The sequence below is a fragment of the Panicum hallii genome, chromosome 3 (assembly GCF_002211085.1).
Source record: "Panicum hallii strain FIL2 chromosome 3, PHallii_v3.1, whole genome shotgun sequence".
Classification (NCBI taxonomy): domain Eukaryota; kingdom Viridiplantae; phylum Streptophyta; class Magnoliopsida; order Poales; family Poaceae; genus Panicum; species Panicum hallii.
Genome location: NC_038044.1, coordinates 23,580,337 through 23,651,894, shown reverse-complemented (window position 1 = coordinate 23,651,894; position 71,558 = coordinate 23,580,337). Strand labels below are relative to the sequence as shown.

The 71,558-nt window shown below is 44.7% G+C and overlaps 4 protein-coding genes and 1 pseudogene across 6 annotated transcripts; 2 read left to right on the top strand and 3 right to left on the bottom strand.

The window, feature by feature from the left end:
- Positions 1-7,913: 7,913 nt before the first annotated feature.
- LOC112883956 (ethylene-responsive transcription factor ABI4-like) lies at positions 7,914-8,669 on the top strand. The gene has a single exon (XM_025949231.1). It carries the CDS (start codon positions 7,914-7,916, stop codon positions 8,667-8,669), a length of 756 nt encoding a protein of 251 aa, XP_025805016.1.
- A 22,212-nt stretch (positions 8,670-30,881) lies between these two features.
- Positions 30,882-32,386, top strand: LOC112887488 (transcription factor MYB77-like). Its single transcript, XM_025953667.1, has one exon. The coding sequence runs from the start codon at positions 31,099-31,101 to the stop codon at positions 32,146-32,148; it is 1,050 nt and encodes a 349-aa protein (XP_025809452.1). The 5' UTR covers positions 30,882-31,098; the 3' UTR covers positions 32,149-32,386.
- Positions 32,387-33,828: 1,442 nt separating this feature from the next.
- On the bottom strand, positions 33,829-43,484 carry LOC112884647. 3 transcript variants are annotated; one of them, XM_025950106.1, is made up of 16 exons: positions 43,292-43,484; positions 41,585-42,174; positions 41,088-41,334; positions 40,393-40,691; positions 40,051-40,224; positions 39,147-39,917; positions 38,980-39,074; positions 38,830-38,883; positions 38,648-38,736; positions 38,465-38,530; positions 37,750-38,301; positions 36,663-36,737; positions 36,321-36,391; positions 36,180-36,237; positions 34,971-35,172; positions 33,829-34,853 (listed from the first exon to the last, which is right to left on the bottom strand). In XM_025950106.1, exons 2-16 carry the CDS (start codon positions 41,980-41,982, stop codon positions 34,213-34,215), a joined length of 3,792 nt encoding a protein of 1,263 aa, XP_025805891.1. In that variant the 5' UTR covers positions 41,983-42,174; positions 43,292-43,484; the 3' UTR covers positions 33,829-34,212. The 3 variants fall into 3 exon arrangements, with proteins under 3 accessions (XP_025805891.1, XP_025805890.1, XP_025805892.1); XM_025950105.1 differs by having other exon boundaries at positions 41,585-42,106; XM_025950107.1 differs by lacking the exon at positions 43,292-43,484 and having other exon boundaries at positions 34,213-34,853; positions 39,147-39,881; positions 41,585-41,982.
- A 4,817-nt stretch (positions 43,485-48,301) lies between these two features.
- Positions 48,302-51,615, bottom strand: LOC112887521 (ran-binding protein 1 homolog a-like). Its single transcript, XM_025953711.1, has 4 exons — positions 51,293-51,615; positions 51,042-51,193; positions 50,814-50,939; positions 48,302-48,885 (listed from the first exon to the last, which is right to left on the bottom strand). Exons 1-4 carry the CDS (start codon positions 51,466-51,468, stop codon positions 48,677-48,679), a joined length of 663 nt encoding a protein of 220 aa, XP_025809496.1. The 5' UTR covers positions 51,469-51,615; the 3' UTR covers positions 48,302-48,676.
- A 1,981-nt stretch (positions 51,616-53,596) lies between these two features.
- On the bottom strand, positions 53,597-54,803 carry LOC112885366 (annotated as a pseudogene).
- Between the last annotated feature and the right edge of the window lie 16,755 nt (positions 54,804-71,558).

Here is a 71,558-nt window from a genome sequence, read left to right as displayed (position 1 = left end):
AGTTTTCAAAGTTAGATTTTGACTATTGATTTTATCTTCGTTATATTAATCGATTGTCAATTGCTTGCTATAGAATCAGCATAAGAGTATCTTCAAAAACCTTTCTAAAATCTACTCTCTAAATCATCATTTAGAGAGTCATTTAAGCAAAAATTAATTTATACATCTTTGTACTCTCCAACAGTTTTTCTATATCTTCTACGTGGTCTAGAGAACAATTCTCGCTTTCCATATTTAGCTAGCGAGAAATCCGGAATAGACGATGTCTATATTTTGATATCCAATTGAAGAGAATATTGGAGGGTAATTTTTTACCAAAATCTCTATTCCTAAAAATATAAAGAGTCTCTTGGAGATACTCCATAACTGTAGTTCAAATATTAATGCAACTTGTGTACACTGAAATGCGTATAATTGACTAATCATTGGTTAAATTATGTAAGGTCGGACTTTAATTTCGAAATAAAATGGATCTTGCATGGATGGAGGAAGTACGTCATAAGACACAATTTCAATTTAAGCCACACGATTGAGTGCTTTAGCCTTTAGGGTTGGCCTCTTGCTCTGTTTGATGTTGCATTTGGCTCATATTTCAATTTAAGTTGTTTCCATTTTCATTTCCCATTTTTTATATGTTCCATTTTAATATTTGCGTAACTATTTCGTTTTTTTGTCCCAAAATACGAGAAGAACTCAAAACTAGTCCTGCTAATGGGAGTTTTGTGCCGAAAAAAAGAGAGAGGAACTTGACATGCTCTCGACACAAAGAGAAAAGTTCTGGGAAAGAAACCGTTTCTCACCCAAGCTACATGCATAATGCATTAATTTTCTTGGGCCTATATGTTCTGGGTCGTCAACTACAAACCTCTTTGCTCGTTCCCGATGCATTCCGTCCCATTGTCTATCTGAGCTTTTCATTTCGTTTTTTTTCTTTTGCTGTGTCCACGAGCTTCTGGCGCGTGACTCGAACAGTACATCCATTCGTAACAAACAAAACAGACGTGTACACAAGCTGAACTCTCCCCGCGTACTACCACGCCCAAAAACTCAAATCCAACATCATTGCTCACGCACGTTAAATTACTTGCAATCTCTGCTCAACATCCTGAGAATATTTTTCTTTACGAAATATAGTAGAGATGGAAACATTTATATACACATACATGTACACTTACCTCTATAAATATATATACACTTTTTTTATAAACGTCTTTAATAATTAGGTCAGCAAAATATGAGATTGACAAAACCAGGTAATCCTATATATATCTTAACATCAACGTGCATTAGTTACCGCTAAAAGAACTATTTATAGAGCTAGTAAGTATTAGCTGCTCATAGGGGTAGGATTTGTGTACGTGTGTTTATAGAGGTGAGTGTGTGTATCGTGAGTATTTATACTGTGTAATTAAAAAATAAGTACTAGCTGCAGCAGTATTTAGCATGGGTGCAGGGAATAAGTACGTCAAGAGGATGCCAAAGTGACACGGGGTTTGGTCAGCATGCCTAGGTGTGCAGCATGCGCATATGTTTTGGCACCTTTCCTTCGTGGGAAAGACAGAAGAGCCTAAATCATGATGCAGGTTTATTTTACAAACTAGTATCATGGAACCGTTGGTGCTTAACCTTCAAATCCACCGAAGGATACTCCCAAGATAGTAGATTGTAGGTGGGATGTCGCCGAGCTCAGGAATTCGAAGGTGCAAGGAACACGAAACTTTAGATAGGTTCGGATCGCGAAAAGCGTAATACCCTACATCCTGTATGATGATTTGTATTGCCTTATATGATGTATTTTTAGATGATCCTTTGGAGGGTGTTCTTGCCCGCTCTTATATAGTCTATGGGATAGGGTTATATGGAAATTCTAGCCCGATATTAGCTTAGGAGTTCTACCCAAGTACAACTCGGATAGTTTCCTTCTATTCCGACTAGTTCTACTCCTGTATGAGTAGATACAATTGGTATAGGGTGTACGTCATGTCCCATCCCTTATCCTAAAATATGAACGCCATGTGTGCAGTCCCGTGGCCCTGGGTCTGATAAACCCCGAGCTCTTCGCAGTCGAGTATTGCAGGCTTCCAAGTACTTCTAAAGGCGTCTTTGAGTTCTTGCGAACTTCATCTTGAATGTGTCTTCCAAGTACTTCTTGGCTGCATCGAGGCTGTGAGTTGCTCAAGTCCCGAGTAGTTTTCAAATCTTCTTTTATATGGGGTGGGATTAAACTCGCACTCCATATGGAGTAGCCCCCTTAGTCTTAGGTTGAATCGAAGAATCAGGCTGAGGGTCAAATTAGTCTTGAATTTTCTGTCCTTATCTTCCAAAATTATAAAAATAAGTCATCGATGACACGTATCCCACGGCCCCTCGAGCTTGAGTCCAAATCCCAAGGTTCGGAAAAAAGGGTCCAAATAGTCATGGCATGGACTGTGTAAAAAATTAAGAATTTGAATTAATGGTTAAAATAGAAAAATTGCCTTAGAAATTTAAAAACTCCTTTTCTGGATAACATCCTAAAAAATGGTTAAACAAATAACTTCCCCAAAGAAATCCTAAATTACCGCTCAAAACAAATCTTATCCCGAGATAAACTCTTCAGCTTCTTCACAATGATACGCCGAGTTGTTTCCTGCACCTAGCCAAGCATGGGAGCCAGACGAGCCGCCGAAGATACACTGAGTGCCCTGTTGCGTCCAGCCCCCGAGCACAGAAGCCGCTGAAAGTACGTTGAGTGCCTTGTCGCTCCCAGTCCTCGAGCATGGGAGCTAGATGAGCCACCAAAGGTACGCCAAATACCGTACGTACCGGCCGAGTCAGAGTAGATACACCACATGGTCAGCAGCGCTAGCCCCCAAGTCTAGGGGTCATCCAAGTCGTCGTAGCACGCTGAGTGGTCTTTGGCGACGAAGTGATGGCCAAGTAAGGCAGTTCTCGGGAGCACACCTCACCTAGCGGTATGGTCCAAGTCTGATCTCTTAGCTTGATTCATGGGCGATTGTCAATGAAGTCGCAGCAGTTTTTGATGAAGCCAACTAGTCGGAGTCGATTCCGATTAGTTTCCGTCATCGGTGTGTCGACGGTGCGAGCAGGAGTTGTACCGTGTAGTCAAGGTAGTTGGCGACACAAGCTGAAATTGTGCCGAGTAGTTATTGTAGTCGGAGACACAAGCTGGAGTCGTGCCGAGTAGGTGAAGAGTAGCGGCAGCTGCGGTACACACCATAGACTGACGGAGATCAGGGTACAGGGCGAGATGGAGTTGCACAACCGCACAACCTTCTTGAGCAGATGCCATTGGGCATTGGATGGGACTCAAATTGCATGGACTCCTGGTAGACAGGAGCCGCGTTTCGTAGCCCGAATAGGAGTCAGCTAAGCTCTTCCCGCAGATCGGATTTCATCCGACCCGAGAAGTCCTAGTACAACACGAGTCGAAGTTGCATCGAGAGCAGACTCCTCCTCGATCTCCTTGGCTAGGTCAGGGAGTATGGAAGCGAGGTTTCTTTAGTAATATAGAGTACTATTCGGGAACTGGTAATCGAAATATTACTGGGAAGATGGGAACAAAGCCCCTTCAATAATGCAGACTACGCGTAATACTAGTCGAAAACTAGTAAATGCAGTGTTACTGGAAGTATGGGAGTGAGACCCCTTCAGTAATATAGAGTACTAGTTAGGAACTAATAAATGGAGCATTATTGGAAGTATGGAAGAGAGGTCCCTTCAGCAACATAGAGTACTAGTCGGGGACTAATAAATCAAGTGTTACTGGAAGTATGGGAGCGAGACCCCTTCAGTATGAAGTAACATAGAGTACTAGTCGGGAATTAGTAAACTGAGCATTACTGGAAGTATGGGAGCGAGGCCCTTCAATAACATAGAGTACTAGTCGGGAACTAGTAAACTGAGCGTTACTGGAAGTATGGGAGCGAGCCCCTTCAATAACATAGAGTACTAGTCGGGAACTAGTAAACTGAGCGTTACTGGAAGTATGGGAGCGAGGCCCCTTCAGTGACATGGACTACTAGTCGGGAACTAGTAAATGGAGCGTTACTGGAAGTATTTGATAGATAATCACGTAGATGCTTTATTTGGCTAATTAATGGGTTCCACTAGTCTTTGCCAAATGAGGCGAACCACTTTTGGCACTCGCATGGCTCGGCTGTGACAGGGTTCATTGACCTTAGCCTTGAAGAAATTGAACCATTTTCTTATTTCCTGAGCCCATCCCCGCTGGCCCTATCCTAGCCCCTTAGCGTTGGTAAAAAAAGGCTCATAACATGAGAAATAGGTGACAAGAGATCGGCTGGAAAAAGGTTGCACTAATTAGGCTGGACATTCATTGGGCACATCTGAGAGTAGTATAGCGAGGAAGTCATGATTAACCCGAATAATAAACATAAATGGCGATCGTGACTAAGTAGTATAGCGAGGACATTCAGGTTTACGGAACCCCTTGTTTCGAGAAATAGTCCCAAAACAATGGTTGAACAAACGAAACACCTAAAAGACCCAAGGAAAACCTCCTTAAATCGGGTACTTAATTTATGAATAAATTATTATTCGGGTAGTCCCATCGGCTTTCTTCATAGTCTTTGTTGAATGGCGGAGCTCCCAGGGCCCTCCGAAGGGTTTGACATTCGAAGGTGGAATGCTTGCTTTTCGGGTGCCATGGGCATCGCTTGTGGAGAGCTTCCTCGAAGCATTCCTTTGAGCTGAGGTTTTTCTTTCTTTGGGTTGGTTGTTCCCCAACTTCTGGATTGCGCTTCCGAGTTGAACCCAGGTAGTCGAGGGGGGGTATGATAGTTGGTGGGGCTGTAGGCCTCCACCTCGTCGCGCTCCTACTCCTAGGCGATGATGACGTTGTGGGCGTCCCGGCCGACGTTGATGATAGTGCGGAAGTCACTCATGTAGGAGACGTAGAGGTCGCCTTGCCCTTGCTGGTGCTGCTCGACTATGCGGTGCCTGCATTCGGTGCGCTTTGCGTTCCTGAGCTTGCGGTGCTCCTTCTGAGCGCGGTCTCCATCTTCTATCTTGATGGTGTTTGTACATCGAAATTCATCGTCGCGTTCACGCTTTATCAAGCGAATCGGAGATGTAGTCGTTTATCATAGTTGTCTAGCTGGACATGTTCCAGGCCTTCACTATCTTTGTCGACATGAATCATGAATACCTCACGATCTGGTGCGAAGCGTATGGTACTCACATCCCAACCTGATTCGTCACCGGAAGAAGCAAGAGGTCTGCCTTCTTGGAACGGGAGTTCACCAGAGTCGATAATGGATCGTGGTGGGCTTAGTTCGAGAAATTTGGAGGGCTTTCTGCCCTTCCAATGCTCGAGCATACCCGACCGAGTTGATCCCCTTGCCAGACTCTAGCGGCTGCCTATTATAGGTGTTGTGTGAGTAACCGAATCCAAATGGTTGTCGTAAACGGTAGTCCCCCGACGTCCGGTGGCTTCTTCTTCTCCGAGTTGCAGTAAGTGATCAAAGTCCACTTCCAATGCGGAGAGGATCTTGGGCAGGACCGCCTCATACCGAATTGGACTTGGTCTGGGGGTTTTGAGTTTGCCAATGAAGTCGTCCTAGTCACAATCGAATGCCTTCAGCACCCTGGGGTTGATGCGCTGAAGGCTGGTTTCTGCAAGATTGATGCACTCTACGATACCTTGGTCGACTCGGTCGATGCCGGAGAAGATGTCGCCGGTGGCGACAGCAGGATGGTGAGGAGTCTCAAGGCAGTTCCATGTCGAGGATGCTGGGTCAGGCTGATGGAGAGCGACTTCCGTGAGCTTGATGCATTCGGCGATGCCGTCGTCCACCTGATCTATCCCGGCGATTAGATTATCAGGACTGATCGATGGGCGAGGGTTTGCCTTGATATGACTTGCGTAGTTTTCAATTAGATCGGAAAGTTTGATCCCGCCGAGATTGTCAGCAAGATTGTCGATGTCGCGGCTGGATGTCGGAGCAGATGCCTCCGGCTTCTTAGGGTTGACCAGGTGATTGTTGAAACCACCTTAGCCGTTGGCGATGCAGATCCAGAAGCCAAAGGTGAATGTGGTACCCTCATCGGGCATGGCGTTGGTGAAGTTGAAAGATGCCATCCAGTTCTCCGGTGGATGCTCGATGAACACCCCTACCTAGCACGCCATCTGTCGGTGTTTAACCTCCAAGCCCACCAAGGGATACCCTCGAGGTGGTAGATTGTAAGTGGGGTGTTGCCGAGATTAGGAACTCGAGGTGCAAGGAACACGAACTTTAGATAGGTTCGGACCGCCAAAAGCATAATACTCTACGTCCTATGTGATGGTTTATATTGCCTTACATAATGTATTTTTTGGATGATCCATTGGAGGGGGTCCTTGCCCGTCCTTATATAATCTGGAGGGACAGGGTTGTATGAAAATTCTAACCCGATACTAGCTTAGGAGTCCTACCCAAGTACTATTCATGTAGTTTCCTTCTATTCTAACTAGTTCATGTTCCATCCCTTATCTTAGAATATGTAAGCCATATGCGCAGTCCCGTGACCCCCGGATGTGCATAAAAGAGAACTACTCTCCACAGGCCACGGTGATGTAAGGGTAGTTTTTTCTGAAAAAATAAAGTTTGTAAAAGTTGGGTTACAGTGAGTCAAATTATGTGCATAGGGCATGTATTGTAGTATTGCTACTCGTACTTTAGATTTATTAGAGAAATGATCGTGTAACTAAAAATGATTCGAACTCCTTTAAGGAGGAAGTGATTTTGTGCAAGAAGTGAATAAGACTAAGCTAAATTTTTAGCTCCCATTCCCCTTAGTTCGTTTCAAATAATCCCTTCGTCGAGTCAGTCTAGAATTACTCCTTTACAAAATATTACTATTTGCCAAAACTTATCCTAAAATCAGTCTAGAAGCTACTCTGCGAGCTCTGCTAACCACCAACTACATCAGATTTTTCAGTGTGAATGTATTACCACGTCTTATAAGTATTGCCGTATTTATAAATATGTACATATGATAAAAAAAATAAAAATGTTTGACATGCAGTTTTTTTCTCTAAAAAGCATGTATTTTGGAAGCATGGATCGGAGTAGTCAAAGTTTCCGAAGACGTTTTCAAATCTTCATGCGCATCGAAGCAGCAATTGATTAATGGTTCCGCTTATCACGCGAGATCATGAATTCGAGCTGTTGTTGACATGTCAAGCTGCTGGATGTGCTTTATTGCTCCTATCCGTTGATAGCACTGGGAAAAGGAGTTGACCGCGCTGCGTGAGGTCATTTCCAAGAAAACTTGAGCCAAGTCGATCGATGGCAGATCGAGGAGAGGGGTTGGAAACACGAAGCAAGGCCGTAATTTCATTCTGTTGGATGGCTGATCGAGATGCTCCATTGAACCCATCGAGACGTCGTAGGCACATCAACTGATCCTGATCAAGTCATCGATCAGGAGCAGAGAGAACACATCGATACTGTGCATGCGCACTGATGCAACACTGCCCTGCTCGTCTGCACACACAAGCCAGCCAGCAAAAGCAATGCAAGAAGGCAATTGCTCCATCTACCTGTGCTCTCTTGCTGCTCCAACTATTTACCGCATGCATGGTCTCCACGTTGCTGGCCACAGTGAAAACCCCAGATTTTTACTCTCTCCCCCACCCAACCATCCATATTTCACTGGAAGGAAGCTCAGGAGACTGCTCTCTCTCTCTCTCTCTCTCTCTCTCTCTCTCTCTCTCTCTCTCTCTCTCTCTCTCTCCTCCCTTTATATTTGACCACCGCCCCTCTGCGCCAAGCACATCCACCTCGGCCTCCATCCCTAGCGCTCTCGCCCCAAAGCACGCCACAGCGCCAACACCCTTCCTCTCTCTCTCTCTCTCTCTTCCCCATCCCCATCTCTCCCCTCTTATACCAGCGCCGCTGCCTGCGCCCATGGAACCCAGCAACTCGCCCCCAGCCGCGGCCGAGGTAGCGGAAGGCAGCAGCACCGGCGGCGACGGCAGGAAGAAGGGCAAGGCGCCCAAGGGCGGGCCGGAGAACGGCAAGTTCCGGTATCGTGGCGTGCGGCAGCGGAGCTGGGGCAAGTGGGTGGCGGAGATCCGGGAGCCTCGGAAGCGCTCCCGCAAGTGGCTCGGCACCTTCGCCACCGCCGAGGACGCCGCGCGCGCCTACGACCGCGCCGCGCTCCTCCTCTACGGCCCGCGCGCGCACCTCAACCTCACCTCCCCGCCGCCGCCGTCGCTCGCCGCGCCGCGCTCCCACTCGCACTCCTCGGCGTCCGCGTCCGCGCCGCCCGCGCTCCGGCCGCTCCTGCCGCGCCCGCCGCTGCACCAGCAGTCCGGCGCCGGTGCCCCTGCGGCCCCGGCCTTCCACCATCACCAGTTCCAGTACCACCTCCTGCCGCCGCCGCAGCAGCCGACGCCGCCGCTGTACTACGCCGGCACGGCCACCGCGTCCACGGTCACAACCACGGTGCCGCCACGGGTTGAGCCGCAGGAGCCGGTGGCAGTCGCGCCCGCAGTGGGCTCCTCTACGTCACTACTGGAACCGCAGGCGGGCACACCGGAGGAGGCGGCAGCGGAGGCGGGCTGGGAGTACAACGTCGGCGAGGAGGAGGAGGACTACGCGGCTGCGCTGCTCTGGGACGAGCCGGAGCCCTTCTTCTGGTTTGATGTCTTCCTCAAGTGATGACCAGCACAGCACTTGAAGCCAGCACAACTTGCTTCGCCGGCTTCAAGGCTTCAGAGAGGGGTGGCCATGGCGGCTGCTCATGCTCATGCATGCATCTGTTTGGGAGCAAGTAAGCAAGCAAGGTAGATAGGCTTACTAGCTAGGGTTTCTGATTCCTTTGTACTAAATTATCTTTAGATTCTTCTGTCACTCTTCTTTTTTTTTTCCCTGGGGCTTTGGTCGAGGTATAGTAATGTGAGGTGGTATTACTGGGAGGGATTATTTAGGGTTCCCTGCTGCTGATTTAAGATTCGATTTGAACCATGCCTGTTCCGTGCATGGATCCATCATGCAATGGGTGCAAACTATTCATGGTGGAATATATAAATATTAGAGATGCAACATTTTCTCTCTTTCATGCTTGTATATCAGTTGTCTCCTTTCAAATAGTGAATTCGATTTACAAAATCTAGGTTTCTGGGTTCTAGTCCCTCCCGGCTCATGATTTTGTTGATGTTTTCTGAAGATACATGCGTAGTCATTGCTCATGTAAGTCATGGCGTCATGGATCGATAACGATCTGAATGCATCACATAATTTAGAAAAGGGTATAATAGTGTAATTTGGTTTTTGCAGATGGGGTATTTAGGCAATGCAAAAAGACTTTTTTGTTTGAGAAATATTTAATTGCTTTGGCGCTGGTTCATTAAATTTTAACCCATATTCAGATGCAACAATTTTGATCTGTAGGTGTAGCCTCGTTTCCCTGTTGTGGAGAGTTTTATGAACATTGGTTCCTTTAATCTGTTCCAAAGTTTGTTGCATGGTAATTATTTGATAAAGAATAGTCCGTCCATGTGATAGTTCTGCCGGATTTGATATATATATATATATATATATATATATATATATATATATATATATAATCAGTATTGGGGAATCAATCCCGTATAGGTATATATAACGGCTATTTTGATGAAAATATGAATTTTATGTCTTTTTTTAATAAAACTCGAAACATGAATCAACTATCTTTGATTCGGATCTTGATGATGTCCGAACTTCAAACCTCTGAAAGTACCCCTTCATCTTGTTTGCATATACCACGATGATATTTTCTTTTACATAAAAAACACTTCAGCCTTTTCCTGACATTGTTTCATTCGTGACATTTTGCTTGAGTGTCATATATAAAACTCTCCATTATTCTTTGTTTCTTTTTGTTTGGGTAGAAATTGTCCCGTCCAAGGGATGCATGCTCACAATAGCCGTTGGATCTTTATTCACGTATCCTCGTGGATCCCAATCCCAATCTTGTGGCATGCTGAAACCTAGAAGCACCACATACGAATTAATATAGCACTGCTTAATTTGTGAAATCTAGCTAGTTTGTGGCATAAAAGTAATCTTTTACCAAGTTGGGTCGTGAGATTTTACGTAATTTGTGGAATCTAGTTTGTGGCGTAAATTTTTTTTACCAAATTGCCATTGGTTAGGTTTCTTATGGTGCGAAGACTATTTATCAGCCTTGCTAGTCTCTCCGAGGTTTTTATGATGAAGCTAGTGTGTGCATTGCATGCAAGTGCTTGCATAATTGCTTCTGTACTGTGTATTCCGGAAATAAAGATCAATGCCATATTTGGTGTAGCAAAAAAGAAAAGAACAGCATGCATTATCAGCTATCTAAAGACCAATTGAAGGAGAGTGTCTGTGTATATCTAAAGACCAATTGAACGAGAGGGTCTGTAGGCACATGGAGTAGCAATCAACAGATGAGTTATTGATGAGCGGGATTTGTGGCCAATGAATGAAATATACTCCCATTGCATGAGTTAGTAGTTTTGCATACGTTGCTTGCTGTATAGAAATTATTTGATGTGGACTTGGGTCTAGAGAAGTACAGAAGTGGTTTTTCATTTCAGTATACTGAATTTCCACTTTCCAGATGAAAGTCTGAATTTCAGTATACTAGACTTTCACAGTTTATTTTTTGATGTGGTAGATATCAAGAACAAACTCAGAATTTCTTGTATTTTGAGACGGAGGGAGTAGCTAGCTACAGTCAAATGACTAAGGTTGCGTTTGGTTCAGCTTTCTGAACCTGCTTCAGCTTTCAGAAAGCAAAAGCTGAACCAAAGAGGTTCAACTTTTCTGCAGCTATTTTAAAAAAGCTGGTTTTCTGTAGTACAAATTTAAAAGCAAGTTGTACCCTGCTTTTGCAGCTTTTCCAAATTTATGAAAACTACACACCTACTATTGGTCACATATATACCCTTTCAATTCTTTTTTATATATAAAAAAATAAAGATTTTCATATATAGGAAAATAAAAATAAAAAAGAATACAAAAATTTAACTCCAAATATTTTCATATATATATAAAAATCATGATTTAAAGGAAAAAGAATTTGGTCATCACAAAGAAATATTGTATACTGTCAATTTGCATAAAGACAATATATAACTTTTTCACAGTCGACAACTCACAGCAGTTTGAACCAAACAACTTTCAGCTTTTTTCACAGCAGGCATCTCACAGCAGCTTTTTTACGGCAAACATCTGACAGCAGCTTTTTCACAGCTCACAGCTGAACCAAACGCACCCTAATAAGCAGTGATCAAACTGCAACTAATTAAAACGTTCCTGAAATCATATATATCCGTCTAACCAGCAAGTGCCTTTTGAGAAAAGCAGCGGTGTAGGAAACACTAGTAGTACCCATTTGCACGAGGTCGTAGTACTCACAATGCAAGTCACAAAGCTAGATATGAGAATACAAGGGCCGGCCAAGACATGAGCAACCACCACCCAGCGACATTCAGATATCTGGTTTCTTTTTTCGAAAATTAACACTACCGGAAAACAGGCCCTTACTACCGGTTGAAACAACCGGCTATGGTAGAACCGCCTGAATTATTCCGACTCAAGCACGCTAGTCATCGCTAGACAGGCGATCCTAACTCAACGCATTTCAAACGGAACAACCCATTGGTCTGTCGGGTCACTGCCCGATACAACCACGGTTCAACACGATCGAAGCAGATTTACCTCGCACGAAGGTGAGTTTACAATCACACCACAATTCACTAACTTTTAATTTTATAGGAAATATAAACGTTATTACAGACTGTTTCAAGCTTTAAAGTTAACTTATATAAACATTGTTTAAAACCACAAGCTATACAAGCTTATGCCAGAGTAACAGCGGAAGAAAATTAACACGCGACCACACACGTCGCGAGAGTTGACACCACGTTCAGCCCGAAATCTGGTGTCATTCCGGAGGGTCATTGCTAGTCGGGGACGGATCCCACTCCACGGACCAGCCAAACGGAACAGAAAATGGCCAGGCTGGACTATCCGTTTGGTTTACACCGGTCATACCTGAAAAATTGACTAGCAAGACTGAATATGCTAATACTCAGCAAGACTTACCCGTGTCATGGTATACTTAACCATGTAACCAAACTTATGATGGCTTGTAATGGTTCTGGGTTTAATTTTAGCTGGAAAGCAATAAAGAGTATGATCTAACTTTTATATCTTAGCTTACAGATTCTAGTTGCATTAACCATTCTAGGTAAGCATCTATACTAGACAAGCAAGGTAGAGATTAGCATCCATCAAGATTATTCCAATAAGAGTTACTATTCTTACTCTATGTGGCAGAAGAAATAAGCAGTCTCAATCTCCGCGAGAAACGGATGATTCTGAATCGAATTTCCAAACCTTGCAAGGGTAAACCTAACTCACATGCTTGGAACATCCAACGATCGTTCCAAAGCAACCATTTGCCTTTCATTCCGACTCGTGGATCAGGGCCACCACAAGTGACTGTAGGACCATACGCACATCCAATGTGCAGGACATACGTCTGTAGCGCGACTACATGACCGTACTCCTGTCCGCTGCGCGGAACGTACTCCCGCATGTCAGTGAGTGTGAAAAACCAAATTACGAGTGGTGGGAGGTATGTCCACTCCTCGGGCCGATTGGTTATTAGGCTTACCGCTTTCCATATTTCACGGCATGTGGCTAGTACTTTCAAACGCTTAACCACAGCTACCACATACTGCGACCTTATCAACTTTTATCAACACAGACGGGGTAACCTTCCAAGTCATGATACTGCACATGACCCCATCCATCATCCTTATAGTGATTGCCGAGTAGTAAACATTCAACTCCTATATCGCGCGAGTGACAGGAAATCACTCGACTTCTGCCGGTTCTATTAGCAAAGCATCTATTCGATAAGGACTCAGGCGCAATACATAGGTTACTAGGATTCATGCATCTAGGGTTCCATTTGAACTCCTAGATGTAATGCATAATATAGATATATAAGTATAAAACTGTATAAGTGTAGTAATTTAAAATACTGGGTTATGCATCGGGGCTTGCCTTCTTGAGCGGGGTTAGGGTCGGGGATGTCAAAGACTTCCGAACCTTGGTTCGGGACTTCAGTTATAACCTCGGCGACGTTCGCAGGATCTTCAGAAATCCTTGGCTCTAGTTCTGGGACTAGTTCGTAGTCTCCATCGTCGAGTGTTGTTGGCTCTACATGACATGCAATGATTTAACTTAGATGGTTCTTGAGTTAAGAGTTTTACTTCACAATAAAGTTGCAATCTAATAAATTGATTCACACAATTTCATAAAGCAAGAGGTTTAAATATAAACCTACTATTGGTATCTTAATTCAATTAGTGGAATTAATTGAATTAAGTTAACAAGTTTGATTTTTATTAGAAAATTCACAAAGGCCATGGCCTTGAATTTTTGTTGATAAGCTTATTCCTAGTGGATGAGCTTACTATGAATTTCTCACAATTTTCTGAAAAATAGAAAATAAAGTGTTTGAATTAAGTTCAAATTTCAAGTTTAAATGCAAACCTTAAGAAAAACAGTGTTGTAAATTCCTAAAATATTTACTATGGACTACTCTATTGCAGAACATTACATGGTAAAAAGATCTAAGTATGAAAATCTTAGTAACATGCTTGAATAAATTTAAACTATCTTAAGCTTGATTTGCATAGGTTTAAATTAATTCAAGCTAGGGTTCATTACTGCAGGTGAACTTTTTACACAAGCTCACTTATACCCTAAACAGGCTACTCACCAAAATTCACAAACAATAGAGCTACACTACACCACGGATGATATTTAGCAACTGATACTAACTACTGGCTATTGGTTGTTAAAACGTTAGGACGGAAAGTTGGTTGCTAAAAGTAGTTTTAGTAACAGGTGATCAGTTGCTAAAACTATACAATTATATCAACAGACGATCGGTTGGTAAATGTTGTATATCCAGACCGGCAGTCGGTAGCTAAAAGATTTAGGCGGGCAGACTCTCACGCGCGCCCAAACTACGCGCGGAAAGAACTTTACGCGCCTTTCGTTGAAAAAAAATAGAAGTCTATCTGCACCTTTTGCCCAAACCCTAACCCCTCCACGCCCCAAATTAACCTGTTTCCTCCTCCTCCCCGCTCCACCCCACGGCACGCCCTGGTGCTTCGTCCTCCTCCTCCCGCTCGATCCGCGCGTCCTCCTCCCCATGCCGCCGGTGGCTCCTCCCGGCGCCGCACCCCCGACCCCGAGCGGGCAAGCCTCCTCACTCCTCTCTCTTCCTATGCACCGCGCCGCCGCCGCTGTCAGCCCGCCGCACCCGCCGCCCCCCAGCTCCCCTCTGCTTCTCTTCCTGTGTGCCGCACCCCCAACCCCGAGCGGCCGGCCCGTCCCCTCCCCCAACTCCCGAGCGGGTGAGCCTCCTCCCTCCTCTCTCTTTTTGTGCGCCGCGCCGCCGCCGCTGTTAGCCCGCCGCCCCGCCGCACCCGCTCGACCTCGCTCGGTCGCTCCCCTGTGCGCCCCTAGGCCCCAGCCCCCTCTGCTTCTCTTCCTGTGCACCGCCACCGTCAGCCCGCCAGACTCCTCCCTCCTCTGGCCCTCCCTCACTGGATCCGCGTCCAGCGGTCTGAGGCTCGACCGTGTGCGCAAGAAGGCTGACCGCTACTGCAAGTGAGGTGAGGCATTGGGAGCTAAGCTATTTCATCTATTTCGTTCAGTCAAAATACTGTTGCTTGCTGATCCTAAAACAATACATTCTTTGCAGGTACTGATTTCAGCTTCAGCAAAGCTTTGCTCATTGGAAGGAGATTGACATTAACCTTATCAAACCTCAGCTCACACAAAGGGTAATTTTGCTTACCCACTCATTAATTTTTTCTGTTTGCCTTTGAGTTATGTACATGACAAAAATATGCAACTATATTTTGATGCTTGTTATCTGTTTTTAGATTCCATATTTGAAAGTTGTTTCGTATCTTACATAAAGGCGTATGGATAAATCGTGGATCACCAATGAGGCTAGGTACCGAACAACTTGTTCATAATAACTGAAAATATTTGCTGCTGTAGTTATATTTATTTTTAACATAGAAATTGCATTTAGGGAGACGGAGGCCTATGAAAAAGGGTTGAATGGTTTTCTAGCTTTTGCGTTTAGAAATTCAGCAGTAGGGAACAAGATATTATGCCCTTGTCGAAAGTGTGTTAACTCATTTTGGAGAGAGGCAAGTGAAGTACGAGAACATGTGATATGTGATGGTTTTCTAAAAGGGTACCAAACATGGACCTTACATGGACAAGTTGCTTCGTCTTCTGTGAATGAAGACGATATAGATGAGTTTATTGACCAACACAGCGAAGATGATGATATAGATGAGTTGATTAGGGACTTAGCCTGTGGTTTAGATGATGGAGGGTGTATGGAGCATGATGAATCTTTTGAGGCACCTAGTGATGATGTAGCTGCAATTTGTAAGTTAGCAGAAGACAATAGTCAAGAATTATACCCAGGATGCAGTAAATACTCAAAGCTACGTTTCCTAGTTCGATTACTTCGCATCAAACTTATTGGAGGTTGGACAGATAGAAGTTTTGATTTGTTGATAGACCTACTTGCTGATGTGTTGCCTAGAGGTTCAGAACTTCCTAAAAATTTTCATGAAGCAAAGAAAGTGGTCAAATTGGTGGGAGTTGGGTATACTACTATTCATGCATGTGAAAATAATTGCATCCACTTTTGGAAGGAGCATGAAAAATCTGATACATGTCCGAATTGTAATGCATCACGTTGGAAATCGGAAAAGAAGAGTCTAGATGGGAAACGGGGTTACAAGGTTTCTAAGAAAGTTCTTCGCTATTTTCCTATTAAGAAAAGACTTCAAAGATTGTTTGTATCCTCTAAAACTGCAAGTCTCACAAGGTGGCATGAAGAACGCCGAATAAAAGATGGCTTGCTTAGACATCCCGCTGATTCACTTTTGTGGAAGGATTTTGATCAGAAGTATCCTGAATTTGCTGCTGATAGTCGCAATATTCGCCTAGCATTTGCCACCGATGGTTTCAATCATAGGACTATGAATGTTAGTTACAGTATTTGGCCTGGCATTTTGATCCCACTCAACTTTCCACCTTCAATGTGCATGAAGGATTCAAATTTCATCATGTCTGCATTAATCCTCGGTCGGTATTATGTTGGTAGTGATATGGATGTCTACTGGCAGCCACTTATTTATGATCTGCTTGATATGTTTGTTAATGGTGTGAGAACTTATGATGCTTCAAAGGGTGAATACTTTCTTTTGCATGCTGCAGTACTTTACACCATCACTGATTTTCCTGGTCTCGGTAGTGTGTTTGGGTTTGTCACATCTGGTGAAGCAGCGTGCCCTGATTGCCACTCCTTGATCTGTTCTCTTAGACTTGGGAATGGCAGCAAACATTGCTACATGGGTCATCGTAGGTTTTTGCATCCAAATCACCCATTAAGGTTTGATGTTGCTTCATTTGGTGGTGAAGCTGAGTTGAGGCCAGCGCCTGCTCCTCTTTCTGGAGATGAAATTCTAGAATATACAAAAAACCTGAAAACAGTTTATGGCAAGAACCCATCCAGCAAGGCAGCTAGGAATTCTCAACGCAAGGAAGGGGAGCCATTAATCTTTTTGAAAAGGAGAAGTATTTGGTTCATTCTTCCATACTGGAAGGACTTGATGATCCGATATAATTTTGATGCCATGCACATAGAAAAAAATGTGTGTGACAACATAATCAACACTTTGTTGGACATATCTGGAAAATCTAAGGATAATTTGAATGCTCGCTTGGACCTTCAAGCTTTAGGTTGCCATGTTAGGAAGAAGATGTCGATTGCTCACAAGGATTGGAGGCTTATTGATATTGAAAAGAAGTTAGAGCTGTGGACTGAATTAAAGCAGTACTTTGATGTTGATGATGCTGCCATAAACTGGTTTTTGCGTTATGCACATATGAAGTGGAAACAATTCAAGACAGACTTAAAGGACCAGTATTTTAATCCTGATTTCACTTCAGAGGAAATTCCAGAATGTCCTGATGAAAGAGTCAATAATGATGACTGGCAAAGTATCTACAAGTATTGGTTGTCTTCTGCATTTCAGGTAAGAAATATGTAATATGACGTGTATTTTGCAATACAAAGCTTAGAACTTGTATGCAATGTATATAAATTTGTTAATTCTGTGTTAGGATCAATCTCGAACAGCCAAAGAAAATAGAAAACATGTGCAGTTGCACCATACAACTGGTAGTGTGAGCTTTGCGTGTTCAGCACATGATCTGGTAATGTTCGATTTGCTTTACAAATTATATACATTATTGTTACTTACCAGAATTGATATAGGCTGTGGAACTTGGTCGTCCTCCACGAAGAGATGATATCTTTGTCAAGACCCATACGAGGAAGGATGGAGTAGTTCCTTCACAGTCCGCAGAAAATGTGATTGTAAGCCTCTTTAGTGTCATATGAACCCATCTCATATCTTGTTAGCAAAACATATCTATGACATATGAACCCATGCTATATCTTGTAGAATCAAATTAAAGACATTCTTGAAGTCTATCCAAAAATAAAAGATCGAACAATTCAAGAAGGTGATGCATTTGCTATCATTTGTGGAGAGAAAGAGCCAAAAGGATCTGTCCGATGTTTGGGTTTGGGTCCAACTCCTCAAGATATTGGCACTCTAGGATTGAAGTCCTATAAGCCAACTAGACTTCAAATGGAGATTTTTGCTTGTAACAAGGCTGAAAATGAGAAGGCTGCTCTACAACAGCGTATACTTGAGCTGGAGGCTGAAATTGAGCGAAGAGCAGAAAAAGACCGCGCAAGCAAAGAGCCCATGTCACACCATGGTTCTACTACACAACATCAGGTATAATACTATTCCATGGCTTAAAAATGAGGACTCGATCTGGTTCTTTAAGTGTCCAGCTTTAGGTCCATGCTCTTGTGCTATCCATGATTTTTTTCTAGCTGGTGTCGCTTTCCTTCCTATGGTTTTTGCTTGTTTGCACTGATTAAGGGTATACTATAGTTCTTTAGTGCAAGGAATGTTGAGGATGACCCTAATGACAAAGATTATGCTTCTGGAGATGAGGATGATGAGATGCAAGGTTCAAAGGCAGCAACACCAAAGACTGATGCTCCTCAGTCTCCACATGATGCTCTTGTAATTTTCTCATCCTTTTTCACAATTTCTCTACTCCATAGGGTCATAATCCTATAAGACACTGAATTCAATTCTTATTAATCATTTGTTTAGATTGGAAAAGATGTCATATTATATACCTTGTTGAGATCCAATCTGCCCGTGGCTAAAGGAACAATTGTTTCAACTAAACCGGACACAATAGTTGGAGGTGAGCCAATTGGAAGGCAATATTGTGAAGTTATTGTGACCTGTGTGCTGAAGCGAGATGAAGTTCTTCCTCATCCATATGGCAATATGCAAACTATGGCTGATACTAGGTTCAAAAGGCTTGCATGGCCATACAAGAAGGTAATGGGATATGCTTCAGCTTGTTTGTGTTTTGATTCATATGTGTGACCATTATTAAATAATTATTCATAATGTTAACAGCTGAAGGTTACAAACAAGGCACTAGCTGCTGGTTCAGGTATATATTTTTGTTGACAAATGCACCAGCCTTCTCATAAGTTTGCAATTAGAAATCTGTATTTTTACTAAGAGGAATGTGTGGTTTCATGATATGCTTGTAACTGAATGGGGAAGTTTTAATTTCAGTCTCCTAGCTATTGACCTTTTTCTGGTGGTAACATGGTAGAAAGATGATTGTTTTCCAATAGAAATCTGCTTGGTTTGGCAGCCTTCAATGTCGCTGTAGTTTACTTGCATTTTTGTCCCCAAAAAAGATGATTGTTTTGGCAGCCTTCAAACTTGATGTACATACATGTTTTGCATCCGCTGTTGAGTCCTTTAATTTGTACTCATGTAAACTGCAATGATCAGTGCCCTTTCTTTGTTAGGGTCATCGTTGCTTTGACTTGATAATTGAGTTTGGCACTTTCTTTGTTTTGTTTGCTCATCGTTGCTTTCACTTGTTAACTGACTCATTGTATACTCTTAGTGTCCAGGAAGGGATAGAGGAAGGGATAGTGTACATGTGCTGGAGGATTGGATGACAGAAGCTATTTTGTGCAGGACCGTAGTTTCAAGTAGATGACATGGAAATATTTTGTGAATGATTTTGTAAACATGCAAACATTGTGCTGTCAACCAAGCAAGTGTGGTTGCTTTGTGAAAAAACTAGCTAGCTAGTTAATTAGTTGGATGATTTGGAAAGATGATGGTAACTTATGAGCATGTGAAGGATTGCTTAATGAAGTCATTAACTTGATACAAGTCATTTGTGATGATTTCTTGCTTGTTTACTCAGTTGGCATTTTGAATCTTCCATGACAAATAGCCTTGAATTAACAATAGTTATTAGTGTGCCATTTATATTCAGATTATATCAGGCGTCATAACTTACTATTGGTTGCTAAATGGGTTGTACAATTGGTTGGCAAAGTTATAGAGCAGCTATGGAGGGTCGGTTGCTAAAGAGGTGGTCGGTTGCTAAAGACTTTTAGCAACCCCACTTATAGCGATGGATTGCGTCGGTTGCTAAAAGTCTATAGCAACTAATTGCAAGTTGCTGCAAGCACTTTTACCAACTGATCGCAAGTTACCATAAGCCAACCGTGGTGTAGTGCTAATATTCATAAGTTATACTCAAGATACCCTTTTTCTAAACTTTAAAATAACTCTAACAGTATTTTGTTTCATACTTCACTTTAGTAACAAAAGTTGTAGAGCTAAACTTCTGGAACACAACAAAACAGGTTTGGTAATTTTTGGATTTTTCTACAATTTCCTATAGATTTTACAAGTTGGCTGATTTGAATTAGAGGGGGGGTACTGATTTCCTACAGAAAGGCCCCTGGAAAGATTCAAATCCTTGCAATTGGGTCCTTGGCCAGGCTACACAGGGATGCCGATCGGTGGCGTCCAAATTTCGGCGAGGGGGCTCACCGACGGTGAGGGGAAAGTGAGGGAAAAGGTTCAGGAGCTCACGGCGGTCACGGGGGTGGCCGGTGTTGGGGAAGAGAAGGACCGAGGCGGCGGGTCGATGGCGAACAGAGACGGGCGGCGGAGGTCCGAGGGACGGCGACGTCGTTCCGGTGGCCGGAGGGTAGGAGAGCAGCGGGAAAGTAGCTGGGAAGCTTCTAGTGATGATGTGGTGCTGGTGGTGTGCTTGGCCGGGGCTAAGAGGCAGTAGATTGTCGGGATGACGGCGAGGCCGAGCGCCGGTGGAAGCTCGAGTTCACCGGCGTAGTGGTCCGGGCGATCTAGCGTGGGAGAACGAAATTGGGCGGGCTTGTGAGCATCAGTGGGTCGTGGTGGTGCTACTAGAGCAATGGATTGGGGGTGGGAGGCGGCGGAGGCGGCTGTCGACGGGAAGCCGGGGCTGCGGTGGGGCTCCGGCGAGGTGGGGTGCTCGAGAAAAGGAAAAGCAGTGGAAATGCGGGCGCGTAAAAGCAAGAGTGGGTTCGTGGGGAGCTCCAGGACATGCTCAAGGTCCAGAAGAAGGCATGGCCGCGCGGGAGCAACTGCTGGCAACCGGCAGGATGCGTGGCGGCTCGGGCGGCGGTGGCGCGACCTAGAGGAGTGAGGAGAGGGCCAGCGCGGGGTGGGGAGCGGCGGCGCGGGTGCTAGGACAGCACGTGGCGTAAAGGGAAGCGGCGCGGGGCAGCAGGTGCTCAGCACATGGCGGCGAGGGCGGCGGGATCGGGCAGAGAGAAAAACAGAGAGAGGGGACTGGAGGTAGACGAAGAAGGACCTGGCTGCAATTTGTCAAAAGTGCAGGGACTCCACTATAAAGCCTAGTTAACTTTCAAAACATAGCTCAAATGAAAATGTACCCAAAAGAAAAAGTGTAGAGTTTATCAAGATCTACAACTTTGCTTTAAGGTTCAGTTGCAAAAGAGCTAAGGATATGAATTTAACTTAAAACTTAGCAAAGTTTTAAACTTCGGAGAAATTCTATTTAAAATTTACACTACACTTGAATCCTTTGAGGTAGTTTCACCTCCATTTGTGGTTTAAAGGTAAGTTCTTGCCTTTTTGCAAAACAACCTTCATATGTTTTGATTTTACCTCCCATTCTCACCCATTTATCACTAAAGGACCTAAATTTTTTTTCCAGAATTACACAAATACACTTTTCCCTTTGCATTCAAATTTTAGCACACATGCATAAAATCAAATATACACACTTTATACTAGAATCTAGTATGTTTTAACCCTAAATACCTGAATGTCACAGCGGCATAGGTCCTTATTCTTCAACCGGTACTGAGGAATCGAGACTGAAAGTCTCGGATTTGTACACCAGATATTTTACTACTTGAAAGACCAACAGGTACCTCAGGTCCACCATGCTGACGCATGCTGGCGGCCCCCATCATTCCAACAGGTATTTAAGAGTTTTCTTCCCCTTTTCACATATCCTATTTTTTTAATTGTTTATTACTGTTTATGTTTGCAGAATTGCTACGCGTACTCGAGCTATACACTACTATATGTCCATTAGTCGCGTTCGTGTGAAAATAATGTATGAAAATAACTAAATATCATTGACAATTATGTAATTAAGTTATCTAGATATAATTATATTTACAAATATACAAATGTCACGATTACAAGTTCTAAGCCCTCACAACATCGATGCGGATGCTACTCTATTAATAGGACCTTCGTGGTAGAACTCACCTTTAGGATCCAGGATCGCCCTCATAATGAATCCTATCAGCTGCTCCGACACGACATCAATCGTATCCACATGTAGAACTTCATTCTTTATTTGCATCATCTATTATTTTTTTAAAAATAAAGCTCGATATATCAGTTCATCGTGTCGGAATAATTGTAAATGTATTTAAGAATAGTTTGTGCGTTCTCTTAGGTCATCCGTTGTACACTTCCTGAAATCAGTTAGGGTGTGCATGAGATCACATACATAGTACCTACACCAATTATTTCCTGCTTCTTGTCTCGAACACTATAGGAGGAATAAATTATGTATAAAATATTTGTGTATGCGTATACATAACACCAGATGAGATATGCAAAATGGTAAAGATCCCACATACTGAAAAGTCCATTCTAAAAGTCAATTCATCCTTCCATTCACCTTGGCCTCCGTACTTTTTCACAAATTTTCTCCACACCCTGCGCGTAAAAATATGTTTGATGTTTAATTGATCTAAAAATAAAAAGGATTTTATTGTGCAAATTAAACTTACCTGTTCAATGGGTCTAAGATGTGTTGGATGTCCGTCTGTGGTCTCCTCTTCCAGTCGAACACTATAAGTTTGCTACTCTCCACAGAAATTATGAGCAAAATTCAATGAAAGCTGCACATATAGATATATAAGCATATATACATGTATTAGACTTAACAAGTATTTAGGAAAAGAAAAGAGTTACGAGTTGATCAAAACTTACTCGAAGTTGTAGGGTAGGAGTATATAGGGTTTGTAATGTTGCTTATCTAGGGCATTGAACATGTTAACACACGTTGCCTGATATCTCAACCGTACATTCTCCTCATTAATAACCATGGGATTCATGAAGCCCACCCGATGTTGCCATCCTTCAGTTCAGCATCTTTGAAGCTCCATACTACACGATACAATATAAATTAGATAGTACACAAAGAATATTGCGTTGGTTAATAAATTGTATTAATCTGGAGATTAGTCGATACTTATAGGATCCAGATGGTGATGAGAGATATGTCGAGGGCATCTCGATGGTATATTGCATGCACATCTTTGAAGTTCACCCAGAAGTCTTCCTCCCCAATGAAGAAATCGTGGTCGCGATACTTAACTCCAAACATCTTCGGGTCGTTTTCCTTCGACATTCACAGGTACCATCTATGGAATCTGTGCATCTGCGTGCCTAGATTGATCTCCTCATCTTCAGTGACAAAGGGTTTTCCATACTCTTATGGAAGACCTACAACTTGAGCTACTGGGATATCTTCTTGCCCGGCTGCCTGCACATAGGTAAATCCCATTTCTTGCATAAATTTCGCTACGTGTTTCTCTTGATCCGTCTGCACCCGGAGGGGCTCAAGGATTTTGTGTTGTGTGCCAAGCTGAGGAACGGTCTTCCCACATTTCTTCATTTTCTGATGGGACTTTATCAGCGTGCGATCGAAGTCCGAGGGTAGTTTTATGCGTCTCTTGGCGGCGTCGCTCAAGTTGTCATACAACTTTGCTGCCAGCATTGCATCTATTGGCACCCTCTTTTCCGGTACTTTAAGTTTGAAATGATCTATCACCTCTTGGAGCGTATGCTCTGCCAGTTCCTCGTTGGTCATCTCATATGCTAATTTCTTCTTATGGCCTCTTTTCTTCATGACAACCTTCCACTTCTTGGGGTTCCAGCCATGGGAGGGATGAGGTATATTTTTTCCTTTGGCCAGTACTGGAGGAGTCCGAGTGCTCCTAGCCCTCGGCGGAGATGATGGTGAGGGAGCCGGTGGTGGCAAAGATGAAGGACCACCAAAGTCGTCGTCATCATCATTATCCGGGCCTAGCGGTGAAGGAGGATCCAAAGGAGCCGATGTATTCCCAATAAGTATGATGTGGGCCTTGCACCATAGAATGCAACCATGGAGTGCCTGTCCCAACATATGTTCTCCGTCCCCTCCAACAAAATCAAGCTCAAGCTTTTCATTTTGTCCGCCAACTTCGAAGATCTGCTTCACGGTGACAACGGAGAAGCCCAGTGGTACCTGCCTACCATGAATCGTACCACCAGGAATCACCGGTAAGGCCGACCCGTAGGCTACCAGAGCGGTGATATTTTTTGCTTTCACATGTAGCTCACATGGTGTATGCATGGTGATATCATCCACTAGGTATCTTTGGTTGTCGACCGCTGGCTCGTTCTCTTGGGGCTCATCCCATGGGCCACCGTGGATGCGCAGCTACTACGTCATTGAGAGGCTGGGCTAATCACAACATCCGGCTGCATCCCAGTGCCCTGCTGCTGACTTAGAGCAACCGCCACTACCTGTTGGACCCTTGTGTCCTGCCTTACTTTCTAGTTGTTGCACTTTTATGGTCATGTCATCTTCTAAGGCACGAAGTTTGTCCCCTGTTCTGCCTTACTTTTGCGATGAGTCTTGTACATGCTATCTCCGGCTCAAGCAACTTCCCATGGGACCACGCCAATGCCGCGGGCTCATCCAGGTTGTTCTAGGTTCTGTAAGGCCTTGGTTAGCTCATCATTCTCCCTGTGAGGCTCGAATGTTCCTTCTTTGGACTCTTGTATTGCTACAACCAAATTCCGGGCCACTTCTTCCATTACCGGTGGCACCACCAAACTACCATCCTCTTGGTTAAGTGTGACACCATTAGCAAACAACCACTGCTTCAATCTTTTCGGCCAGTCCCAAGTTACCGGCTGGATACCTCTATCCATGAGATCCTGGTCCATCTTCTACCATTTCTGAATCGCCTTCTTATATCCATCCGGCCCGAGGCGGTAGTTGTATTTCTTGGCGGTCGCATTGACCTTGTTTTTTTTAGATAACTCCTGAGCTTCCTCGGACAACTTGTATTCCTTGAACTCCTCCCAGTAAGGTTTGACCTTGGGGAAACTGTCCTAGTCCGGTTCCTTGTCCTTCTTGACATAGTTTTCAAATAATTTCTTCCTAAATGTTGAAACTGCAAGGGCCATCTTTTTTAGGGCACATTTCTTCCCAACTTCTTCATCTACTCCTTCAGGAAGAGTGAACATATCCTTGAGTTCTCTCCATAACATCTCCTTTTGGTTTGGAGGCACGGCGTAGCATTCTTCGTCTGGATTCTTTGTTTTCCAGAGTCTTGAGGTGATCGGCACACGTGCCCGAACAACAACCCCACACTGGGTTGTAAACCTTTTACTAGCCTCCTCAGGAGCACATGGGCAGCCCTTTGCGTCCACTTGTGTGACGACCTGCCTTCCCTCCATCTTCTTGGTCTGCCGTTGTTTACCTTTGGACTTGCTATTCTTCGATCCGGAGGAGGACTGAAAAAACATATATTAATAACAAAACTAATATTAATACAAAATATAAATCAAGTTTCTGTAAGCATATATATAAGATACGTCCTGATAGGAATCTCGCTAGGGACGAGCAGCAGCGGAGGATAAGGGAGGCCGGCAGTGGAGGATGAGCGAGGGCGGGGAGCGTGGCGGCCGGGTCGTCGATCGGGCTGGGCGAAGAAGGAAGGAGGAGGAAGAGAAGGGAGGAAGGGCCGGGAACATTTATACCCCGGCCCTTAGGTACCGGGTGAAAATGAGAACCGGTACCTATAGAAGCTTTAGGCAATCTGGATACAACAATGTTCTGTAGTCCTCCAACATATGCTTCAGATCCTTGGATTCCTTTACAGTTTCGCATACTTCCTGTGCTTCGCGCAGCATCTGACCAAAATCATCTTCTACAACCTGTGCTTCAGCATCTTCTTCAGGCTCACCCATTGTAGTATCTTCAAAGAAGGCACCGTAGTAATCATCCTCAAAGTGAGAAATAAAATCATCTTTTTTTTCATCATTCTCCAGCATAATCCCTCTTTCTCCATGCTCGGTCCAAACATTGTAGTTAGGCATGAAACCGTTTCGAACAAGTGACTGTGAATGATTCTTGTTGACGAGTAATCCTTCTCGTTCTTACAGATTCGGAATGGACAACGAAAAAAACCGTCATGCTTGTGTTTCTTAGCCGCATCGATGAATTCGTGCACGCCATTAATAAACTCCATTGTACATCCATTGCTGACTCATTTGGAAAAATAAAGAGTAAATCTAAAAATTACTTGTACGCCATTTCAGTACAATGATCAAATAAATGAACAAAAATGAATAAATTCTAATAATTACAATAACATGATTAATTAAAAGATCTAACCGATAATTACTCATTAACAAAAATTGAATATAAAAGTCAATAGAATTATTTTAACACTTTTCAGTTTTTTTCAAACCGTATCTCCACAAATAGACTTTCAGATATGACTGTTTTTTCTGAAAAGATTTATGTATTTCTTTCAACATAGCCTTCAGGGTATTAAAATCTTTCTAGCTGACAATAAAACTCTAGAGATTTAAAGATTCCATCGACACTGGCTGCAGCAGATTCAGAAAATGGAGAGCCTCTCCTGAACCTTTCTTAGACAGAACAGAGGACACCAAATCAATGAAGGAGTTATGAACAAAATCCTTATGAAGATACAACATTATAATATAATTTATAAAGTTGGATCTTAACAAAAATTATGTCCATGCCTAGTTCACGGATTTGTTGTCCTCTCTATTACCGAGAAGGGTCCAGGAGAGGTTCTCCAGTTTCTAGATGTGCTGCAACCATTGTTGACGGAATTTTAGTTCTCAATAGGCTATAGTGCAGGCATGAAATATTTTAATATTCCTAAGACTATGTTGGAAAAAATATGGAAATTTTTTGAGAAACATACCATATATACATCATTAGAGTGTCAAAATAATTCATTTCTAAAAACATAATTACAGCCTAAAATTAAATAAACTAAAACCACCTAATTAGATTGTCTAAATAAATTAATTATTATAACAATAATAAACTAAACCAATTGCTAACTACATCTAAATCACTTGCAAACTAAAACTACAAAAATTAATTAGCAAGTATATAACAATTATAAACTAAATCAAAGGCTAACTGCACCGAAGAAAATTAATTGCTAGTTCAAGAAAAAAATCTAACCTTTTTAGAAAAAAATTTGCAAAAATTCCCCTCCCCTCCTCTCACCCAGTTGCCATGAATAGTGCTGAGTTCATAGCAGCTCGGAGAGGAAAAGAGTATGGTATTTATAGGCGGAGGCATTAGTACCGGATCATGGCATGACCCGGTGCTTATGGTCATTCATTAGCGCCGGGTGGTGCCACGACCCGGCACTAATGCCGCTAGTGTTACTAGGCACGGTTCGTGGCACGAACCGGTGCTCATGTCCGCTGCATAGGCACCGGGTCATGCAACGATCCGGTGCTTGAGGCCCCACAAAACTTTTAGTACCATATCGTGGTGTGACCCGATGCCTAAAATTCTCTCTAGGACAGTAGCCATTGTAGCTGGTACTTTAGGTGTGTATCTTTAGCCTAAACAGCTAGGTGGGTACCACACGGACAATATGTATATATATTGTGCAGTTGCATTTGATGATCGTTTGAGTTGAGAGAAGCGGTGGCCTGGCCTGTTGGGAGTATATACCATATATGTGTGGGCCGGGCCCATGACCCACATCTAAGTACGTGGTCATGAGAAGGCTCGGATCGACTCGGCCCAGGATGGGAAGAAGGACATGCCATCGATCTCGCCGCCGCCGCCGCCGCCGTCGTCTCCCACCACCAGGTTTCGTCATCAGGCCTTTAATTTCTGTGTTGATGGGTCCGTCCTGAACTTTTGTACACGACTCCCTCCCTCTCCCAATTCCAACATATAGTGTCTATAGATAATATCTATAATACCACATAAAAAATATATGTTCATTAAAAACTACACTCTAAAATTAAGGATGGAAATGTGAATACGGATATCCCGATATTCGTATCCGCTTAAACATCAATATGGATATCCGGATCCATATTCAAATTTAATGCGGTACTAAAGTGGATACATCCGAAACCGATTTTCATTATTTTTTCTATCCAATTTCACATCCGTATTCGACAATATCCGACACTATCCCTATCCGTTTTTCAGTAAAACTATTTAATAAATCATATTTATTTTCCATAACCAATGTTATTAATTTTAATAATAAAGCTATAAGAAGATTAAGTTTACTCGTAAATATTCTTGTTTTATCTATCTATTGGTGAAATTAATTTTATAATTTTTATTATATATTAATAAAAGATATTTATATATTTATCGAAAACATATTTTTATTCTTATTTTTATTTTTATTTTTATTTTTTACATATTTATTTATTAAAATATTTTTGATAAATAATCTATTTTTGATAAGATATCTTTGTTATATTTTCATACTTTAGTTTGCACATATATAACAATTTTATATTCTAAAACTACCAATAAAGAAAATAGCTAAATGTTATCTTATATATCGAGTAATTATTCGAATTCGAATCCGGATCCAAGGTATATTTGCATTCGTATTCGAAAATATCCGAATTCGTATCCATATTCAAGTTTAAATGTTGTAAAAAGTGCTAACCAAATCCGATTCCATGCGTATCCGGTCCGCTTCCATCCCTATTTACAACCCATAATTTTTTAGTGTGGGTTCTAATAAATTTATTCTCTCTTCTCTCCATCTATCATATTTATTTTCCATCTATCATGAAGATACTATCTTCTCCCAATGCAAACTTAATAGTGTCACGTTGAGACCCGGTTTCTTCCCATCTCTATTCTCTCTCATTTATTATAGTGCTACGTACTCCCTCCGTCCCACAAAGACTGTCCGTTTAGCCTTCAAAATTTATCCTACAAAGACTATTATTTTATATTGTAGTAAAGTCCATCTAATTAAAATAATACCAAATACCAAAAAATAATTGCACAGAGAAGTGCGTGGAGCCAATCAAATGCTTAAGTAGATGCTACTTTTCAGGTTACAATATTTCAGGTTCCAATACATTTGCTTTATTAAGGCTCTAGGGAACCAAATAAACAATGCAGTTTTCAATCATAACTGCTAAAGTTAATTATGGGCAGAAACCATGATTAGTGGTAATATAGCCATTTTCCAGTACTAGTAATATATCTAAAATTTTCTAAATAAACAATCTTTGTGGGACGAAGCGAGTAAGCTAAAAATTCTATGTACCAATATAGTTAATGCTATTGATACCATCCTACGTTATTGATACCATCCTACGTGGAGGGTTGGGAATACCCTCTTCCTTCGTCCCTCGCCGTGTGTGCAGCTAGCTTGTGTGCCGCGGTGCACGTCAGCCAACCGCTGCGGCGCGCGCGCGCGTGCCGGCTGCGTGCTGTCTCGAGTTGTGGCTTTTTGGTGGAACCTGAAACCTCTAGCGATCTGCCTCTGGCATGTAGCCTGCTTTCTGCTTGCGGTTGGCATGTTGGGGTCCGCCTAGCTTTTCCGCATGCCCACCGGCCGGTTTGGTGCCAGGTCGATCGATGTGCTCTGCTCTGCTCTGCTTGCCAACACATCATCATATCGCCGGGGGTTCGTTACGCCAACTGCATGCTGCCGTCGCCCGTCGGTCGTCGTTCCATCGCTGTTCGCTGAGCCGTCTCTCGCTCGCTCCGCCCGGCAGTTCTCTCCTGATGTTTCACCCGCAGACGCAGTCACAGGTCCCGACCGACCGCCGCTCACGACTGCAGGCGGCGTTCGTCGATCGCGTGCATGGGCATGGCCGTATAGGTGACCGGTGTGTGTATCCGTAGGTTGGTTTAATTTCAGGGCGAAGCAAGCTACCAGCAGGCCAGCGGACGGCCGGCCGGGTCGTCACTGATGGCCGATTGACTGACTACTCACCGCACGCTCGGCTCGATCCATCCATCCATCCATCCATTCGGTTTATAGCACTCTGGAATATAATCCGTGGACATGGATCTGTGTTTCAACATTGTACGACATGAAACGAGAGAGTACTGATCATAGCACTCTGGAATATAATCCGTGGACATGGATTTTTCACATGCCCTTTGACTACTGCACGGTCTATCACGACCATCCATTCACAATTCAACGGTTGAGTGTGCGTGATAAGTATGGGCAGGTAAAAAATTAACGGAACGAGATGAACAGTCTAGATAGCATTCACAATTCAACGGTTGAGTGTGCGTGATAAGTATGGGCAGGTAAAAAATTAACGGAACGAGATGAACAGTCTAGATAGAGCTTGTGGCCACGAGTGCAAGCACGTGGGGAGACATTTCCCTATAATCTGTGTGCCATGTTTCCTTCATCAAGATTAAGATAAGTAGTTTATTTGCAAATCTTTACCACCTGGCCTTGTTGGTTTTTGGCACAACAATCAGCATATCAAAATTAACCAAAGTAGTATTCCTTTTGTTTAATTAGTTGGGATGATGGAAGCACCGGTTTGGCTACTTCTTCTATATCATGTCCTAAATCTATCAATGGTACTCGATTTTATTAGTTGAGATGTAATGTAAGGTAGCGCTTACAACAAAAATAATACGGCAACAAAAATCGTAATGAGCCGTTTGGCCAATCATCTTTCGATCAAGAACTAACCCTGAGCTAGCCCGGTTCTGATCGGATTAGGGATCAGTTCGATCGCGCGGTGTACCAACCCCCCACGTATTTTTTGGGCGCGCTTGCCGCAGGTCTCTCGCTCCTAACCTCCGAGCAGAAGAACCAGCTAGGAGCCCAACTGAATGATCGAATGAATCACACAACGACGACACGAACATCTTTTTTGCTTTTCTTTTACCTTTTGGCACACACGGACATTGGAACAATCGTCTGACTCGCAACGACCGTAGCTCCTCCTCCCCACGGCAGCGTCGGTCACGCGAGACGACCGACGCGCTCAGCGGTCAACGGCGGCCGGTGGGAAAGGCGCAAAACGACGGTGGAACCGCCGCCGCAGCGACACCACGCCGGCCGGCCGGCCGGCGCGCAACGCCTCCGTCCACCCAACCCAACCCAACCCGCGCGACGTGACGCGTGCGGGCAGGCAGGCGCGCGCTGTCCCGAGAGCCCAGCCCGGCGGTTCGCCATTCCCCTTCCTTTTGCCCCCCACGACGCCAAAACCCCCCCACCGAAAACGCCCAAAACCCACCGCAAACGGCCGCGCCCGAAACCGCCCGCCCGTCCACCTAACCTCCCTCCCGTCACACGAACGGCGAACCAACTCCTCGGGGAGGGAGGAAACGAGAGCCTCGGCTTCGTTCGGCTCCAACCACACCCTACCCCCCACGTCCTCCGCCCTTATATACGCGCGCAGCCCCACCCCCGGCCGGCGGCGAGGGAGAGCGGCGACCGATCGAGTGAATGGTGGTGCTGCCGGGCGGCGCGGCGGGGGGAGCGGATGGCGGCGGCGCGCCGGAGGGGTCCAGAGGAGGAGGGTTAGGAGGGGCGGCGAGGGTGAAGGGGTCGTGGACGCCCGAGGAGGACGACCTGCTTCGGCGCGCCGTGACGCGGCACGGCCCGCGGAACTGGAGCGTCATCAGCGCGGAGATACCGGGCCGATCGGGCAAGTCGTGCCGGCTGCGGTGGTGCAACCAGCTCAGCCCCGGCGTGGAGCGCCGCGCCTTCACGCCGGAGGAGGACGCCCTCATCGTCGCCGCGCACGCGCAGTACGGCAACAAGTGGGCCACCATCGCGCGGATGCTGCACGGCCGCACCGACAACTCCGTCAAGAACCACTGGAACTCCACGCTGCGCCGCCACCGCAGGGCCGCCGCCGCCGCGGCCAACGGTGGCGCGCTGCCGCTGCGGCCGCTCGCGGCGGGTCCTCCTCCCGTCCCGCTCCGGCATCTGCTGGCGGACCCCAAGGAGTCGTCGCCGGCGCCGGCGCCGGCCTCCGTCGTCCCGTTCCAGCCCCTGGATCTCAAGCGGGAGGACGACGGCGACGAGGAGGAGGAAGACGAGGACGATGAGGACGGAAGCAGCGAGGACTCCGTGCTGATGGCGCCGCCCAAGAAGCGGCCTTGCCTCGGTGTCGGCGCCGGTGCCGGCGCCGGCCACACGCATCCTTCTCTTTGTGCAGTGAAGCAGCCGGAGCACACGAAGCCTCAGCTACCGACCCCGGCCGCCGAACCGGTCACGTCGCTCACCCTCAGCCTGCCAGGCGGCGGCGGCGGGACTGTCTCCGAGAACCCGGAACTGCGCGGCGCTGCGGCGGCGGCGGTGTCGAGCGTGGATGGAGCTGCGAAGACGCGGGCGAAGCTGGAGCAGGACTGCCCGTGGCTGCTGCCTGTGATGCGGCAGATGATCTGCGAGGAGGTGCAGCGGCAACTGCAGGGGGCGAGCGTGGCCTGCTCGCTCGTCGCGTCGCCGGCGGGCAGGGCCAGCGCCGGCGCCGCCGACGGCCAGGACTGATCGGCATGCGCCTTCAGACGACGAAAGGACGGGCAGCGACCGATCGGCGGCCGAGTTCCGCCACCATCTAACCCCTTTGTTGTTTTCTTCGTTCATCATCGCATGAACAATGTCCATCGTCATCATCATAGGTAGGATCTTAGAACAGTTCCATGGAACAAAATTTTACTTACTCCTGCTAGCAGCAGTAATCCAAGCAAGTTACAGAGACAACTGCAACCATCCGTCCGATAGATGAAAACCTCCATAGATTTTCTTTCTTGGGAAATCAGTTCGTTCGTTCGTTTGATTCGATCCGTGGGTGGATCATATCGGGGTCTCGATGGATGGATGGAGCAGTGATGGCTGCGGCCGTTGAGGTGTTTGTTCAGTTGGGCGGTTCAGGTGTGGTTGGGTTTGATGTGTGGGTCATTGAATGTGTTGTGCGTGCGCGCGTGTGCGTTGGGGCGCGAGTGGGGTTGGGTGGCGGGCGCGCGGCGCGGCGTTACCCAGCCGAACGAAACCGCCTGTACGTGGCCGTGGCAGCGCACGTACGCTGGCTTGTGGTGGTCGCCGTTTCCAGCAGCAGTTTTTCAGTAGTTCCGCCTCCCCGACGGAGTAACAGCTGCACTACTGCTACTACGACCGTTACAGCTTTGGGTAGCTTTGCTGCTTGCTATAGTAAATAGTAGCAGTAACTCCTCAATATAGCCTAGGTGTGCTCACTCATGGATCGGAATCCTCCGTAAGATTACATGGAAAAGCGCAGTATAACTGGTGTTTATTTTCAGAATTAAGGCAGCGCCATCTATATTTAGAACTGTCAGATGAACATATTTTTACTGCATTGAACACATGAATAGGCTATAGTGCGCGTTTTTTTTTTCCTTTTGCCAACTCAATATGGTGGTGTACATCTTGATGGCCGAGCCGGGTAATTGGCAGCTGCCCTCATTTCAAAATCTCAACGGAACATGTATTTTCAGTTTCTGCAATTTGATGACAATAACTGTCACTCAAAACGACTTCACAGTAAAACACAAAGCCGATGAAGCTAAAAAAATTAATTTCATCTAGCTTCTAGTTCATTTTAGCCTGAGTTTACAAAATAATTTCATAATATAGTCACTCGATTTGTACAAAATAGATGAAAAATAGATGGAGCGAATAAGCGCTCCAGATCCCAACTCTCAGATGCTTTTTCTGCTTACTCTTCCCTCAGAAAACAGAATTTCCTTGCTCTTCAAAAAAACTTGTATACTACTTCCTCTAACAATAATACAAGTCATTTTATTTTTATTTTCGGTTAAACCTTTCCAGCTTTTATCATTAGTATGTAAAGAATTATATACTCGTGATAAAACATCGTATTAGTAAATTCATCATGGAAATACTTTCATAGAATATAATCACTGCAATTTCGTGTATCATAATTTCATAGAAATTGCTCATCATAGTTCCATCCTGTAGACCAAGTCAATACAATAAAGGGGCACAATAAATGACATGTATTTGTGGTTAGAGGGAGTATACATTGCTCTGCAGTTCAGAAGAACATTTAACGAAATACATACAGATGATCGATAAGGCAACACAATAAGATACGGTCTCAGTGTCACAGTCACAACAAATAGCAAATACGGTGTGCACCAGCCGTTACGGGAAGCAGCAACAAACAAGAATGCCAGCAGAGGAACGACGTGAGCAAAAGCTATAACTGACGCGCTTTATTTCAGCACTAGGATGGTGATATTATACTGATATATACAACCTTTGGGGTACACCTGGATAAATGAAGCAACTAGCCTCCCAACCTTGTACAGCACCAAAATAGATATGTACACGTCTACACGACAGAAGAACATTGGGTACAAGGTAGGGAGGCGAATTACACGATGGTACAAAAAGGAGAAAATGTGGTTGAGGATTGTGAAGAGGTCTCTATAAACTTTATCAAAACTACGTGAAGCCTAGCCGGCCTGGTGTTAAACCTGCTGGGGTGGTGGCTACCGTGAGAAAATCACCTGTTACCTGTGCACTATAGGGAGCTTTTCTATTGGGCCCCGTTGAGATGGAAATGTACGGCTATATCATGAGATTTATTTCGTTGATGTCATCCATGGGGATCTCGAGGCCCATCAGATCGAGATCCTGGAGTCCATCGTCATCGTCCATATTTAACCAGCCGCCAAAGTCAACATCCATTCCCGGCAGCTCGAGGTTAGACAAGTCTGGTATTTCGGCATCATTTGCAGTATTTGCTGGATCATCACGTCTAGCAGCAGCAGGAGCTGCTGTGCTGTCCTTGCCATTGCCTGAAGGCGTTATTTTGGCTGGAACCTGTGGATCCCTAGGAGTACTGTTTGATGGGGCGGAGATGTTGGCTGTCTTCTGTTTGGGCTTTGTTTTATTCTTCCTTTCACCTTTGGCATTTGATGATGGTGGACGGCCAGACCTAGCACCTTCTCGGTTGTGCCCCTTCCCTTCCCTGTCTCTCTCGCTTCTCTTTCCTTTTGTATTGCTGACAAGGGAAGTACCAAGCCCCGAGGTTTTCAAAGTTCCTCCTGTTATGCTACCTACAACCTCATCGAGCAACAGTTCCCTTTGTTTTACATTGTTTGTCCAGGGATCCTCCTTCACAAACGACAGATCTGTTAGGTGACTGCTTGCCCGCGAAGCATCTGATGCACTGGCCCTATGAACTGATTTCACTGTTGTATTATTATCTGCAAACAAGATAATAAATCAGATCCCTGATGGTCAGGCCATGTGAGACAGAAAACAAGGCAAAACAAGAACTGCTACAGAAACAAAACAAATAATTATTATGGTGACTGCAATACCTTGTGAGGCAGCATCCAGGCTGCTTCTATGAGACGTTGCTGATAAAAACATATCCTTGAAAGTGGGGTCATCAAAGCAACTTATCCCCACCTCCTCATAGTTTCGGCATCGTGCTAGTGCTCGTTTGACAAAACTTACAGCAGCATGTCTGCCAGCTCTATTAACGTTTTTGCTGCTTGAAACATTTGGACCACAGAAAGCCTGGAGATTGGCAGTAAACAGATAATCACTTAAGTATGTTAAACTATTGAACCTCATAATCCACAAAGCAAGCAAGGCGGCTCAGAGCCAACAAATGTCTCAAAAAGCTGATCTTGCATTTTTCTTTATCATGTATTCAGCACAAGCGTATGCCACTTCCTAGTTCTTATGTAATTATGTGAAACTTGAACATTGTCAGACTCAAATGGAGTTCCATATAATGACACAATGCCCAAGCTCAAATGCTGCTGAATGTTACCCACCTCAAATAACTAAAACTACACAAGTGGCACACTACTAAAGCTGTCTCAGTCCCAGTAGTTGGGAAGAACAACAGGGAACCAAGTGAAAGCCCTAGCCCTAGATGCGCATGGAAAGAACAAATACTGATGTAAATTGCAGAAACAGGTCAGGAAAGGAAAAGTGAAAATCCCACTACACTCACAACATAGTAATTGACATTTGTGGATGCCAAATAAACCATAGAAGTAAATTTGTGTTAGGCCAAGCCAAGAAGGCTGAAATACTTTTGAAAATAACACAAGAACTTAATAGACATAAAGATACCAGCAGCACACTTACAATATTGAAGAACTGTTGGCAATAACATATTTACCTTTTTTGCCATAAAAAATACATTTGAGTATATGCACCTTTTTTGCCATAAAAAATGCATTTCAGTCGATTCTCATTGTATCAAAAAAAATGCAAGATACACAACTTTTGAAAACATCAACAAAATTTTATATGCCCTGCAAGTGAAAAACGTATTTACAAATAATGCACCGAGATACTTTTTAAGAAAAAGGATGGTGATAAAGGCAATGGATTCATAGAGCAAACAGTTTCAGAAAATAAAAACAATGGATTTATAGATCAAACAGTTCCAGTAAACTTAAAAAGAAACAAAATTAGGTTGATGCAGAACCAAATTGGCAATTAGGAAAGTACATAGTAGCGCATCTAAAATGAGAAATAGCTACATCTGGGAGATTTGTGGGAGTTACCATATATTTCTCGTATGCTCTCAGCAGAAGTCTTTCCATAGCACGCCGTGAGAATTCCCTGTTAATAATGCGTCAAGTATCCATAAGAGTTTGCGACATGAGAATTTGTTTCTGTAAGAGGTGCAAATGGTCTGACAATACCTCTGCTGAGACTCTTTTGCAGTTCTAACAATACCATCCAGTTTCAATAGCAAGTTTTTCTTCTCCATAACCTATGACATCAGAAAGTACTACAATTAATGATGGGTATGTAATAATATAGACATGGGTCAAAGACATCCAAGATAGTAAAACAAGTTGATCAAGAAATGAAATTCACCACATCAGTAAAAGTATAGCAGTTAAAGATGATATGCAATATTGTAGACATGGGTTCAAGATATTAAAAATAATTTTTTTTTCTCGAACACAAAGATATTAAAAACAATAGAATGGATCATCAAGAAATATGACGCATGCATGCGCTTAGTAAGTTATAAATACCTCTTTATGAAGTTGGCCTTCCAATTTACAGATTTCAGTATCAATATCCTCATCCTCACTCTGTGCAAGATCAGGCTGAAATGGAAACAAGAAGTCAAAACACTAGAAATGATTTGCTAATTGCTATGCTATTTGAGTAAATCAAGATTTTTAAAAAAATGGGGATTCAAATCAATTGATAAAACAAGGGATGTTACGAACTGAATCAAAATAACAATATTACTAAGACTAAAATGCTTCAAGTAAGAAGCTATAGAACATTAGCATATACCCTGAAGCCTTTTCAAGATCCATCACAGTAAACTAGGATAAGAGCCACAATAAGATAGCAAGTTTTTCTTATTCTGGCCAAATAGTTCAGCATACAATTACTTTTCAAACGAATAGAACAGCATTTATATGGATATGCTTGCCTAGCACTTCTAACTAATCCAACATTCATATTATAATGCTATCAAATATTGATATACTTGCAGGCGCATGAGCGCATCTGATCTGCTTAAATAGATCCACATGATCTTTTCATTCCAAACATTCTAGCAATAAGGGAAATAAAGGTTTTGCTACCATATAAGGAAACAAGTCACCAAAACAAATATCAAAGCGAGATGAATCTAAAAAGGAAACAACCGGAAGGAGTTCATAGCAGTTTCGAACATGATCCATGCAGATGTTAACAGGAAGACACTGAAGAAAACTCAAGGTCAAATAATTTTTTATGTATCATAAGAATGAAAAAGCATCAGGGGCACAAAACTATATTGGTGCACATATGCACAAACTCGATATCATCTCTCCAAGAGGGATGAGATAATTCCCATCACCAACTTGGGCACCCAGATTCAATCCGAGGGATATGATTGTGTGTGTGCATATGTTCACCGATGCGCTCTTCTGTACCTGATGTTTCTTACATAACAATATCATCTCTAAGGCCAATCCTCATAAAAGTAACACCGTCACGAGTGTAATATGCATATTAGTGAATAAAAACAATAAACACAGAAACTAAAATAATGCAAAAATATATCAAAATAACTAAGACAAATAATAGAAACTTTATGATTATAGAGGGGAAAAAACCTACCACAGGTTCAATAGATACACCGACTTCACTCAGCTCGATGATAATCCTATCACTGAAGCACATCTCACTGTACTGGAACTCAGGCCACACCTTGGTTTTATCCATGACATTACTGCTTTTATGTGACAGCCCATCATTATATTTCCAGTCAGAATCCATCATCAGACCATTTGGGGCCCTCACTGAAGCTTCGAAATTCATTAAAGGTTCTAACTTATAATTATGTGCATGGGACTTCCATCCCCCTTCATCAAAATGAATTTCATGTGTATCAAATGGATATCCCTCACTTATGTAAGCATTGTTGGTAATACTTTCAATCTTATCTTCATCGATCAAAGCTTGAATAAGTCTTTGGCCAACCGAAGACCCTCCTCGTACCCCAATCCCATGGACAAGTTGATCCAGGATCGGTTCAATGCAGCTTGACTCCCATGAAACCCCTATGCCATTATCCGATTGGTTCAAGCCAAAACCATTTGGAAGGGCAGTGTGATCATCTTTATTACTTGCAGCTGGAGTTGATGGCTGTGAAATGTACTCCAGACCACCCTGTATAGGGGGAAAACCTTAAGCATAGGACTTCATTCAAATCAAGTTATAAAATGAATCCTACTATTTGCGTATACAATAACTACCCAGAAATACATCGCCACTAAGCCAATTTGCTAGTACTGGTACTGCAGTGAACAGAGTTACGAAAAACATAAAGTACCTTATACTTTTGGCCTTCATCTCCTTCTATTGACCTGCTAGAGGTGGAATCATCTGGCAAATGTATCTAACCAACAAAGTAATCAAGAAACAATAAATTAATGTACTGAAGAATAAAATGTCTTTGACACGTTGACTAAGGTAGGCCAAGTCTTTGACACAACAGAAAATCACCCCATTTTACCTGTTGACTAGGATAGGCCACATCTTCTGCAGTTAAAAAGGCGAAGAAAGGTTCAACCTGCCGCCAGAATGGACTTGAACAAGCAGATCCTGCAGCAAGAAAAAAAATATCATTCAAATATTCAATGGTTTCCAAAAGGAGGAAGTTTAAAAAAGAACAGAATGTGAAGGTAAAGTCAATACTTAGGGCAGCATTTGCCGCAGCAAGAAGTTCCTCATGGTCATCTTCTGATTGCACTGAAAAGTGAACACGGTAAGTTCAAGGGTGTCCAACAGAAATTGTTGTAATGCATAAAACGCTATAGTCATTAACAAGAGAAGCTGAGCATGTACCTGGAGAGTCTGATTGCAGACTGCTATTGGTATGCCTAGGCCGTGCATTGCCTTTGCGGTCAGACATCTTCTTCATCATTGGTCTTCCAGATTTACTACGTGGAAAATTCAGAGTTAGAATATTGATGAGCAAAATACAACTGATTTTTAGCTGAGGAAGAAATCACCTCTCATTTCTCTCTGAGACTGTTCTCGCACTTCTTTGTTTTGTAGTCGGAGCATTTTCAAGCTTATCAATTGATACAGGAGTGCCAGGCCTGGTCGGAGTAAAACCCCGTCCAACTCTTCCTTGTCTCCTTGCAGCATCTCCAATATCCTCATCAGCTGACAACTTATTCCTTTTGGAAGGATGCCCAAGCATAGCAATTTTCTGAAAACCAGAGCCATGCCCATCATCCAGTTCACCAGCCCTTTTGCTTTTGTCCCTTAACTTTTTTTCAGCAACTACAGGCTCATCACCTTCAGATCCAGTTGAGAGACCATGATCTCCCCGTTTTGTTTGTTGAAGACCATTTACAGATGCACGCCTTGGCAGCCCTGCAGAATCTTCATTGACAGGACTATCTAGCGAACCTGGTACCAGTGCACCATCAGTGGTGATAATAGGGACCAAATTTGACTTCCTTGCTGAACGGGATATCTTCTGAGGCCTCTGCCCACCCCACTGGGTGGGAGGAGATAATGAATGCGTAGATTTCGTACGTTTAGGATTGCCAGATCCACCAGCAGAAATCAACTTATTTGTACCAGAAGGATGTTCCCAATCATCAGAACTAGCTTGTAATCGATGGATGTTTGGAGATGACTTCAATAATGAACCTGAATTTGATCGGGGTCCCCTGGCAGACCCATTCACCTTCGGTAATGATGTGATGTTACCTCCACTATCATCCTCATTAGGCCTGAAAAATCGATGTGTGTGTGTCCGGGTGTGTGAGCTGGGTTGGTGGTGGAATGCTAATCAGAACTGATTAAGCCTCAATGCGCAGTAGAAGATAACTACCTAGTTTAATGTGGTAAATAATGGAGTAGAGGAGCACAGAGTGGAACAGGTAAAGAAGCATATCTTACTTGTTAATGGTTCTTGGATTGGGCATTTCTTTATCTAAAACAACTTGACGCTCCCTTTTGTTAGTAGGATGGAAGCCACTGTCTTGGTCACTCCTATTTAAGGGTCGTCCAACAAGACCATTTTGTGCAGAAAGCAAATCTGCTTTACTTGTGCCATATGCAACAGTTCCAGACCTGTACATTACAGAATATTCAGAGAGAAAAATATTAACATACTCCCAATTATGTTCATGCAACAAAAGTTAAGTTGCCCCTTAAAAGAAGCACAAAGGGATAGCATTTCAAAATCGATAGAGAACTAGAGATGAACAACTCCAAGCCTAAGGTGGTTAAATTTCTGACCTGAAACTAGGGGAACTTGCCATTCTCGCCCTACCATCACTACTAAACTTGTGTTGCATGCCTTGTTTCGACTCCCGGTCTACATCAGCACTCCTCGAAACACCAGCCAATGACATGTCTGCCTTAATGGCAGATCGCTTTTTCTTCATCTTTGGCTTCTCCCAACCATCAATACTAGTTGCCAAACCTCTGATTTTTTCTTCCGAGACTGCAGAACTGCCATTGGTGGCTTTGCCAGGGTCTGAGATTCTATCAACAGGCCCAGGCCCCCTTGATTGACCAGCTGTCCTTGCATCCATCTAACAAATCAGATGACCATCAGGAAAAAAATTACAAACAGTACAAAAATCCATAGTAGGCTAAATTAGGCACCCAACGACATGATCTCATCTCTATGTGCAGGAAGTATCATCAGATGGAAGCTAATAATGGCAATAGAATACATTTAGCATGCTAAAAGTAAACAACTAAGCCACACAAAAAACACAAATGCATCCAAGGCCTATGTTAATGCGCAAGGAATTTCACACATATAAATGAGTTCAAAGCAGGCAGCTCATTCTCTGCTTATCCCAAACCTGAATCCTTATTGCATTATTTTGCCAACATTATTGCAACCAACTACTAAAATCTTTTTATAAGGATAAAAGCAAAACAAACAACTAAAAATAATATTTGTAGATACAAGGCATAACCTCAACTATGGATGTACGTATTCTCCTGTTTTGCCCTGCATTCTTTGTCCTCTCTTCTCCTCTCTGAAGTCCAACTTCCATATCATCTGCATTTAAATGGCTTTGAGGAACATTTTTAGGAATGGCTCCTCCAGATGATAACACTCGTTCATTTGATGAACCATCTCCTCGAGAACGTTTTCGTACAATATTGGGACAAAGTTTATCAAGCTTCGTTACAGCACCACCAAAAGCTCTAGATCTTTCCCTGAAAAAATACTCCAAAATGAACAATTCTTGGACAGGACAGGAACACAAAGTTACCCATATATAAATCCCTAAGCACTAGGAAAATTCCACACACGACTACCCCCAGAAGGTAAAAAACAGCATGGCTACAAAGTCTTATGTTGATGATGTGTTTCTTTGTAAAAATGGAGATTATGTACAAGTATCTGCTAGCCCCTTTTATCTGATAAGTTCATCTCAAGATAACAAAGTGATTAGTGAAATAATACCTGGCCTTATTTGAGATATCGTTAAGATTACTCCTCATGCGTCTGATCTCTTCAATAGAATTTGGTAGATTTCTTCCAAGAGATGAAATTGATGTCGAATCTTCTGTGCTGGTTCCAAAAATGGAACTTATTGATTTCTTAAGATCTAACCGAGATGTCTTGTGATCCACAGTTACAGTTCTTAAGTCCACAGCAAGTGATTGAAGTAGACTGACAGAGTCCACTCCGGCTGACCTTGATGAGCTTGATGCTGGAAACATTGCGTAACCATCACCACCTTCACGAAAGCTTCCTGACCTTTCCAATGAAGCAGCTGCATAGGCCCCACGTTGTGCATTGAAGTATCCATGCCCATCAGGGCTCCCAGACACCAAATCAGATTTTGTACCAGATGCCATTGCCCCCAATTCTGGGAATTTTTAAACCACTAACATGTTGAACACAAATTCAGAAGGTGATGGCGACTTGGTCTTGCAACCATGAAGCTAAAGGTAGTATAGAATCTTCAAATCTCTGAAGTACCTGTGAAAACAAACCTCAAAATGATTTCTTTCCACAATTCCAACTACTCAGTTCACACAGCATACAGCCTGTCCAAAGTAAGAAGTAAAAGCTAGCTTTTAGACAGAAAAATAGCTCTCCCAATAGTAAGGCTACTAACCTAGCAAAAAAGTATCAGAATGCTCTTATTCCTTCGATATAAAGTATAAGATTTAACATATTAACTTATTCCTTTTTGTCCATAAACTAAACTAGCCAAAAAAATGCTCTTCCAATACTGGAACCTTCACATAATCTGCAAAAAGAAACTAAATGCATTCTAATATGCCAGTGCTGCTTATATATAAATATGTAAAGTAATTAAGTTTTAAACTTCTATTAAGATTAGTTCCATAAATGCAACAGTAAACTACTAAATGCACCCATCTATATTCCATAGCTCTTAACAAATATGACCAGCCATGAATGAAATCAGCACGATGCAAGTTGTGAAATCATCAACCTGAGGCATCAACCTAGTGATGACCAGTGCAAAACTACCATGATCCCGGAGCTACCAATGCAAAACAACCATGATCCATCCAAAGTGCATGGACCTCGGAGCTACAAATGCAAAACCACCATGCTCCTTAATCCTTGTCCTCCACTACACCAATGAAGCAGCTCAAACTCCTCTACTTCAATTTAAGACAGAAACAAGCCCATGATGAGCCGCTAGCCAATCACAGCCCACTGCTAACTATCACACCGCCATGCGGCACAGAGCAATCGAGAATCCCCACCCTACACGCAAAGCGGAGCAAGAGGCCAAAATTGACACCACCAGAACCTAGCACACCCAGCTCAATCCATAAGGCTTCACGCACGGCCCCAGATCTCAGCAGAGATCCCACCAATCCCAGCAAGACGATCCGTCACCATTTCCGACACGGAGTAGCTCTAGCTCACCCCCGGACCACATCGCCCCACGCGCAAGCGACCGTCCGACCCCTCCCCGGATCCCGCTCCCCAAACCCTTGCCGCGGATGAAGGACACTGCCCACCCAAGGTGGACCCCACACGTCGGGGACACGCGCCCCGCACAAGCGCCCTTCCTCCCGAGCTACAGGAGCTACCCGAACCGCTTGCGGACGCCGGAGCTACGCGGAACCGACGCGATTGCTCGCCGGAGTCTGATTGCGCGTAAGGTGGGGGATTAGGGCTTACCGCGCGCGGGGGGATCCGGATCTCCAATCCGGCGACGCGGGGGTGGTCGGCCGATTTCGCTGGGCGAGGTCCGGAGGAGGAGCTCCTCGAGCCGGAGAACGGAGAGGAGAGAGAAAGCCTCGGCGAAGGCGGAGGAAGGAGCGTAGAGAGAGAAGGGGGAAGGTGGGGTCGCCGTCGGTCTAAACGGAGAGACGGGAGAAGAGACGGTTAAAAGGGCGGCGGGTATGTGCGGATGACAGGTGGGACCGGGCCCAGGTGGCAGTGCGAGAAGAGGCGGAGCAGGTGATCTGTTAGAATTTTCTTCTTGTTGCTGAAATTCTGATGTTCTTCCGTGCTCCACTTTTATCTGAATTTGTGTGTAGAACAAACCATTCGCAGCATTACAGCCAAAAAAGATTTTTGTCTCCCGCTATGCAGGTATGATATGGAGACAAAGCTAGACATGAAACCTCGCCTAGCACACTCCCTGCGCCTTCGCCTTCGCCTTTGCTACCAATTGAAAATCAGCGACATGCGCGCTCGAGCACTGACCGACCAAAGCTTGACAAATGCGCTTTAGAGACTCGCTAAAAAGTAAAACTACATTTGTTCCTTGTTGCTCTTTTTCCTAAGATTAATTTCTCTAGTTTTGATTGAATTTATAAAGGTAAAATGGGTGTTTTGATTTTTCAACTTTACTCCGAGGTTCAAGTTCGTTCATGAATTTTTAGAAAGACCAATTTAGTCCCTCAACTTTTATTTCTAGATCGAATTCATCCTTACACTAATGTGGTGCTCCGTGGTAGCATGAGACTAATGCGAAAAGTCCACTTTACCCTTGACTATTTCTTCCCCTCCTCAGTTTGCATGTTGAGCAGTGCTGCGGAAAGTTGAGAAAATATATGCATGTTGTTCTTATATGATATAGATCAAATTAAACACGAAAGGGTACTTTAACGCATACGAGAGATAGCAAGCCAAGAGACATAACAGTAGATCTGTTATGTCCTATTATTGATTAGTAACGATGACAATAATAGAAATTGAGTATGGGAAAAAGAAGCCAATGGCAAAAGTGACTTTATATTGTCTCATGTTAGTGGCGGACCTAGGAATTGGTCAATACTAGGACCAAAATTTAGTGGCAAAATCAGCCCTATACATGTCATACGTATAAAAGGTACAAAAGTACAGTAAAGGGTTCAAATTGAGAAGATGCTTGAAATTACATGTCTAATAGTGTTATTTAAGAAAAGATCAACTAATCAGCATTAAAATGTTCTGCTGTTCTGAAGCTGAAGGTGGAGGGTCAGGAAGAGATTCACCCATTTTATTCAGTTGTATGACAGGAACACGAGAGAAATAAGATGCTGAAGTCCTAGTTGCAAGTTTAGGTCTCAAATTTCATTACAAAATAGGATTCGACTTTGTATCCAATATTCCAATCGATAATTGAATATAAACTAGAATGGGAGGGCGCCTGTCGCTGCTGGCTGGCGGCGTGCATCGCACCAGCGCTGCAAGCACACAATCAAGGAGAGCTGCAGCATGAAACAACCGATGAGGGCTCTAGCGGGCAACTAAGGCAGCGGTAACACCAGATGCTTTCAAGAACTCACGATACGCCGTCGCGAGGTGAGGAGGTGGATGGCGTGCGTCTGCTGGAGCTCTAAATCGGAAGCAAATGTCTTTTGCTATGGATTGGTATCCTAGTTTGTGGACTGGACCTTCATTTTTAGCCCCATATTACAAGGGGATACTCGAGGTTTCTAGACCATGACTAGAGCCACAGCGCAGGTGGCTCTATGTCTTACATTAGCATAGCCACGTCAGTGCAAAAAGAACAAGAACTGTTTGATAAAAGGAAAGTTGAGAGACCAGATTGGCCGATCCAAAAGTTGAGGAACCAACTTGACTCTCAAGATAAAGTTGAAGAATCAAGACGTCTATTTTTCCATTTATAAAAATGCACAAATACATATAAAATCAAACTTGTTTCATCAAATAAACCATGTGATATTGTAGACATAAATATGTTGTGTTTATAAATTTGTTGCAAACGGACTTCTAGCTGACTTGATTAGGTGGCTCTAGTACACTCCTTGTGTCCTGGATTCAACTTCCCGTGAAAGTGAATTTCAGACTAGGGTCGCGCCAGCGAGGGGGATATTCTCGACCAGGAAGCTAGTTGCTTCCTCTTAATGAAAAATAGTGGTGGGCATCATACCCCCAGTGTTTATAAATTTGTTCATAGTTATATAAGTCTAACTTAGAACAAATTTAAATATGAGGGAGTAGTAGTCACTTCGATTACGTAAGTAAGATAACCACAAACAATTGATTAAAAAAATAGAAGTTACAGAAACCCCATGGTCCATGGGTTAAACCATGCTCGAGCCACTAACCCTACCTCCCCCGTTCTCCTTCCTTGCAGCCACCCAAGTAGGCAACTAGAAATACTTGTTGTTGCAAAGATAGCGGCAGGGGGGCTTTCTTCCCCTCAAGCTCCATCATCACCGCAACTGTGACGGTCATCCTTACTATAGGTGATTATTAGGAGATGAATGATCTAGAGGTAGGTATGTCATGGATGAAGGGGCTTCTATAACCTTGTTTTCAACGCTTTTTGAAGCACAAGAGCAGCAAGGTAGCAATCGTGGTAGGCAGGATGTTCAAGGTTGTTGTGAAGGTCACTTGGTCTATATAGGGAATATTTTTTTCCCATGTTTTGAACAAGTGAGATGCAGCAAAGGTGTCTAAACTTTTTCCGTATTTTCATTTGATTCATGAACTCTTAATGATCGGAGGTTACTTATATGTCCTTACCTAAACACTCATATAGTATACTTAGAGTTAGCGACAAGTGTCGTCCAGAGACACATTTGGCCACTAATTAAGGAAGGAACAAAATAGATGATAAACTGGTAGGAATAGAAACCTAAGCATGTTTTGTTTTCCTTTTTCTCCTCTCTTTTTTGTCGGTGATCGAGAGGGTTGTCAAACGTCCTCTCAATAGAGCTATTTTGTCATATTGAATCGATGGAGGGAAAACTCCTTCAACAAATCTACATGTAAGATAGCCAGCATCCGCTGTTGTACAGCGGTATCTACAACCCGGAGCTAGCCTCTGTGCTCACGAGCGATGTACTCTTCCAAAAGACTGCAACTTAGAGCCCTTACTAAAAGGTGATAGTTCTATAGTGCTAGCCAATATAGTACTAGCCAATAATATACCCTCGTTCATCGTTACTAACCTCACATAAATACTAGCAACAAAGAGGTAAACATGGTTAGTACGTAAGCATTTGTACGGTCGTTTTATGAAAACCGAAGTGCACTATCTTTAGCAGGTTAGTGGTATGGTTACACAAGTATATTTTACTTCTAGATTAGATCAAGAACCGAGATGTTAGAATATGTTTGATATCATTGCATCTTCCATCCGTCCGCAACACCAATGTCTAGGGACAGAGCTAGGATCGGAAGATTAGGGGGGAGCTTAGGTAATTCATGTACCAAAACAGTAGAACAACAGCTATTTTTTCCTTAATCTAAAAGCCTTGCGGGTTAATTGCCCCCGCCCCCGTGAACCACCTTCAGTCCTACTAGCTTTGTCACTGCTAGTGTCCTATGTTAAAATATTTATATGAAGTAAATGCATAAGATTCAGTGGGGAAAGAAAAGAAGAGAGAACTCCTGGTTGAATGAAAGTGATAACTTGTTCTTTTCCCAAATAGGTACAAGCATTAAATATATGTGTGTGAAATGGAACAATGATCTACTACCAGAACACAAGAAAGTGGTTTGGAATTTCAAGTTTAACTAGCAATACTCTATTCACTAAAGGATTGCAAAAGTTTAGAAGTGAGGAGAGGGCAATGGCCATATTAGCCCTAACTAAAACTACACCCCTTAATTCATCATGCGAATAACAATTATAGAACTATTTCAAAATTCATATTCAATATGTGACACATACACATATGGCAAAGACACATGTGGGAGACAAACCACCACAAACTAACACCTCTCTCTGTAAACCCCCCCCCCCCCCCCCCACCACATGTGAGCTGCTCTCCTCTCGTACCTCTTCCTCCGACTCCCTCACCAAGTTCACTCTCCATTCCTCCTCTTTCCTCTCTGCTAGGGTTGAATTAGAGAAAAAAAATGTGGTTATTCGGATTAGTTTAGATTCGAGACGTCACTAAAATCATCAAAGATGGCTACTCTAGAGGGATGGGCCTATTGGACACCCAAATGGACCTCCTTCCTACTGCACACCAAGGCCCAAGCAGCTACTCGCCCAAAATCAACCTCCTTCCAGCTGCTCTTCGCCAACCAGCTCATCCCTATTTTTTGCTACCGGAGAGGTGCCGTTTGGATAGCATTAGGGAGTGGGATAGGATATGAAGTGGGGGTGGGTATGGGCTAGGATTATGAGATTATTTTTCCTATTGGCGGCATTTGGATTTGGGGAAATGGAGGGAATGGGATACGAAGGGTGGGATAGATTTTATCCTATGTTTGGATATATGATATGGGGAAAAAAATGAAGGTTTGGGAAAGGGAAATGAGAGCTGATTATCCCACCAATCCATTCCCAAAGGAAAGGGGTGGGTTATGGCTGGGTTCTGATGCACTATGGTGTGAAATTACAAAAATATCCTCAAATTATAAATGAATTTAAAAGAGAATATTATAGTCATAAAACAATATATCCCTAAACCAAACCCACCCAATACCAACAAAGGTAAAGAGAGGAGAATTAGATGGAAAAGGAAACCGAACGCACAAGGGACCGCGAAACGGATTGCACAGCCAGCGATACTGCCTCGGGACTCAGGAGACCGAAAGCGTATGCTGTTGCGGAAGAGCGCCCTCTCCTGTGCCGTCGAAGAAGCAATTCCAGCGCAGGAAACGTGTACAAAATCACACGTATAAACATGAGATAAGACACCTGATCTAACTTACCTCCCCGTGACTTGCGTTGACAGAAGTTGTAAATAGTATAACATGTATTGTATATTGATATAACGCAAATAAAAATACATGATGCATCTTATACGAATTTATCGCAGTCCAAAACGATCCATGCAGTGAAATACTAGCAAACTCACATACCAAACGTTCCGACTGATACCAATGGACTTCAAGTTTTCAACAAAATCAAGCCCAGACCAGACCAAATCCAAACTTTAACCTTGAACTCGGAACGACAACCTTTTAAAACAATGGAGGCTACCCAGACACGAGCGCGCTTTGAAAGAAGACTCGATGACTCTGCTCCGACTCGACCCAAAGGATAGCGGCATATTGCATATTACATGGGTAACGAGTACCAAACTTCCACTTGCGACAAGGACAGACAAACTGACTCGCCACCGGGCAATCTTCTGTCAGTGCCAACTACTCAGATGGGGTAGCCTCGGATTTGGTTTCTGCATCCTTGCCAGATTCTGTGGGTTCCGCCTTCACACCTTGCTCAGATTTGCTCTCACTCACGGTGAGCTTCTCCAGCAATCCTGCGGTGGACGAACCGTCTTCATTGTCCTTGCATTCGTCCTTTGCAAGAGACTCAGCAATCTCCTCAACCAAGTCCTTGAATTTCTTGCAGTCTATAATGAGATCAAAGGAAAATTGATGTCAGCATAATTTCATGAAATTCTGTAAGATCCTATAAGCGCCAATGACTAGAAATTTGGCAACGAACAGAAGAGGAAAAGAAAAGGGAGCACTCGACTAACAGACACCATAACAGACTGGGCAGGACATAGAACACAGAATTGCGTATCTTTCTAAGTAAACTTATCCAGGGGGTAAAACACTACATAGTCTAAACATGAGATCACAATCCAGGTAATATGCTGCGCAGATGTATTGCAGTACAAATGTTACACCTGTACCAAGATTTAACAATACCAATTAACAGTGAAACTAAACTAGTGAAGTGGCTGCAACCAGAGGAGAAACACACAACAAAAGACAGAAGTATACCATAGGCAAGGGCGTAGCACTAAAAATGACAAAAAACATCACTAACATAATATTACACTGTAACTAATAAATATTGAACCAGTTAGGAAGTTAGCAACAAATATTTGGCTAGTTCGCACTAACAGAATTACCACCAAACTGTGGCCGACACAAAGCATACATGAGAACATGCTTACTCATAAGGAGAATGCTGATAAACCAAAAGTTAACGCCTGTGACTACCAGTAGGAACTCATTTGAACTCGGGACGCACAAAAAGAAGACATTGAACAATTTGTAAAAACCATTCTCTTCAAATCTAGAGCAGCAATCAAAAGAAATACTATATTGCCAAAACAGAAATACAGAATGAGTTAGTGCTTAAGAACTGGAAATGGCAAGCGCCAATCAACTACACTATAGGTTGGCAACAGGTGGCTAAACTGCCAGACCCTGATATATGTACTTCTGGAATTCTGCAAATCAAGCACTACATATATGCTCGTACGCAAGCGCCAACCAACTACACTATAGGTTGGCAGCAGGTGGCTATACTACCAGACCCTGATATGTGTACTTCTGGAATTCTGCAAATCAAGTAATCACTACATATATACCCGTACGCAACAGTCTGGGTATTTTTCGTGAGGACCGCTCAGGAATTCACAAATCGAAGATAATGTTATAAGAAAAAAAAAGAAAAGGCTATATGGAGTGTACAGTGTGGTAGGAGCCAAGGCTTGTTAAAACTTTGGATGTTGCAGGGTAAAATTAGGTTGCGTAAATTTGACATGAAGACGAATAACTGGTAAAAAGGTACTATGCAAATATGGCGCTAGGTTGGGTAAACTAAGCAAATGATAAACTCAGATAGATTGTAATCAATTGATCATACCACATGGCACACCTCCGGTGATATAACATGATCAAGTCCCTTTCAACCCACGGCACATCCCTAACTAGTCTTTTTTTTGTGTAAAGACAGGATAGTGGTATATCATAAATACTATAGCGGTACAACTAACAAACCACGAAATTAGTGGTTTCCCATGTTAAAAAAATCAATGTCCAGTGCCCATCCAATCACCCTGCCTTGTAGCAAATATAAGTAATTTGATCTTGTATGAGATTTTAGTATTTACAATACGCTGCATCACATGAACAAATCATCTTATTTATGCAGAGGCTAGGAAATTAAGAAAATCCTCATTTTTCAACAATAATTAGTTTTGCAAAACCGAACAATGGATAAAAAATGAAGTTATATAATATGAAAATTTAGTACACAAATTGCTTCTTAAGCATCAATTCATAGAACAGCTTGAATTGTAAAATCGATCTAATAACAAATGGCCTTTTATTTTGGTAAACCTAGTAGTTTGGTCACTTTGCAATAACAGGAACGGGTAAAGCATACTTGCAAGCATCCTATTATCATCTTAAGTGCAGAACAACCTCACAGCCCATACAATCAGATTAAGTTTTAGAGCTACGAGACTTGAAAGCTCTATAACGTCAAACATACAGTTGGGACAAGATGCCGGATGAACTAGGAGGTAGAAGAACTCACTCTCTACTGAGCCGAACCGGATAGCAAACATCTCCTCCTTAAGCTCACCATCTGCGAAATCCGCGGCGTGCCAGACGCACGACTTGTCGCTGCCGGCGTGCTCCTGCATCTTCGTGGTCGAGACCACTGAAACACAGCACGTGGCAACAGGATCACAACTCTTTGGGATCAAACAACAGCCCCAATCAAATCCCGATGGCGAATTTCAAATAGAGAGAAGGGGGATACCAAGGTGGTTGGCGCAGATCTTGAGCGTCTTAGCCTGGCGCATGACGAGGCGGACCTTGCCGGTCTCCTTATGCTTTAGGAGCTTGACAGCGCCCGTGCCCCGCTCCTTCCACTGGTTGCCGTCCTTGTCGAACCTGTAGAGCTTTGCCTTCCTGCGAAACCCAATCAACCCAAATCAGCACCTAATCGAGCCGAGGCGAGGGCAATCGCGCGCACCAATGACCGAAGGAGGCGAAAGTGGGGCATCTCACATGTCGAGGAGTACATCCTCGTCCTCCTCGCCGGTGGTGACGGCGACCTCCTCGAGCCGCACGATGGGGGCCACCTGGGCGCCCGTGTCCTCCTCCTCCCCCACGGCGGCAGCGGAGGCGTCCTCCTCCTCCTCAGCCGCCCCGGGGCGCTCGGCGACGGGCTCCTTGTCCGCCATGGCTTGGATGATCCCGGCGCTTCTCGATTCGATTCGAAGAGGACGCGACGGCGGAGGAAGATGAGAAGATGTCTCCAGAAGCTTTGGGGAGAGGGGTGGCTGCGCCCGCGTGCTAGGGTTTTTGTGAACGAAGGCCGAAGCGAGGCTCCGCCAGCGGAGGGTAGGGCCCACTGGCAGAAAGATTGGGATGGCTGCGTGCCGACTGCCGAGAACGCGGGTTGGAAAAAACAGCGACGGTTTCTTGCAGGTGCTTTGTTGTCAATGTAACAGCCGGGTTTGCGTTTGGTTTGATTACCGGCGTGCTTGCAAGCACTCCACTCCATCAAATCCAGCTCCACTCCATTAGCTCTACCTTTTGGTAGCTCCACTTCATCTTTTTAGAAAAATTTGGAGCTGATGTATGTATTTGGGAGATTATGGTGTCCAGCTCCAGAAATATGAGAATTTGGTAGGAATAGTCTATTTTGCCTATGGTGGTTGGCTGGAGGGTTGGGTTATTTTTTTGCAGCTGCTACAGTATGGTACAGTACCTGCGCACTGATCATTCCGAAAAAATTAGCCCAACAATAATGTTCCAATATCATTATTGAACTTAAAGATCATAATTATACAAAATCAATATTTTTGTTACAAACTAATTCCAAGCGAGAGAGAGTGATGTGTCTAACTCATCATGGAAGACATCCATAGTTGAGCCGTTAACTGCGGAAGTTACCCATCCGTCGCCGCTTGTGAAACTGCATATTTATTGTATCTTTTCGATATTGTAGCAACAAAATTAGGATCACGATCAAATCGAGCAAAGTCTTTATCTTCACCTCCATGCTCACAAATGAAATTGTGAAGGACCATGGTAGCCACAACAATCATTTTTTGCTTATACATAGGATATGGTGGAATCTTCCAAAGAATTGGCCGTTTCACTTTCAATAATCTAAAAGATCGCTCAATCACATTACGGATAGATGAGTGAACCCGATTGAACCTTTCTATAGGAGTCTTAGGTTTGGTACCTCTATGCCATTCTGGTATATGATACCTTTCATCCTTGTAAGGAGCAAGGTAGCCAGGACGATTCATATATCCCGCATCCACAACATAGTATTTTCCTAAATTTATATAAAAATAATATGAGTCATGGATTAATGGTAAATGTTAAACATAGAAGTATTTTCAAATTACACGCATGTTACCTTGTGAGGATGTGGGAAAAAATCTTCATCAACTCTGAGTGCATTGTACAGCACACATGTATCATGCATAGCTCCAGGGTTTCCCACACAAACATAAGTGAAATACATGTCAAAGTCACGTACTGCTAGAACATTTTGAGTGGCTATTCCCGTTTTCCAATATATCTCACTTGCTCCTCAGGTGAAAGTGCAACACGGATATGAGTGCCATCAAGTGCGCCAATATAATCTTTGAAGTGTGGATATGCACGTCTATTATCTCTTATTTTTTTTATGGACTGTGGGAAAGTTGGGATTTTTTGATCTAATAAAGTCTTTTGCCACAGCCATCAAAGCATTAAAAGCATTAAGAACCTCATCAAATTTCCTACCAATAGTTTCTCCTGAATGCTTGAATCTATTTTCAGTTTTCCTACTAGACTCATTTCCAGCGCATGTGTAAAGGAAAATAGCAAGCATCTCATATGTGCTCATGTGCATAAAAGATTGCAGCTCATACCTTTCCACCAACACAGTATGTAGATCCAAGAATATTTTGTTGCTCATACGAAGTTGTCAGTGGCATTCTCTAGGAGTATTCATTGTCTCTAGCAGCCATCCTGTAGCACTAACACGAGATGTTCTTGGTGGATTTTTAACAAGGTAGAGGTCAACATATATTTGAGCAATTTTTGCACTACCCAAAACAAGATTCCAAAAGACCTCGCTTTCATCAGTAGAGTCATCACTATCACTCAATTTCCTACAGATGATAGGCCATATGATAATAAAATAAACTAAGTAACACATATAACAAGACACAAATAAAATGATCACACGACAATAGTTTAAATGACAATAGTTTGGTACAGACCACAATGATCAAATGACAAGACACAAATAAAATAATAATAATTCAAATAAAGAAAAAGAAAACATGAAAAGAACACAATTCCTCAATTGCCATACTTGGCATTGTACTTCCTGCGAAGCCAATTAAATCTAATCTCATTTGTAGGTAAGGTCATCAACATTTCCCTTTGGTCCTTCTTCACAAACAACTCTGTAGCAATGTAGTGCTCATCTGTATCGTAGCCTGCCCCACATTCCAACACTAGGTCCATGACTTGTTGGGCAGTGACTTCACCTAGTTTTTTAGATGTAAAAGAAGGGACTGACTCAGCAATTTTAGTTACTTGCTCTTGAATATCTAGTGTTGTGCCTATTCTTGGTTTCTTTGCTGGTGGGTTTCTTTTGTTTGCCAACAGAATGGTAGGAGAAGGAGAAATCTCTTGGGGATCATCTGTTTCATCCCCAACAACAGCGTCATGGTCACAATCATTATGGAACTCATTCAAATTACCATTGTCAACATCAGCAGGGACCTCTTGAGATGGCGGTACGATGGGATTAGAGCTCATAGGATTCCAATGATCTGATTGATCATTAATTATGTCATCAAATATCACTAACAAATCCTCCTCGTTTTGCAAATCCTCCTCGTTTTGCAATGGTTTTTTCCTAAACTTCCCACAACCTGGAGTTTCCTGAAAGAAGACAATTGTTGTTACTAAAAGTAATTGAAATAATTTCCTGAAAGAAGAACATAAATAAAATAGTCTCTGGACTCGCTGCTTTTGCCTTCGTCCACCACTCATCATCCATATCAATAACACTTTTTGCTCTATCCGATCTTGGCCCTGTTTGCTTCCTCATTAATTTCTTCCAAGCCAAAAAATTGGGCTTTAACTTATCCCATTTGTTCTTCGTTTGCCGCTTGGACAAACGAATCCTTATGAGGTTGAAAAATTCCTCTATGACCTAATCATATTCTACTGAGTTTAAATAAGTGTTCGGCCTATTCCCTTTGTTAACTTGTTTGGCAAACAACGAACATATAAGCGCTCTATTTGCATTAGTCCAATCAATTGAATCACCTTGACCAATATGACAGTAACCACTTTATAGCATTTGCGCTAATATTTCTCTACTCATGTTGCCTACTCATCAGATAGTTTCAACCAACAATTGCATGATAGGAAGGAAAATTTTTACCGTATCTTGCGCCTTCTTCTTGCCTTTGTGCTGTGCCAAATCTTGGGTGATGGCCTGGCTGCCAAGGCCATCCACATCTTGGCCGGCCTGGCTGCAAAGGTTGGTCATGCCCTAGCCGGCGCCCAGGGGACCACGGCCACAACCGGCACCCAGGGCAGCACGGCCACGACCGACGCCCAGGGCAGCCCAACCACGGCTGCCGCCTGATCCAACCCGGCCACGGCTGTCGCTTGCTCCGCCCATGAAGCCACAGCCGCCGATGGAGCTTAGCTCCTCTACTTCGTCACCGAGGTCGCCATCGCTAAGGCCGGCCGCAGGAGCCGGCAGAACAAACAGAGAGCGAGCACCGACAGCCATGGAGGAGGCAAAAATCCTTTGGCATTCATGGGGGCAGGCAAAAATCAAACAAGGAGGAGGAGCTGATGAAGGATTTGACTCATTGGGTGGACGCCGGTGCTCGCTGCCATCCATTTTCGCCAGGGGAGGAGCGTCGGGAGGGGAGGGGGCGACGGGATGAGGGAAGTGATGATGTTTTTTTAATCGAACTGGTATGTTGTGTAATAAGTGGCATGGTGGGTAATTACCCCACAACTCCATGAGTTGGTACAAAACTAGTGTTTTTGGAGCACCCTTTGAGGTACTCCACAAAAAATGTGGATCTAGCACTCAACTCCACCTTTTTTCTAGAGCTGGAGTTGGTGGAGCTGGACATGTTTGGCAAGCAATTTTGTAGAGTTGGTGGAGTGGAGCAATTTTTTATGGAGTGGAGTGCTCCAAACACGCCCGTACATCAAGTAAGCGAGTACTCCTCCGCCTCATAAAAGTTATAATTCTGCATTTAGAAAAAATCTCACAAAAATTGCAATTCTATAGGGCTGGAAAAATTACTAGTGCCTCTTTGTTAGCTCGCTCGACTCGCAGCCAGCTCGGCTAGGTCCAATGCCTAATGAGCTGAGCACAACTTTGTGCTTGTTAATATAATGAGTGAGTTCTAGCCAGCTCGCGAGCTGCCCGCGAGCCGAGCGAGCTACCAAAACTCAGTATTTAATAACCTACTCAGTATTTAATAACCTATTTGCTTATGACAGGCTAGCTTATAGTCAAATGTTACATGTATGGTTGATGAATCATGAAAGTATCACCTATAAAATTATGTATGGTCCTAAAAGTATGAAATGGAACCATATGTTATCTTAATATTCTTTTGGTTGAATGTATATTACTGGGAGAGTACGTCGGTGTTTAGCTCGCGAGCTGCCCGAGCCAGCTCGCGAGCTGAACCGAGCCAAGCAGACTTTTTTGCTCATTAGGATTGAAAGGATCTTAATGATACCTAGAGGAGATGTAACATCCAGAATTTTGAAAATATTTTAATGTTCAGCTAAGAAGAAAACATAGTTTCAAATTTTGTTGGCCGGTCCTTTGCATGAACACTGCGTATTGGAGCAAAGTACGCTTTACAAGTTGGAATATGTAATTTATTAAATGGTTAATAGGGTATTTGAAGAGAGGGCAAAAGCCTGACTTTTTATTCGCTGGCCGGATGGACTATCCCAAAGCACAGATGTGAAGATCTCACCGAATGCAATCCGTTTGACTACTCATATGCATCATTTGAAATTAGGATCAAAGAGTTATTATTCGTTTCCCCGATGGAATTTATTGCAACACTAACCGCGTGAACAGTAATAACCCCTCATTGCCCTGTCCGTTTCCAATTCGTGCAATTCCTTCCCCTCAACCGCATCTTCTTCTTCTCTCCCCAAAACCTAGCGCTTCTCCCTACCCAGACTTCATTGTTGCCCTTCCCTTGCCATGGCTGCATAGAGAGAGGGAGAGTGTTCATTGGAGAGGAAAGGAGAGGCCCGCACAAACTCTAGGTCTTTGGAGGATCAAGGTGAGATGGTTTTGATCTAATCCCTTTGTTTTGGATGAGATTTATGGCCTGCAATTACCAAGTTTCGTTGGATTAGATGGGGGAGTAACTTGATCTCGTAGTAGTATCTGCTGAATGATAGATCGGGCAGTTTCTGTTCGTCGCTTGTTTCGGCCATCATAGAGGCCGAATTAAGTTTTTCACATTCATGTAGTGGACTCAGAGATCTTTCCACGAAGTTCTATTTCATAATTTCTGGCCTTAAGGTAGGAGATATCGCAGTTCAAAGACGACAGTTTTGTTCTGACGAGTTTCAGGACAATAGTAGATCTATTCTGTTTTTGACGATCTTCATGGTTGAACCTGTTCTTTCAATGAATACCAAAGTCGTAGATTTTTTATCAAGCTTTCCAGATTGGTATAGAGTATAGTTTTTGGTTGGATATAACTCCAGATATAGTCTTCCTAATTGCAGTGTTAGACTTTTTTGTCAGATTCAGCACTCAAGATTTTTAACATGATTTGGCCATCCTATTGGACTTTATCATAAAGATGAACAAAATAAAAGTTGTATAGGATATAATTGTACATCCTCTGGTGAAGTATCATAATTTTTGGAGGAGTGGTTTAGTAGTTAGAAATATTTTTTCTAATAACTATCAGAATTACAAGCAGATTTTATTGCCTGACTTGGAGTGATATTAAGGGCAGTTTGGGCTATGAATAAAAGCCGTACGACTTGTCTATGTTGTAGGGCTTGTTCTGTAGATTTCAAAAATGTATTTGTTTGCTATCATAGCTTTTGTAGATTTAAATATACAAAAAAGACAAGCAACACTACTGTGGTTAACCAAATGCTGTGCCTGCTGTTTTGTTTTGTACGTCGGGTTCGAGCGTAAGAATGCTTTAATTGATATTTAAATATCTTTGTATATTTGTGTTAGTGCTGAGTTATGATGTGAACAGGTGGTACTCCTTTGGATCATGCTTAGTGTACTTAGCTCACATTCTTGTACTTTGGAGAAGGCAAGTAAAGGTGGCCGTGGTTTCGCCGCAGCTTTTAACTTGTTGTTTATTTCTACCTACACTCTAACTTCAGACACGAAACCTAAACAATGTGTTATCCTTAATTGAAGATTAATTTATTCATTAGTTTATTTTAATACGTTTGTGCATAGTAAGACTTGTGGATTAATTATTCCTTTATGAAGTAATTAATATGCTTTTCTATGCGGTATAAATGGTAAGCTTACTTGCCGTGCATCACTTCATTGCATCATATTGTATTTTGCACAACATTCGTGGATGTCGCCGTCTTATGGCCGGGACATACTGGTACAGCGTGTACATTGCCCAAGGAGGGGTATGAAGCAGCTTCATACCTTGTTGGGTATGGAGGCAGTGGACATGGCATATGCATTGCATTGCATTCATTGTGGTTTATCTATTTATATATTGTTCATTGTCATGGAAGTGTATATGAGGTTTTTCTCAATTTTGTTTTGAAGTTCATAAGTGGTTTTGGTTATTTATTTATTTAATATGAGGATGATCTTCACAAATAAATCAGATTTATCTTTTCTACCATGTCTCTAAGTTTAAATAACTTGTTAGAGCGTTTGCTTGCTGAGATTTATTCTCACACCTCTTTATCTTTCCGGGTCCTTGAGTTGATGCTTTGCTTGAAGGGTTGGGGACTAGCTGCACTTCATCACATTGTTGCCTTTCTTTTATAATAATAATGAAATGTTTGTCTTGCTGTTATCGGCTTAGAGTAGACCTTTGTGGTGGACCTTCATGGCCTCTTAATCTAAAGTTGTAGTTGATCTTTCTCTCTTATTCCTTTGTAAGGTGTTCTTTAAATGACAATGTATGGTTTATCTTTAAATATCATTATACTTTGTTGCTTCCGTGTTTTACTCTGAGTTTGGGGGGTTATGCTGCCGAGTTTTATACTCTAGCATGTGCGAAGGGACGTTTAGTGACATCTTGAGCTTGAATGGCGCCTGGGGTGTTAAAGGGGGGGTGAATAAGCATATCTGAATATTCCTCAAAAATCTTCGCAGCGGTTAAACCTGTCATGTAGGAAGTTTCGATGAACTTCCGACATTGTGTAGGAAGTTTCAATGGGTCGGAACTTTCGACACATGAATGGAACTTCCGAAAAAGGAAAGTTCTTGTACGAAATTCAAAATTAAAGTTGAAACTGCAGAACATGGCTGCATCAAAAGATAAGCAATGATGCTAGGAGATTTCTGCAAGTGATCTTTGCAAACACAACAACTTGAGAACGTAGATCGGCACAAAACAAACTCTAGGTCAACAAGAACTAAATAAATACAATAAGCACAAGACACTAGAGATTTGTTTACCGAAGTTCACTCCGACTAAGGAAGCTAAGTCTTCATTGAAGAGCTCACAAAGAGGAGTATCTTACACTAACCCTTTTCCTCCCTCAATCAACCACAAAGGAGGATTGAGTCATTTACTATTAAATCCACAAAGGATGGGTAATACAAACATCCCGGGGCACACACACACGAGAGGACGCTCAACCGGGCGACGCCAAACCATCTAGAAGCAAGCTTCAAGAGTAAAAAATGCGAATTGATGGATGAAGATGCTTCAAGTGCTCTTGAGATTAATGTGGATGAACTTGCACTCAAATCCCCTAGTCTCACACCTCAATCTTGCTCTCCCCAAGCCCTAGCTCGAATCAACTCAAGGATTAGCTCATGGAGGGATTGGGGAGGAGTATTGGAAGCTCTTGGGGGTGTTTGTCCCGGGTTAGGTCAGCAACAAATGAAGAAGGGGCTGAGAGGGTATAAATACCTAAGCCCCAAAACTAGCCGTTAGTGCGCTAGTTATGTGGTCGTCGGAGACCGTAATAAATCATCCAACCAAGGACCCCCTGTCAGAAGAAGCTGGCAACTTCGGACAGGTGTTGGAACTTCCGACCCATGGTCAGAACTTCCGACACTCACTGAAACAATGAGGAAAACTAAGTGCACAAGTGTTTGTTTTGTGTCTCTCTTGGGTGGTTACCATCTCAATTAAGCACTTTGACATCTTCAAGCTATCCATTCGTATCCCTCTTAATAGTACGGTGTTTCCTATACTAAAATTCAAAATAGAAATTAATAAAAGATCTTCTTTTAAGCTTCAACACTGTCTTTAAAGCAAATTGGCGTCTTTTCTTGCTCCTTTTCATTTCATTGGATCTTAACCTATCCATACTTCGATAAACTCATTAGCTCCTTAATTAGACATGTCACCAACACCAAAACCCACTTAGGATGCTAAATGCACTTTCAATCTCCCCTTTTTGGTGGTTGATGACAACACAATTAAGGCTCACAAATAATATAGTAAATTATTTTGAATATAATCATATAGTTGAACTCCCCCTCAATATGTGCATTTTTCAAGATTAAATAGAAAATGACCTCAAATGCCATTTGCACATATCAAAAGAGTTCCACCTATATCATTAGGTTCGTAGGGGTGCAAAGTGTGATGAATATCAATATAATGCATATGACAAGGTTTATCACAACAACAAAATGGAAATGAACAAACATGAAGTCATGATCAACACATAAGCCATAAGTTCTAAGATCACACTAGCATAGCAAGTCACAAAAAAGTCTTACAAATTAAAAGTCTCACTTGGCACCCCACCACACGTAACACACATACAAAGTCTCACATATCCACAAGCACTTAAAGGTTCAAAGCTGCTAGATGCTAAGATAAGATAGATAGATAAGGCCACGACAACAACCACCTATGGCTTATGGTGAGCTCACTCCCCCTTTGGCATCAAGTGCCAAAAAGGAGAAACCCTTCCATAGCCATCACTCATCGTCCTCATCATCATCATCATCATCATATTCTTCCTCTTCATCTGAAGGTGTGTCGGCCATGGGCACTTCCTCTTCATCTTCTTCCTCCGAATCCTCACACCCACCCAAGTCTTCTTCAATATCATCATCATCCACTTAGGGAGCACCAAACATCATGGATGGACCTCCCATATCCTCCCAAGGATTGTAGAAAGTCGGTGGAGGAGGAAAATCCATAGGAGCACGAAGAGGAGAATGAGGTATGTCATTCTTAGCCATGATCTTCTTTTGTCTAGTCTCAATCTTGAGGAGCTGCTCATCAACATACTTCTTGTTGCATGCATCTCCTCTGCATTGTGGCGACTAACAGTGTTTAACCTCCAAGCCCACCAAGGGATACCCCCAAGGTGGAAGATTATAGGTGGGGTGCTGCCGAGATCAGAAACTCGAAGGTGTAAGGAACATAAGATTTAGACAAGTTCGGACCGCAGTATGTGTAATACCCTATATCCTGTATAGTGGTTTGTATTGCCTTAAGTGTTGATGTGTTTCGAGGGCGTCCTTGCGTGCTCTTATATAGTCTAGGGTGACAGGGTTATGTAGAAATTCTAGTCAGATACGAGCTTAGGAGTCCTACCCGCGTACTACTCAGTAGTTTCCTTTTGTTCTGACTAGTCCTACTCCTGTACGAGTAGTTACAACTGATGTAAGGCGTGGGCCATGTCGCATCCTTTATCTTCAAGTATGTACGCCATGTGCACAGTCCTGTAGCCCCAGATCTGACAAGCCCCCAAGCTCTTCGTAGTTGAGTACTGCAAGCTTCCGAGTACTTCTGAAGGCGTCTTCGTGTTCTTCCGAACTTCATCTTGAAGGTATCTTCTGAGTACTTCTTTGGCTGTATCGAGGCTATGAGGTGCTCATGCCCTGAGTAGTTCTCAAGCCTTCTGTTATATGGGGTGCGATTAAACTCGCACTCCATTATGGAGCAGTCCCCGAGCCTTAGGTTGAATTGAATAATTAGGCTGAGGGTCAAATTAGTCTTGAATCTTCTATTATTATCTTCCAAAAATTTGAAAAATAAGCCATCGATGACATATGTCCCGCAGCCCTCGAGCCTTGAGTCCAAATCCTAAGGTTTGGAAAAAGGATCCAAAAAGTCGTGGCACAGGTTGTGTAAAATGTTAAGAGTTTGAATTGATGGTTAAAATGGGTAAATTAGTTCATAAATTCGAAAACCTCTTTTTTTGGGATGGTATCCCTGGAAAAATGGTTAAGGAAATAACTTTCCTAAAAAATTTCCGAAATTACCGCTCAAAACAAATCTTATTCCAAAAAAACTCTTCGCATTCCGCACAGTGAACTTGGGTCCGCCGTTGGTTATTTAACCGCGCAGTGACCTAGGGTTTCACTTACCCTTTCACTTGTGCTTTTTACTGCTCGAGCCCTTCGTCTTCCTCTGTCATGCAGCAGCCGCCACTTTCAGAGTTAGATCTAGGTCATTCTCAGCGAGAGAAGTAGTCGCCCAGTTCTTCCTCCTTCCCAAGAACCTTGCTCCACCACCTCTTCAAGCATAGCCCCCGAGCGCATGCGAGTGAATCGTCTCGTGACCACAAGGATGGCCAGCAGCAAGTGAGATGCCTCCAAGGGAAAGGGGAAAGAGAGAAAGGCCGCCGCCGCCGCCACCGCCGAAGACGTGTGGAAAACAAGTAAGTGCTCTGAAGCCGATCTTCAAGCACTTGTTGATGAGGGTCTTCTCCAAAGCAAGGAGATCATCCAATGGTGTGCTACCACTTGGGATAAGAGGCCGTTTGAGGAGGCCCATGAAGTGGTTCTTTTCTCACATTTTGTCAAGCAAGGGTTGGCCCTACCAACTTCTGATTTCCTCTGTGGTCTTCTTTTCCATTATGGAATCCAACTCCATCATTTGAACCCTAATCCCATTCTGCACATTGCTATCTTCGTTCAGTTCTATGAAGTCTTCTTAAGAATAGAGCCACATTTCGCTCTGTTTTGCTATCTTTTCCACCTCAAACCCTAACCCAATGAGAAGGTCTTGCAGAAAGTTGGAGGTGCTGGTCTTTAGCTGAGGCAAAGGATGGAGAAGAAGTATATTCCCTACAAGTTCCCAACTAGTTTGTTAGGGTGGAGGGAGAAGTGGTTTTATATCGGCAACCATGAGCCCTCACTTCTAGAGAGGACCTCTGAGGCACCCAAGATCACAATTGAGTGGTCCAAGGCCTGCTAGGATGAAATCCAAATCCTAGAACTACTCGGCATGATCAAGAAGCAAAGGGATGCAGGATTCACTGGTGTAGTGGTGATGTACTCATGGATTGGCAGATGGATCGAACCTCTGCAGAAATGGATAAGGTTTAGCTTTGAGTACCTTGGAGTCTTAGACTCTTCTTGGTTTTTTGCAAAGCCAATTCAGAGATCTGATGCCATTGTACGAGTAAGCCGAGTACTGATGGGTGATGAAACTGTGCCCTTTGTACCGAAGATGTACTCTGCCAAGGAGCCTCCAAAACATGAATGTATCTGTATCCTTCTGTTCTGCAATCCTGTTGAAGCTTATCTTCAATAGTACTAACTCGTCTATCAATCTTGTTGCAGCAGGATGTGAACGTGTATAGAAAGTATGCCGCCGATGCTGGACATCGCACGTCCGCGCCATCTGCAGCCATCAGCGTATTAGAAGCCAATCTCCCATCCTGGTCATGTCGTTGATCCACTGACCTCGGCCCGGTCTTCGGCAATGATAGACTGGCCGAGGTGATGAAGGGCCAGGGTAAGAAGACCGCCCAGGAGAGTGGGAGCTCTCCTGGTGGTGATCTTTTGCCCAGCCACACGCGGAAGCCAAGAGCCACCGCTCGGAAGCGCAAGACCAGCGCCTCACTAGCTGGAGGTGATGTCGGGACACCAAGGTGAGTGCTCGCCGTTACATTCCAAGTACTTTTCTCTGCTTTCACTTGGTCATGTTTTGCTTGGAATATCCCCTTTTTCTTGATTCTTGTATGCCCAAATCCCAAGTGCACTAGGGGTACGGTTGATGAGGAGGTCGGGGATTACACTGCGAAGGGATAGAGCGTGCCCACCATCATAGTTGACCCGTCAAGTGGTACTACTGAGGCCGCGACAGAGCGATTGCCGCCCCCAGCTGACCACAGTTTGAGGGTGACCATCGCGGTTGCCTCGCCGGGGCAAACACCGCCCTCGACTGGTGAACCGGCGTCGGTGGGTACTTTGGGTACTGCTCCGGTGCCCAAAGTACTCAAAAGAAAAAAGTTGCCCATAAAGAAATCTGCATTGTACGTGTCAGACCCGGGGCCACCGGGCTGGGCATGTCACGAAGTTTAAGAGATTAAGCCCATCTTATCTCTTATTCATTTCGTTTATCTCTTGTTTATCCCGTTTAAATAGGAGATAGAGCTAACCGACATGGAGAGGATCTATTCGAGATCAGCTCTGGTGTGATCCCTTGGAGGGGGTTGGTTAGCATCTTTGTAACTCTGACCTCTCGGATATATAAGGGAGGTCAGGGACCCCCCTTGAAACAGAAGATCATTAGGTCATTCAACACAAAAGAGAATACAAACCACCATACAGGATGTAGGGTGTTACGCTCTGTGCGGTCCGAACCTGTCTAAAGTCTTGTGTTCTTTGCACCTTCGAGTTCCTGATCTCAGCGTTCCCTCACCCAAAACTTACCACCTTGGGTATATCCCTCGGTGGGCAGCCGGTTAAACACCGACAGCTGGCGCGCCAGGTAGGGGAGCGCGTCGAAGATTCGCCGGCGAGCTCGATGGCATCTTTCAAATTCATCAGGTCAGTTCCCTCTGAGGGTACGACGTTTGTTTTTGGCTCGTGGGTTTGCGTCGCAGATGGTGCGAGCAACTTTTGGCGATTCCTCGTCGACATGACGCCGAAAACCGTCGCTGCGGATCCTCGCAGCGGCCTCGACAAGTTCGTCGACGAGCTCGACGCTTCCGCGGCACAGGTCGAGATGGAATCTGTTCCAAGCTCGACTTCTTCTGGTGCCGCGACAACTTCCCCTGGTTTGGACTCGTTCCAATTCAGGGATTCGCTGGGTCGGACTCAACCCGGCTTGCGCGAATCAGCCACTGATCTTCAGGAGGCCAATGCGCTTGGATCCCTCATCATGTTAGAGAAGTATCTAGATCTGCTGCTCCGAGACGGAAACCCTGAAGCCACCGCGTGTCGGGAGGCTTCGGGTTGTTTTGGCCCCGGTGATTTGATGATGGCTTCCTCGCCAAAGAGACACATCGTGCATTGGAAGGGCATGAAGCTCTCCAATCTACTCGAGGCAGAGAGTCGGCTCGTGGCTCACCTCGAGCCATTGCCTTTCCAGGAGGGCAGGCCGTTGGCCACCGCGGCGGAGGAGTCGACGGAGCTAGTCGACGAAAGTTCTCATGAGCTTTCCTCCCGCCAGGTGCTGATGGCCGAAGAAGGCGAGGACGGTGGGAATCTCCTCATCGACAACTTTGATGAGATATCCGATGATGAGATCACGGCCAACGCCGGTAACGAGAACGACGCCGATCGTGCGGCGCGGAGGGCCAGGAACAGGGCCCGAACAATCCGGCGGAGGAGAGCTAACGAGCGAAGGTGATCTATGCATCGCGAGCTCGACCCCGAGTTTGCTGCCGTAAGCGAGCGGGGCTTCAGGACCCCGGTGGCCAACATTGCCAGGGTCACGGCCATCCTCGAGTGCAGCCACGACCCGGAGGTACGTCAAGCACTCCTCTTTGTGCAGAGGGCTTGGATCCAGTTGGATCAGCATAATCCGGCGTCCATCATCCGGGAGGAGCGCGTGGACGAGAGCCGGAGCCAGGCCCGCAGTCGAACGACTGGTGGTCGTCCTCAAAATCAGATCAGCAACGACAACGCACGCACGAGCCAGGCCCCTGGCGGGAGGCAACAGCCACCGCAAGGGGGTCGTCCGCGACAGGCCAGTCGACGACCTCTTCCGAAGGACCTGCGCCAACACGTTAATGACGGTCGCGACGCACGCACTGTGATCTCCTCCAGGCGCAAGACTCGCGAAGAGGTCGAAGCTGAAGGTACTGATTGTAGTGATCAATTCCCTGCTTTCTCTGCTCGTTTCAGCAGCTACAAGTACCCGGAGGGCTTCAAGCCGATCGGCATCACCAAGTACGACGGCAAGCAGGCTCCCCAGCAGTGGCTCCGTTGCTACTCCACGGCCATTGATGTCGCGGGGGGCTCAAATATCACCAAAGTCGTCTACTTCCCGATGGCTTTGGACCCTGCGCCGCTCACATGGCTGGAGAGCCTCGGCAGCAACTCCATCGACTCCTGGGAACGACTTAAGAAGGTCTTCATCGACAATTTCCAGGGAGCAATTACCCGTGCAGGTACTCGGCACGATCTTGCCCAGTGCAAGCAAGAACGTAACGAGCTCCTACGGTCCTACACGCGTCGCTTCTTCGACGTCCGTGCCACCATCGCGAACATCTCGGAAGAAGACATCATCGACTGCTTCTACAACGGCATCACCGACCCGAGCATATACAGAGATTTCGGGCGGAACAGGCCGAAAACTGTTGCGGGCCTTCGTGATATGATGCACGATTGGTCCGAGCAGGAGGAGAAGATGCGGGAGCGGTTCCCGCGGCGCCATGATAGCAATCTGCGGAGTCCAAATGACAACCGCAGCGACAAAGGCCAGCGGGACTTTTCCGGGCCACCCCGGAAACGAAAGCCAGATGATGTCATCGCGGCTATCGATCGTCCTTCACGGGGCAAGAAGTCGACAACTCAGGAGGAGTTCGAGAAGCTCCTACAAAAGAAGTGCCCGTGGCATCCAGGAGCCAGCCACGCTGCCATCGACTGCTACCACCTTCGGAGGACGTTCAGCAACTCCGGTGGCGGCAGGAAGAACAAGAAGCCTGTTGACAAAGAACCCGAGGACGATGATCAGGAGGATCACGGGCGCAACCCAAAGTTTCAGGATGCGTTGAAGGTGGTCAACGTCATCTTCAGGGGGGGACGAGGATTTCTGTTCCAGGCGGGATCAGAAGCTGCTCCTCCGAGAGATTATGTCCATCGAGCCGGCGGTACCACGACCACTCCGTTGGTCAGAGGTCCCCATCTCGTTCTCTCGTGATGACCAGTGGACGAGTTTTTCCGAACCCGGTAAGTTTCCCCTGGTTCTGGATCCTGTGGTGGCGGAGGTCAAGCTTACCAAGGTCTTGATCGATGGCGGGAGCGGGCTCAATCTCATCTTCGTCAGCACTTTGAAGAAGATGGGTCTGGATTTCAAGGATATGCTGGTACCCAGCAAGTCCCCTTTCTACGGCATCGTCCCAGGTAACGCGGCACATCCGCTCGGTATGGTGGTCCTCCCGGTAACCTTCGGTACGCGGGAGAATTATCGTACTGAATTCATCAAGTTCGAAGTGGCTACTTTTGACTCTTCTTACCACGCAATACTGGGTCGACCGGCACTCGCCAAGTTCATGGCAGTGCCACATTATGTCTATCTGCTTCTTAAGATGCCAGGACTCGGTGGCGTGCTCACCCTCCGTGGCGACTTGAAGAAGTCGTACGATTGCAATCAGGAGGCGATCCAGTACGCCTCGACTACTCGCGTGCCAGATGCTTCGGGAGAAGTACTCGCGGCCGCGCAGCAGCTCTCCCAGACCGGGCTGGAGATTCCATCCAAGAAAGCCCACAAGTCGAGCATCCAGTCGACTGATGATGTGGCCCTCAAGACGATCCAGCTGCAGGAGGGAGATTCATCCAAGACCGCCATCATCGGTGCGGGTTTGGGTGACAAATAGGAACTCGCGCTCGTCAGCTTTCTTCGGGCTAACCGAGACATATTCGCGTGGAAACCAGCGGATATGCCAGGGGTGCCCAGGGAGTTGATCGAGCATGCATTGAATGTACACCCGAAGGCTACGCCTAAGAAGCAACGCCTGCGGAGGTTTGCCCACGATAAGCGTGAGGCCATTAAACGGGAGATCGCTAAACTTCTCGCGGCTGGATTCATTAAAGAGGTAATCCATCCAGAGTGGGTAGCGAATCCCGTCCTTGTAAAGAAAAAGAATAATGAATGGAGAATGTGTGTCGACTACACCGATCTCAACAAGCACTGCCCAAAAGATCATTTTGGGCTGCCATGCATTGACCAAGTCGTCGATTCGACGGCCGGGTGTGTCCTTCTTTGTTTTCTTGATTGTTACTCAGGGTATCATCAGATTGCGCTCAAAGAGGAGGACCAAATCAAGACTGCATTCATCACCCCGTACGGAACCTACGCCTACAAAACAATGTCCTTCGGGTTGAAAAATGCAGGCGCGACTTATCAGCGTGCAATCCAGATGTGTTTCGCGGATCAGCTGCATCGAAATGTCGAGGCTTATGTGGATGACGTAGTCATCAAGACCAGGGATTCCGATAACTTGATCGCGGATTTGGAGGAAACATTCAGCAGTCTGCGCAGATTCCGGTGGAAACTCAATCCCACCAAATGCGTCTTCGGCGTACCTTCAGGGAAATTGCTCGGGTTCATCGTCAGCAACCGGGGCATTGAAGCCAACCCTGTGAAGATCATGGCCATCACTGATATGGCGGCTCCGGCCACAGTCAAGGATGTGCAAAAGTTAACAGGTTGTATGGCGGCCCTGAACAGGTTCATCTCCCGGCTCGGGGAGAGAGGACTACCCTTCTTCAAGCTCCTGAAACGACAGGATAAGTTTCAATGGACGGAGGAGGCTGAGCGGGCTTTGCAAGATCTGAAACATCATCTGCAGTCACCTCCAATCCTTACAGCACCGTTGCCAGGGGAGGATCTACTACTCTACATTGCGGCAACAACTCATGTCGTCAGCAGTGCTATTGTAGTCGAGCGAGGTGAAGAAGGCCATGTGTTTGGAGTGCAGAGGCCTGTCTACTTCGTCAGCGAAGTCCTCTCCGAATCCAAGGTACAGTATCCCGCTGTTCAAAAGCTTTTGTACGCTATCTTGATCACATCCAGAAAGCTGCGCCATTACTTCGACGAGTACAAGATCACTGTGATCACGAACTTCCCGCTGGCGGATATTCTGCATAATCAAGATGCCACGGGGCGCATATCCAAGTGGGCAGTGGAACTGGGGGCTTTGTCAATAGACTTCAAGCCACGCACTGCAATCAAATCACAGACTCTAGTCGACTTCATGGCTGAATGGAGAGATAATCAGGTCCCAACTCCAGTGGACAAGCCAGAGCATTGGACCATGTATTTCGATGGGTCCCTCAAGCTCGACGGCGGCGGCGCTGGGGTTCTGCTTATTTCCCCACGAGGTGAGCAATTGAAATACGTCCTTCAGATCCTGTGGGCGGTATCCAACAATGAAGCCGAGTATGAAGCTTTGCTTCACGGGCTTCGTTTGGCGATATCACTAGGGATCAAGCGACTACTTGTATATGGCGACTCTCTTCTTGTTGTTCAGCAGGTCAACAAGGAATGGGATTGCAACAAGGAAACAATAGACGCTTATGTGCAGGAAGTGCGCAAGTTGGAAAGCAAGTTCTCCGGCCTGGAAGTTCATCATGTATTGCGGGAGCACAACGTCGGCGCGGACACCCTGTCTAAACTGGGGTCCACGCGCGCCCAGGTCCCGCCGGGAGTCTTCATCCAGGAGCTCAACCAGCCATCGATCAAGTCTTCCCCGCAGGTAGCCATCGACGCGGGTCCACAACAACCCGATCGAGAGGTTATGGTGCTGGAGGAAGACTGGCGAGGGGCTTTTATCGACTTCATACGAGATCACCGGCTGCCAGCGGGAGTCGACGCCAGGAGTGCTGACGCGGCTCGCATCTTGCGAAGAAGCAAAGGATTCGTCCTGGTCAACGGCAATCTCTATCGGCGAGGCGCCCGGTCAGGGGTCCTCATGAAGTGCGTCACAAAGGAAGATGGTTACGCCATACTGCGGGAGATCCACGACGGCGTCTGCGGTAATCACGCGGCTTCAAGAACGCTGGTGGGGAAAGCCTACCGAGCCAGCTTCTGGTGGCCCACCGCGGTGACCGACGCGGAGGATCTCGTGCGCAGGTGCCAAAACTGTCAATTCTTCGGCAAACAGACGCACTTTCCAGCTCACAGCCTCATCACCATACCGCCGTCCTGGCCTTTCGCCTGTTGGAGTCTTGACATGATCGGGCCCTTCACGACAGCACCAGGCGGTTTCACCCATGTTCTGGTAGCTATCGACAAGTTTACTAAGTGGATCGAGTACAAGCCGATAACCAAGCTTACACCAGATCGGGTCGTCGACTTCATCTCAGATATTCTGCATCGTTTCGGCTTCCCCAACTCCATCATCACGGACTTGGGATCAAACTTCACGGCGAACCAGTTCTGGAAGTTCTGCGAGAATGCCTGCATCGAAGTCAAATATGTCTCGGTTGCACACCCCAGAGCTAACGGACAAGTCGAACGGGCGAACGGTTTGATCATTGACGGCCTCAAGAAGAGACTCTATGATGAGCATAGTAAGAAGGGAGGAAAATGGGTGCATGAGCTATCACATGTCGTCTGGGGGCTTCGGACTCAGCCGTCCAAAGCCACAGGACAAACACCTTTCTTCCTCGTGTATGGATCTGAAGCTATCCTACCGGCCGATATCATGTGGAAGTCCCCAAGGGTCGAAATGTACAACGAAGGCGAGGCGGACGAGGCGCGGCGATTAGAGCTCGATTCCGTGGAAGAAGCTCGCTGTACCGCCCTTGTTCAGTCAGCCCGGTACCTGCAGGGGATCCGGCGGCACCATGATCGCAACGTCAGGGAGCGGTCATTCAGCGTCGGCGATTTGGTCTTGCGTCGCATTCAGGACGAGTCTGGCCTACATAAGCTCAATTCAAGTTGGGAGGGCCCGTTCGTCGTCAAGCAGGTCACAAGGCCAGGGTCTTATCGACTACAATTCCCTGATGGTCGCGAGGTCCCGAACTCCTGGAACGTTCAACACCTGCGCAAGTTCTACCCTTAACTTGAGACCCGGTGATCGCTAATTCCCCGGGGGCTCCGAAGATTTTCTTTCCCCGAACATATTTGAAGGCCGCGAGCCACATCACTCGAGTTGTACATGCTGGCAGGTGTCGTGTGCAAACACGTATACAACCAAATCGACTTCTTGTCGCCCATGACGCGGGGGCCACGGCCACGGTCATCTCCTTTCGGGTTCCGCCGCGACTTTCGATGGTCGCACGCGACAGCAGTCGCACCTTTCCCAACACAGTCGATCCGTTCGACTGGCCTACACCTAGTACGTTGGAACGGCTCGCATGCAGAGCTACATCGACTACAGTCTGGGTGGCTGCACTCAGAACAGTCTTGTTTTTGCCAAAAGAATGGCAAACTCGCGGCGCTGTCCGCACCTGCTCCTCGCAAGCTTGATCCGTCTGTTCGGGTCCTACCTAGCCTGCGGAGCACGCTCACAGAAAGAGCGCTTCTCGACTACACTCCGAGGCCTCGAACTCGGGGTAGTCCCCTTTCCGCCCTACGCACAGCAACCCCGCGACGATGCTCGCGTGCTTCCCTAACGAGTGATACAGCATATTCTTCACGTCAGTAAGCAACTCCTCTTTGTGTTTCGTTATTCTCCTAAGCTCTGTGATAAGCGTACTTCAGCATCTAATGGGGAGCTACTGAGGGAAAGTACTCGAGGGGAGCGAGGGCCTACATTGGTGCGCCTTCTTCTCCGCCTTGAGCTGCTCTTGGTGTTCTGCTTGTTGCTCCTTGAGCTGTTGTTGGAGCTCGGAGTTGGCCTTCTCCATGTTTTTCAGGTCATTCTTGAGCAGCCAGGTCTCTCGAGTCCTTTCCTGCTTCAGCATATCAAGCTCTCGCTGCAGATAGCAATTCTTCGTCTTCTCCTCGGAGATGCGCTTGTCCAGAGCAGCTAGCTCCCGCGCGTCACTTACGACCGCGCGGAGTTTCTCCGACTTCTTCTGGGATTTGGTGATTACATGCTGCACAAAAGGAGGAGAGTGAGTCATAAACAACTCGCCAAGGCGCACATCAGGTTCATCGCCCGAGTCTTACCATGGAGAAGTCGTACAGCTCCTTGAAAGTACTCTTGAAGGTCTTCAGGTTCTCCGCCGACAGCAGAAGGTCATCCA

Coding starts and splice junctions, on each gene's coding strand:
- LOC112884647 (XM_025950106.1), bottom strand. CDS start 41,982: ATGGCATCTGGTACAAAATCTGATTTGGTGTCTGGGAGCCCTGATGGG. Junction 39,075..39,146: donor GTCTCAGAGAGAAATGAGAG/GTGATTTCTTCC, acceptor TTTTCCACGTAG/TAAATCTGGAAGACCAATGA. Junction 38,531..38,647: donor TGGCCTATCCTAGTCAACAG/GTAAAATGGGGT, acceptor TTTGTTGGTTAG/ATACATTTGCCAGATGATTC.
- LOC112887521 (XM_025953711.1), bottom strand. CDS start 51,468: ATGGCGGACAAGGAGCCCGTCGCCGAGCGCCCCGGGGCGGCTGAGGAG. Junction 51,194..51,292: donor GAGGATGTACTCCTCGACAT/GTGAGATGCCCC, acceptor TGGGTTTCGCAG/GAAGGCAAAGCTCTACAGGT. Junction 48,886..50,813: donor CCGGTTCGGCTCAGTAGAGA/GTGAGTTCTTCT, acceptor ATCTCATTATAG/ACTGCAAGAAATTCAAGGAC.
- LOC112883956 (XM_025949231.1), top strand. CDS start 7,914: ATGGAACCCAGCAACTCGCCCCCAGCCGCGGCCGAGGTAGCGGAAGGC.
- LOC112887488 (XM_025953667.1), top strand. CDS start 31,099: ATGGTGGTGCTGCCGGGCGGCGCGGCGGGGGGAGCGGATGGCGGCGGC.